At 42.5% G+C, this 63,813-nt stretch overlaps 3 protein-coding genes across 12 annotated transcripts; 1 reads left to right on the top strand and 2 right to left on the bottom strand.

Moving 5' to 3' along the window:
• Positions 1 to 6,616: 6,616 nt before the first annotated feature.
• On the bottom strand, positions 6,617 to 11,275 carry kcna10a (potassium voltage-gated channel, shaker-related subfamily, member 10a). The gene is made up of 2 exons (XM_058642027.1): positions 11,127 to 11,275; positions 6,617 to 9,582 (listed from the first exon to the last, which is right to left on the bottom strand). The coding sequence occupies exon 2, from the start codon at positions 9,424 to 9,426 to the stop codon at positions 7,777 to 7,779; it is 1,650 nt and encodes a 549-aa protein (XP_058498010.1). The 5' UTR covers positions 9,427 to 9,582; positions 11,127 to 11,275; the 3' UTR covers positions 6,617 to 7,776.
• A 5,217-nt stretch (positions 11,276 to 16,492) lies between these two features.
• Positions 16,493 to 57,090, top strand: LOC131468113 (cyclin-dependent kinase 17-like). 10 transcript variants are annotated; one of them, XM_058642010.1, is made up of 19 exons: positions 16,493 to 17,077; positions 22,596 to 22,755; positions 26,625 to 26,789; positions 44,105 to 44,238; positions 44,709 to 44,834; positions 46,451 to 46,507; positions 46,947 to 47,061; positions 47,163 to 47,257; positions 47,384 to 47,446; positions 47,554 to 47,677; positions 48,792 to 48,912; positions 49,239 to 49,336; positions 49,889 to 49,994; positions 50,087 to 50,129; positions 50,478 to 50,568; positions 50,690 to 50,767; positions 51,296 to 51,368; positions 51,647 to 51,681; positions 52,150 to 57,090. In XM_058642010.1, exons 2-19 carry the CDS (start codon positions 22,626 to 22,628, stop codon positions 52,185 to 52,187), a joined length of 1,692 nt encoding a protein of 563 aa, XP_058497993.1. In that variant the 5' UTR covers positions 16,493 to 17,077; positions 22,596 to 22,625; the 3' UTR covers positions 52,188 to 57,090. The 10 variants fall into 10 exon arrangements, with proteins under 10 accessions (XP_058497993.1, XP_058497991.1, XP_058497995.1 ...); XM_058642012.1 differs by having other exon boundaries at positions 16,505 to 17,077; positions 51,261 to 51,368; positions 52,150 to 52,251; XM_058642008.1 differs by lacking the exon at positions 51,647 to 51,681 and having other exon boundaries at positions 16,496 to 17,077.
• Positions 57,091 to 57,300: 210 nt separating this feature from the next.
• On the bottom strand, positions 57,301 to 60,523 carry parapinopsina (parapinopsin a). The gene is made up of 5 exons (XM_058642020.1): positions 60,259 to 60,523; positions 58,529 to 58,619; positions 58,210 to 58,447; positions 57,895 to 58,137; positions 57,301 to 57,794 (listed from the first exon to the last, which is right to left on the bottom strand). The coding sequence occupies exons 1-5, from the start codon at positions 60,488 to 60,490 to the stop codon at positions 57,660 to 57,662; spliced, it is 939 nt and encodes a 312-aa protein (XP_058498003.1). The 5' UTR covers positions 60,491 to 60,523; the 3' UTR covers positions 57,301 to 57,659.
• Between the last annotated feature and the right edge of the window lie 3,290 nt (positions 60,524 to 63,813).

Raw genomic sequence — 63,813 nt, 5'->3', positions numbered from 1 at the left:
TTTGTAACGCACTCACTCTCCCACACCAAAGCCTAATATGAATGAAAGACTTTGATGGGATTAAGCATGCAACAACATCTCAAACATCCTCCTGGCGTTTACAAGCAGGCTTTAGTTTTAATCCATTCACAACACATGAACACTGTGACACTACATGAATGAGAGTCTTGTATTTTCTTTTGAAATATTACAGAAAATGTTCAATGTCTTTTGTTACTATGATCATGATTTATGTTAAAAACTCAGTCTGAACACGTGTAATCTGTGCAATCATTCAGATTAATCCTCTGATGAGCACATGTTGTGTTCACTCATTTCTCTGTCTCTAATCTTTCTTCTTCCTCTAATTCAATGAAGAAACCACGAGAAGAAGATGATGGTGATGCTGATTCTGTTTAAAAGAAAACAATAAGATTTGAAGTTGCTTTGTTTTCTCTGGTTTTCCTCGTGTCTTCTCTGTGTTCCTGTTTTATTTTCATGTGTGTTCCTTGTCTTGTTTCACTTCCTGCTCCATGATGATTCTTCGGCTCCGCCCTGATGTGTTTCACCTGTGGTCAATCACACCTTCCTCTCGTGATCCCCACACAAAGGTATTCTTTCATTTTGCATTTGAGCTCTTGTTGTTGTTCTTGTCTCAGCCCTGACTTTGTGTCTCTGCATCTAATCTAATCTAATCTGTAACTCTTTGTGTGAACACTTGTTCATGCTGAGACAAAAAAACACTCTTGTTTTTGCAGTGGAAATCAGAATAAGTTTATTAGTTATACTTTATTGTTCATCGCCCGGGGGAAATTGGATGCATTACATTTGCGCCTTCAGAATAAAAGCTTTTAGAATAAGAAGATTTTACACAATATTAGAAACAGATGAAATAAATCAATATGTCATATAAACATGACAAACATGAAAGAAACACCTTTAATTTCTGTGACAATAAATATAACTGAGTAATATTTCAATTTTTTATTTGATATAAAAAATGATTATTATTTTGGCTACTGTTATTTATAACTGAACTTAGTTTTGCTCTTTGCACCTTGAATTTAGCCCTCGAGGACAAGTGAACTGAAACAGGAAGTGAACGTTAGCACTCTTGCATCTCATGACTGTTATGAATCAAAGTTTTGTTCTATATTAGTCTCAGAAGAAGCACAGTCTCAGTTATTCATCATTCAGACTGCAGAACTAATGACAGGCATCAGAGTCTGTGGCCTCAGCTGCCCACGACTAAATAACCCAGGAAATGTTGTTGGGCTGGAGCAAATAAGAGCAGTGAAAGCTACATGTAGATGCTAACTGTTAGCACATTGCTGTAGCCTACACCGAGATACTGTTAGCAGTGACATTTTAGGATTACTGTTGGCATAATCCCAGATAACCTAGATTATCATTGATACTGTTAGCTACCATATGGCGCGTTTCCATTATACACTTCTATCTTCTATCTCGACTGGAGATGTTTTGTGTTTTTTTCTTCTTCATTGTTAGAACCTGGTACCTGCTGTTGTTTTACTTCCTGCTCTGACGAGGTTCAGCTCAGCTGATACTAAAATGTGACGTCAACAGACTGCCGGTCACTGACTGGTCAGAGTGTACTGTAGATCAAAGTTAAAAAGACTTTGTGTTTGTGTCGTGTAGAAAAACCACGTCAACGCAGTTTCACGCAGCTGTGCTGTGATGACTCCGCCCACGTTGAGGAGGAGCTATGAAGTCATGGAAAACAACGTGACTGATACTGAAGACTGAAGTCGAGTCGAGTTAGAACTGTATAATGTCATTTTTAACATCATACACCAGAACCTTTTTATCTTCATAAACCGTGAGCCATGCTAGCCATGCTAGCCAATTTTAATTCCAATTATGGAAAATATTTTCTTTAACAGATTGACCTGATCATCATTTCTGGATTTTGTCCTAACCCAGCCCTGACTGAGCCCGCCTGGACCCAATCGGACCCCTTCAGGTATCCATGCTCTAGCACCATGGTTCTCAAACTGTGGTGCGTGACATCCAGTAGATATTTTTTTCCGTTTGCCTCGACTTCCATGTGATATTTACACCGATCAGCTGACTGAACGCACCATTTCACTCTGGTTTCCCAACGAATGGAACGTTTGAGGCTGTTTTTTTGTTACTGTTCCAAATGGAAACATCTGCACTGTACTGAACCGTTCCACTCAGTGGAAACACAGCTCAAAATAGTGTTAGTCTGCACCTAGACACAGATACTGTTATCACTACGTAGCAGTAGCAGTAACATTATCTTGGTGTACGCTAACAGCTCATGTTATGACTAGATTCATTAGCCTCTCCACTCTCTAAAGCAGTTTCACTCCACACTTTGTTTCCCCTTCGTTATGACAAATGTTTATTGACTTAAAAGGAATTTTATCACATTTAATTAAACCACTGGAGGCTTTTAAACTCTGGCTAACCAAATCTGTATTCTGTGTTATTCTGTGTTATTCTGTGAAACATTTGAACCAAATGTGGTCGGATTATCTTCAGAGAATACACAAAGAAGCGTTATTCAGAGGCAACTCCAGAGCTGAATTTGTGTTGTTGTTGTCGTTGTTCAGAGTAACAGAGTTTCCACATTTCGAAATGTCAACAAGCCCGTGTTATACAAGTCTGGAAAAATAGCGTAGTCTGACACTGCGTTGGTCAACAGAGGAGGAAAAATAAAACACTGGGTGTAACTCTACACACTAGGTTTAGCTTATACTGTTACTGCTAACTGCTAATAGTAGCTAACAGCATGTAAATGTCTTAAGTTTGACCCAGTGTTGGTTAACAGCAGTTTGCAGCTAATTCTAGTTGCTAACAGGTGTAGCACATACTTCAATACTGTTAACTGCTACTTACTGTTAGCAGTTAAAACTGCTTGTTTAATTGAGATATAAGATGTTTTGTTAAATGTCTGTTTGTTAAATGCAAGATTCAACGTCAACAAGCCGACAAACTCAGGTATCATCACGTTATATAAGTCTGGAAAAATCTTGTTGTCTGAAACTGAGGCAAAAAACCCCAAAAGAAAACAGAAAACAGAAAACACTGGGTGCTAATTCCAGACAAGAGCTGTTAGCCTGTACTGCTAAATAAGACATTATTTAGCATTTATCTAAATGTATCTAAGTGTAGGCTAACAACAGTTAGCAGCTAACAGATATTCTAATAACATTATCTGTATTATTCTCTAATACAAGCTGAATTTTATGTTCCATTAGCATAGCATAGCTGTCTCTCAGATAGAATAGAAAAAAATAATCCCAAGGCCCTTTAAAGAAGGGCAGTAAAGAAGTGAAGTTGATATTTAGGTAAATGTCTCCCTTGTTTGTGACGACGCCACCTACTGTTGATGCCCTGCGTTGCTTGATGTACGTAGACGAGGCCGACGCAGGACAGATGTGGAGACATCATGACTCACTGTCCACTGTCTCTCTCTCTCCGCCGCTGACGTGAGATTCCGTGCAGAACGATGAGCGAGTAAAGTCAAGAAAGAGAGAGAAAATGACGACGTGATGTCTGGGAAATCTCTGTCTCACCAAAGACAAAAGACAAAGACGGACTTTGAGGACAATCACTTGTCCAGATGCAGAGCTGCTGCACATCAATAAAAGAGGACGCCATCATGGACCGAGACGCTCTTACAAGTTGTCCTCCGTCTTAAGCTGAGTCAGCACATTCTGTCTTTGAATTTGAAGGAATTGGTCCTGGAAAGTCCTTGAATTTGATATCAACCAGGTGTGGGAACCCTGCTCGCTCTATGTGTTGTTTTTTCCACGGGTTGCATTTCCACTGAGCTGAAAACAGGAACCCAAAACTATGAATGGATGCATGTCCCTGATTTATGACTGTGAGACATGTAGGACATGTGGGACATCCAAGGACAAAGCGTGAAAACAGAGCTGCAGATGAAAAGAGAGAAAGGAGGATAAATGACACGCAGAGTTCACACACACACACACACACACACACACAACTCGCTCCTCTGGTAATCACCTGACTCCAGGTGTGGACATAGGGTGAGACGTGTAATGGAGACCTGGCCACAGACATACAGTAAATCTATATGTTCTAATGTGGTCATTGTTGTTTCAAGTGTAACCAGAGGTCAGTGACGTTTTATCCCTGAAGACATGAGGTGAATTTAAGAGTCTGAGACGTTTCAAAACAAAGAAAATTTAAAAACAATTCCAACTGATATTTTCTCTGTTGTTTGAGGTTGTCAATCATCTACCTTTTGTTCAGCCCGTTAACACAGCTGTGTGTGTGTGTGTGTGTTTTTACGTGTGTAATGTCAGGTAGTGACCATGACATGTTGCTGTTGTTGTAGGCGAACACAGAATTGTTGTTATAATATAAGTTTGTGTGACTTTTTAAAAAGCACTCACACTCCCACACCAAAGTCCAGAGAGAAAATCAGTGATTTTAGCTGCTGGTCCTCTGCTGCCTCGTGTGGTCACTCTGTGTCACTGAGGTCAATCTGAACGTTGGATTTCAAACACTGAAGAGACAAAATCAGACATTTGAACTTAGTGATGGAGGCAGCAGTGGATCATCAGCTCCTGTGTTCCTGATTATCTGCAGGTCGTTCTTTGTGAATATTTTCTCTTTCAAACACCTGCAGGAACATCAGGAGCCTTCTGAAGAACAGTTCACGTGACGTTTTCAGAAGTGCGTCACAAAGACTCAGCTCTCACCAGTGATTTCCACACATTTACACTTTGAAAAAGGAAAAACCCTTAATATCAACCATTGTGTGTGTGTGTGTGTGTGTGTGTTGTTTTGACCACAGCCTGTCACTCTAACTGTATCCCGGACAAGGCCATGTCACTAAAGGTTACTATAATTGTATTCTCTTACAGTCATCAGATACCTCATCAAAATTGTAATGGGTAATGTAATCCCAGGGGATTACCCAGACTATGTAACAGAGTCTACCAGATTATTTTTTTGTTTCCTCTGTGACGTCCCTCTCCCTTTTACCTTCAACAACAACATCATCTGTAAGTAATGAGGTTTCATCTCTAAGAGAGAGAATCTGTGTTCAAACGTCTGAAACTGCTCAGTGGAAGATTCTCGTCAAGCATTTAAAGATGCATGAGACAGTTCTCCATCATTCACCAGACACACACACACACACACACACATGAGAGAGTTCTCCATCATTCACGAGACACACACACACACACACACATGAGAGAGTTCTCCATCATTCACGAGACAGACACACACATGAGAGAGTTCTCCATCATTCACCAGACACACACACACACACACACACACGAGAGAGTTCTCCATCATTCACGAGACACACACACACACACACACACACACATACATGAGAGAGTTCTCCATCATTCACGAGACACACACACACACACACACACACACACATGAGAGAGTTCTCCATCATTCACGAGACACACACACACACACACACACACATGTTCGACATTCATGACTTGAGGGGACATTGCATTGACTTACATTCATTTCTTGGAGACTTACTCTAACCTTAACCACAATTACTACTGGCCTAATCCTAATCCTAATCCTAACCCTAACCCTAACCTCAACCTAACCATGAAACATATCTTCACCTTAAAATGTAGTAATTTACGTTATGGGGACTTGCTTTTTGTCCCCACAAGGAGGCCAAGTCACCATAATGTGACTGTGTAAACAGGTTTTGGTCCCCACAACATTAGTAATACCTGGTACACATGCGAGAGTTCTCCATCATTCACGAGACACACACACACACATGAGATAGTTCTCCATTCACGAGACACACACACACACACACATGGAAAGTTCCACAACACAGAGAGTGAGTAAACGAGGAGACGAGGAGACACAGAGAGTTAGTGAGCGAGGAGATACTTGGAGGAGGACACAACAGACAGAGAGTGTGTGTGTGTGTGTGTGTGTGTCTCACAGCTGTAGTAAGACTCTTGAATGAATGTAGTTGAAAATAAGTTAATACATTAAATTAATGTCATTTAATTTACAGAATGTTAGGGAATAAAAAAAAAAAAGAATAAGGTTGGTGACACCCAGATAAATGAAGTTAGTTGAAAACAAGTTAATAAGTTATATTAACTTTATTTCAGAATGTATTTTTGGAAGAAGCAGAAAAAAGAAAGAAAATGCTGTAAAACATTTCAAAAATATTGAACTTGGTGACAGAGATGAATCAAGTTAGTTGAAAATAAGTCAATAAGTTATGAATACAATTTCCTTTATTAGGTCTAAAATTAAAATTTTGGACAAACATTTTTTATTATTTAAAATAAGTTAATAAGTTAATTCAGGTCAGAATGTGTTAAAATAACCAGATTTATGTAAATTTTCTTCTGTTTAAACTAAAAACAGTCAAAGTTCGAAATCAATGAATCACAATGCAATAATGAGATCATTAGATATATATGAACTGTATATATATATATCAATATATATATACATCAATATATATTTACTCGAGTATTCAGTAGAAATGAGTTGCCAGCGTTCAATGTGTAATTTAGAGCTCTTTAAAAAAAACACCCACACTTCATTATTTTTTTTTTTTACTTTAACTCAAGTGATTTCACAGTGTCATTAAATAACTCTTACTTTCTTTTCCACTAACTTCTGCTCTGTGAAATATGACGACACACCAAAAAACACATGAAAAAAGACATGAATCATTTCATGTCATTTTCATAATAGACACTGAAGAGGTGAATAGAGCGTGTATTTCAGTATAAATCATGTTACAGGAACAGGAAATACTTCAATCAATGAGATATTAGAGGTTTTTGTGAAGTGTGGTTGGTCAATGATGACGTTATCTATTTTAAATCAGCTTAAAACCTTCATAATATAATGTTCAGTGACTTTTCTGACAGGAAAGTTTAAGTTGTCACTCACTCTCCCACACCATGAACCACAACACACAGGAGTCGTTGATCCACTGCTTCTTCAAATGTCTTCATTTGTCACTTCAGTGTTTGAAATGATCCTCCTGTTGACCTAATCCCCTTATTGCATGTGGGACTATGGGAGGAACCCGGAGAACCCGGAGAACACCCACGCACAGGGAGAACAGGTGTGACCCCAGTGCCCGAACCCTGCTCTTCATGCTGCAAAGGCAAGAGCGCTAACCACTACACCAACCGTGTGGCCCTGTTTGAAATCCAACGTTCAGATTGACCTCAGATTGTAGCAAACTGATTGACCTCGTGTGGTCACACAAAGTGACCACACGAGGTAGCAGAGGACCAGCAGCTCAAGTCACTGATTTTCTCTCTGGACTTTGGTGTGGGAGAGTGAGTGCTCTACAAACTTCAGTTTTCTGTTGGAACAAGTGAGATCAAGTTTTTTTTTAAAGCATAACTTTGAGCTCCCCCTACTGTTTCGGAGTACAAATTTTTTATAACCTCACCATAAACGACATCTTGCCATGATCTAAATATCTAAAATAATATCACTACCTGGAGACCCAAGACTTCGCGAGACCTCCGGGTTGTGAGGAGTCAGGATCGGCGGCCCTGATCTTGCAAGACTGGTTTTCTGCTAACAGACAGTAGGGGGCAGTGGAGAAAGCCTCCAATCTCCCCTAACAAGACATTTAACCATCACAATGACTCTGAAGCTTAGTGTAAAAATCCTGCATAGTTCGGCTTTAATATACCATAGAATTAGTTGTTGTGTTTTCAGTGAGTGAGAACCACACTTCACAAAGTGAAGACAAGTCTTTATTGTCCCCTCCTTCTTCTTCTTCCACATTTATTTGCCTTTGTCCTTTTGCCAGATGCCATTAGAGGCCATATTGAGCGAGGAGTTGCTTCCCATCTCGGCCTTCATGGATTTGTCAACGCTGTCTGTCGCGGGCAACTTTTCCTCCGCCTCTGTCTCTCTGTGGTAGAAGTAGTTGAAGTTAGAAACGATGACGGGGACGGGCAAAGCGATGGTCAGCACTCCCGCGATGGCGCACAAGGTGCCCACCATCTTACCCGCCACGGTGATGGGACACATGTCTCCATAGCCCACGGTGGTCATGGTGACCACAGCCCACCAGAAACCATCAGGGATGCTGACAAACTGAGTGCTGGGCTCATCCACCTCCGCAAAATAGATAGCGCTGGAGAAGAGGATGACTCCGATGAAGAGGAAGAAAATGAGCAAGCCCAGCTCTCGCATGCTTGCTTTGAGAGTCTGTCCGAGGATCTGCAGCCCCTTTGAGTGACGCGAGAGTTTGAATATGCGAAACACCCGGACGAGGCGGATGATGCGAAGAATGGCCAGAGACATGTTCTGCCCCGAGCCCATTTCCGGCGTTGTGATGAGTTCTGTAAACAAAGTAATAAAATAGGGGATTATGGATACGACGTCAATGATGTTCATGAGGTTGTGGAAGAATTCCCTTTTGCTTGGACAGACCACAAACCGCACACACAGCTCAAAGCCAAACCAAGCAATACACGCAGACTCGATGATGAAGAACGGATCGGAAAAGGTCGGGAGCTTGGTGCTGGGCGCCGCTGTGGACACTCTGGACTGGTTCAAGGGTTGCAGCACCATGGGCACAATTGGGTCATAGTCGTCTCTGAATTCTGGGAGCGTTTCCAGGCAGAAAATAATGATGGATATGACAATAACAAACACAGACACCAGTGCGACAGCGCGGGCTGCGTTGGAGCTCTCAGGATACTCAAAGAGCAGCCAGAATTGTTTGTGTACGTCGTTATCAGGAAGAGGTACCTCGGTATCTTTTATAAATCCTTCGTCTTCCCTAAACTGCTCCAGAGCCTCGTTTCCGAGCTCATAGAACACAATTTCATCAGCAAATACATCAATGGGAACATTAGCCGGTCGTCGGATTTTACCCCCTGATTGGTAGTAGTACAAGATCCCGTCAAAACTGGGCCTGTTCCGATCAAAAAAGTACTCATTCCTCATTGGATCAAAGTACTCCATCCTTTTCAAAGGATCTCCGAGCAGCGTCTCAGGGAACTGGTCCAATGTTTTGAGCTGTGTCTCAAAACGAAGACCAGCGATGTTGATGATGACCTTCTGATCTCCCTCGTCAAACTCTCGTTTGTCTACAAACAGATCTTCGCAGCACTCCTTGGCGAGTCTACTAAAGATCACTTCACTCTCCTTCGTGCCCTCACTGCTGAGCAGCAGTTTCCAGTTGGAGATGATGCTGGCGCAGCTGGGGCGCCCCTGCCTGCTCATAGATGGCATTGCACCGTGGTGGGACGGCGTGGAGGAAAGCTGAGGGGCTTTCGGGAGGTAGTTGCTGCCTGGGTTTTGGTGATCTGGAGGCATGTCCACCGTGAGAGCAGTGGTCTCATCAGCGTAGGTGTCGACGTCATCCTCAACGATGCTGTTGAGGTTCTCCAGGCTCTCAAAGTCTACCAGGGCCACCTCCATGGCTGCAGCTCAGCCAGTGTGAAGCCTTGGGACCCCAGGATAAGACGAAGGCTCCCACAAACGGACAGAGGGACAGATACGGAGGCTCAGACGCAGAATTCAGCAGCAGAATATCCAGTCCTCAGAAACTCTCACAGCAACTTCTCCCTGTAACACCTGTGGAATGACAGACAGGAAGTAGAGAGTGTGAGAAATGATGAGGAAAATTTAAAGTCTTATTAATGTACTAATGCGAGAGTGTGTACTAACACTAATACTAATGTGCAGCTCACAGAGCTGTGAGCACAGAGCTGTGAGCTGTGCACTGACCCTAAAATGAGGCCGTAGGAGGAGGAGAGGATGGCACAGGCGCATACATTAGTGCATAATTAAATGGCTGCACTGTGATAGCATTGGCTAAACTTCCTCCAGACACCACGGATATGGGAGAAGAGGATGAAGAAGAAGAACCCAGGCTTGTTTTTAGCCTCTAGCCTTTAATTTCCTTCTCCAGTCAGACTCTTTCTACCTTTAAAATTTACCTGAAACTTTTTAGTAACTCAAATACGAGACATTTAGTAAACTGATCTGTGAAGTGTGTGAGCGTGTGTGTGTGTGTGTGTGTCTGTGTAAGAGTGAGTGCCGCTGACACCTGCAGATGTTTAATTAAAGACAACACTCATGAGTCACCACCTCAGACACCAACGATACCGACCCTGCTGTGTGTGTGTGTGTGTGAAGGAGACGACAAAGATGAAGAGGTGAAAAAAGAAGTGTCAAACATAAAGTATGAAGCGTGAAAAAAGTTAAAAAATAAACATGTGACAAACGTTTGTATTTCATCATCAAAATGTTCAGCTTAGAGAAACTAACACAATCACTCTCCCACACCAAAGTCCAGAGAGAAAATCAGTGATTTACAGGAGCTGCTGGTCCTCTGCTGCCTCGTGTGGTCACTTTGTGTCACTGAGGTCAATCTGAACGTTGGATTTCAAACAGTGAAGAGACAAAATAAGACATTTGAACTTCATGATGGAGGCAGCAGTGTGTGTGTGTGCGTGTGTGTGTGTGTGTGCGTGGGTGTGCGTGTGCGTGTTTGTGTGTGTGTGTGTGCGTGGGTGTGCGTGTGCGTGTGCGTGTGCGTGCGTGTGCGTGTGGTGAGAGAGTGAGCAGCAGTCTAATCTTCTTGGATAAATACATGCACATGATCCAATTGCGATAATTGACCAGATTTAAAATGTTTCAATGGGCCAAAAATGTTTTATTTGATAACCTTTAAAAGGGAAGTTGGGTTTTCTGATTTATTCATTATTATTTTTTTATCTAAATAAGCAAAATAAAAATATGCAGAAAAAGATATTCAAGCTTTAAATAAAATCAATATTAGTTGAAGACAACGTTACCTTCATGTTACCCAACGTAATCACCTCTTACAGACTTTTTAAACACACTCACTCTGCTGCACCAAAGTCCACAGAGAAAATCACAGATTTGAGTTGTTGACGACCACACGAGGCAGCAGAGGACCAGCAGCTCCTATGTCACTGATTTTCTCTCTGGACTTTGGTGTGGGAGAGTGAGTGGTTTATGAAGCTGCCAAAAGACTTTGATGCTTGCACTGATTCAGACATCAATGAGTCAAACTTTCACACTTTTAAAAACAACATTAACTGATACAAACACACACACACACACACACACACGCGCGCACACACACATACCTTAGCTTCATGGACAAGAAGTCTACACACAGCGCGCCCGTGTGTGTCTGTGTGCGTGTGTGTTGTTGTCGTTCCACTGCTGCAGATTTCTTCTGCCTCCACAACCGGGATGAGAGAGAGAGACTGATCTGTGACAGACTGGAGACGAGGTAACTTTACGCTGGAGTAGAAACTAGAGCTGAGACACACACACACACACACACACACACGTCTGATGTAAACACGAATGCAGACAAAAACAAAGAAAAGAAGTGGAAAACTGTCTGATACTAATGAGTGATCACTTTGTAGACGTGTGTGTGTGTGTGTGTGTGTGTGTGTGTGTGGACTTCTTTCACACACACACACACAGGTCGTATCAATATCTGATTTATTAACAGTATCACAGTACATAATTAATGTTGAACAACTCGTTAACATGGAAGAGGAAAAATAACAATGGCAGAGAGTGAGAGTGACAGACAGACAGACAGTGTGATAGACAGACCGACAGAGAGAGTGATAAACAGACTGACAGACAGCGAGAGTGACAGACAGACAGACAGACAGACATACAGAGTGACAGACTCTAGTTAAACTTACCCTTAACTAGGTTAAATACTAATTAAATACATATCTATACTCTACACTGAGGCAGATTAGAATGAATGTTTGATTTTACAACTATAATCCACTCATAATCCAGGTTTGTGTGTAATAATCTCCCTCCAGTCTCCAGCAGCTGTGGAGTCAAATGTTTGAGTCGTGACAGGAACGCGCAAAAAACGCCCGTCATACGTGACCCAGGTTCAACACGTACACACTATTCTTAACGTGTTAATAATAAACGCACACAGGCCGTTTGTAAACTGAACTCTGTATATCACCACTATACTGGATATACATGTATACATGTATACATGTATACATATATCAGCTCCACCCCTGGCAGGTTGTACTCAATTCCCTTGTAAGTCACTTTGGATAAAAGCGTCTGCTAAATAACATGCAATGTAATGTAATGTATGAAGTTTGGAGCAGATCGTGAATGTACAGCAAAGTTTCAGAGCACTTCCTGTTTCGTCACCAATGGTAGGGATCCACCCCAAAATGCTGACGGTTGCCGTGGTTACACTCTTTTAAATCTGCGTGACCTTTGGTAACTTTCCATCTTTGATGTGTCCACAGTTTCTATTGCTATGTTGCTCTGGTTACCGCGTTTGCTCCGGTTAACACGTTTACTACAATTAACATGTTTGCTCTGGTCAACGCGTTTGCTCCGGTTAACGTGTTTGCTCCGGTTAACACGTTTACTACGATTAACGCGTTTGCTACGATTAGCGCATTTGCTACAATCAACGTGTTTGCTCCGGTTAACACGTTTACTATGATTAACGCGTTTGCTCCGGTTAACGTGTTTGCTTCGGTTAACACGTTTGCTAAGATTAACGTGTTTGCTACGATTAACGCGTTTGCTCCGGTTAACGCGTTTGCTCCAGTTAATGCGTTTGCTACGATTAACACGTTTGCTCTGGTTAACACGTTTGCTCCAGTTAATGCGTTTGCTACGATTAACGCGTTTGCTCCGGTTAACACGTTTGCTACGATGAACACGTTTGCTCCAGTTAACGTGTTTGCTCCGGTTAACATGTTTGCTACGATAACGCGTTTGCTCCAGGTAATGCGTTTGCTCCAGGTAATGCGTTTGCTCCGGTTAAAGCGCGTGCTCCGGTTAACGTGTTTGCTCCGGTTAACATGTTTGCTACGATAACGTGTTTGCTCCAGTTAATGCGTTTGCTCCGGTTAAAGCGTGTGCTCCGGTTAACGCGTTTGCTCCGGTTAATGCGTTTGCTATGATTAACGCGTTTGCTCCGGTTAACACATTTGCTCCGGTTAACATGTTTGCTCCGGTTAACACGTTTGCTACAATTAACGCGTTTGCTACGATTAACGCGTTTGCTCCGGTTAACACGTTTGCTCCGGTTAATGTGTTTGCTCCGGTTAGCACGTTTGCTCCGGTTAACACGTTTGCTCCGGTTAACGTGTTTGCTCCGGTTAGCGCGTTTGCTCCGGTTAACGTGTTTGCTCCGGTTAACACGTTTGCTCCGGTTAATGTGTTTGCTCCGGTTAGCACGTTTGCTCCGGTTAACACGTTTGCTCCGGTTAATGTGTTTGCTCCGGTTAGCACGTTTGCTCTGGTTAACACGTTTGCTCCGGTTAACGTGTTTGCTCCGGTTAGCGCGTTTGCTCCGGTTAACGTGTTTGCTCCGGTTAGCGCGTTTGCTCTGGTTAACACGTTTGCTCCGGTTAACACGTTTGCTCCAGTTAATGTGTTTGCTACGATTAACGTATGTGCTACGATTAACGTGCACAGACGAGTTTGTTAATTTATGAAAACACACAAATCACCAAGATGGAAGGCCAAACAAAAAATGGCAGACTTTCTGTTGAGTTGAGGCCGTGGTCCTTTAGTTTGTTATGGGATGTCACATGTTTCCACCAAGTTTCATGTCATTTGGTGCAACCTAGTTTAAGCTTTGTCTTACTGGGTTTTTCCTTTGGGGACGCTACTAAGCCTTTTACACCACTTTCACAGATTAACCTTGTTTTGTGAAATTTTACGTCAGTACTGATATGTGTGCCAACATTTCCACCAATGTTTAGTTTGACAAAAACACGATCTTTTCATAAGAAAATAAATCAATGCAATACGATGAGTTATTGTTATGATTCTCTTCAGTCTTGTGTTGTTGGTACAGTTAAGTTTCTTCTTATTCCTCGTGTGAACTAAATCCAGCACGTTAGTGAGTGCAGCGTGTGTTTGACCTTGTGTGAGCTCATAAATTGGTGGTGCTTTTATTTTGGGAGCAGCAGTTTTGACCAGATTAAGCAGATTAATGCAGACTGAGCAGCTCAGTGTCGTAATCCCACGCATCTCTACACTCACATCCGCCACAGATATACTAAGATGTATACTCATATCCTCAAATATACACATGTGTACACATTGTTAAAGGGACAGTGTGGAGTTTCATGAGGAACAAACTCAACAAAAGGCTGAGTTTTTGTGTCACGTTGTAAAAACCAGAGTCCATTGATAAAAACACGAGCTGCTCATCTAATCTACTTTAATCCAGTCTCATTTACAGAAATATCAAATTATTTATTTATTTCTTTTAAAAGCCCTTTTATATGCCAAATCTGGAGGAAATGTGAACATCTGTGACTCTAATCTGAGGCAACACACACACACACACACACACACACACACACACATAGAGCCTATACTGACATGGACTGACTGAACAAGACCATATGTTAAATAAATACACAATAACTGGCATACATTTATTTTCACCTAATATTTGTGTTAAACAAACTCTGTAAAAAACCACTCACTCTCCCACACCAAAGTCCATAGAGAAAATCAATGACTTTAACATCACACACACAGGAGTTGTTGATCCACTGCTGCCCCAATCAATAAGTTTAAATGTCTTATTTTGTCACTTCAGTGTTTGAAATCCAACATTCAGATTGACCTCAGTGACACAAAGTGACCACACGAGGCAGCAGAGGACCAGCAGCTCCTGTGTCCCCGCAGCTAAAATCACTGATTTTCTCTCTGAGGTTTGGTGTGAGAGAATGAGTGGTTTACAAACTTCAGTTTCCTGTTGGAAAAGTCTAGATAAAGACGTGAACATGTGATCTAGATATCAGAGACTCAAACTGCCTTAGATTAGATTATAGATTAGGTTGACAGCCAGGTCGTACCTTTGTAAACTTCATAAATAAATCAACAAACTATTTTACTTAATTAGACATTAGTTTGTCCATGTGTGGACAAAGTCTGACAAAAAGAAGGTTAGAGAAGAGAATAACATTCATAATCTGAGAAAATAATCAGATGGAGATTTAATAGAAAAAAAAAAAACCTCGTAATGTGTCATGGATTAAAGTCTCTTACCTCCAGTCCCATAAATGTCCTGTTTTCTCTGGAGGACGACGTTTAGTCTCCGCTCCATGATGTTCAGGATGTCCATGATAGTTAGATAGGTAGGTAGTTAGTTTGTTAGTTAGTTACCGGTTAGTTACATCTGCTCACCTCCAGTTGACCCTGACAGCAGGAGCCACAGCAGAGCTGCTCCGGGCAATCAACAACAACAACAACCACACGGTGACGTTAATTTCACTTTTTAATTTCACTGCTTTTTACTTCAATCACTGAACCAAAGCTGAGAGAGAGAGGGAGAGAGAGAAAGAGAGATTAATGCTCTCTTCACCACTTTTTTCTCTTCCAATCTGCCTCCATTTGACGATTACATCATTTCCATCCCATAATATAATAATATTCACCGTATTAAATATATTTGCAGTGATATTTTATTAAAAATGTTCAACTTGAAACCAAATTTCATTGTAGGTTTTTACTCGATTATGAAAAAGTTCATTTATTTAAAAGTATTTTAAATAAAATAAATAAATCAATGTTTCTGGTGTTTTGTTTAAAATTTGTTTAAAATGTGGGCAAATTAGTTTAAAGTTTGGTCAAATTGGTAAATATGTTAACAGTACATTTAAATATTTTTACTGTAACTAAGTAAATCTGAACTTCACAACATTTTTGTTTCGTAACACAATCGTCCACTCCTGACAAATCCACTGCTGTCTTTGTTTGTTTGTTTGTCTGCTGATCTTTATGTGGATTTATGTCTTTGTCAATATTTAATTTTCCATCATCAGTCAGTCTCTCTCTGTGTGTGTGTGTGTGTGTTGTTCTGTCTGTTCCTGATCAGCTGGATCAGCACAGTCACCTTCTGTACTCTGTCTCCCTCTGCAGGCGACTGCTGGCACTGCATAGTGAGTGAAGCCTTAAAATTAAAAAAACAAACACGATCAAATTTAAATGGAAATAAATAAATAGTAAATATATATATATATATATGTATATATATATCTATGTATACATATATATGAAAATAAAAATATATGTCTATATACATAGTATAGTATAGTCCTTTATTGTCATTGTAACCTGTACAACGAAATTAAAAAAGTGCCAGACAAAAAGTGTTCTTTATAGTGCATAAATAAAAAATATTAAATAAAAAAAGACATAAAATAGTATGTATATATATATACATATATATATATATACATATACATATATATATATATTTACTATTTTATGTCTGGTTTAAAATAAAATAAATGTATTGAAGACATAATACAATTCTGCTATTTTGATTTATTTTTATTTTACTGTTGTAAAAGTGAAGGTCACTTCATCAATAATCAGATTCAAACATGTAAACAAAATTTGTCAACAAGTCTGAACTTAAACGTCATATTTTACAAATAACCTTGATGATATTTGAAACTTTACTTTATTTTATTATAATTTACAGAAACAGAGATTATAGAAAAAAACATCCGGGATTTTTTCCTGTGATTGATTTTGTTCTTTAAAGTGACCACAGGGGGGCGACAAAACACAGCCTGTATTCAGCAACTGTATTTGCTGAGTCATCTGTGATTTTCACACATCATCATCATCTTCATCACACACACACACACACACACACACCCCTTGCGGTGTTTTCCGGGATCATGGCACCACCGCTGCTTCCACCCGGGATCAGCAGCAGCAGCAGCAGCGGCGTCATCATCATCATCAGCAGCAGCAGCAGCCATGTCTGACCATCACCGGTCGGGACAGTAGAGTTTTATTTTACACCGAGAGAGAAAAAAGGGTGAAAAAACAATGCGCTCGCAGAGGCGCGGAGACACCGTGACGCTACGTCATTGACGCATGTGACAGGGAAACACGCGTTTTCAGGGATTTTTCTGTTACTGGAAAGCGGAGTTGGAGGAAGTCTAAGTCTTGTCGCAGTCTATCAGCAGCAGCAGCAGCAGCGTGGTGGCGCGTGGATTACCGTGGACAATAGTCTCAGCAGCACAAACACCAGCAGGTCGGTCAGTTTGTTTGTTTGTTTGTTTGTGTCCACTTTGTCAACAACAGCTGACGTCACCTCCGAACTCTTTTAAAAACTCTTTGATTTCCACCGCGTTGTGTCGCGTGCGCAGGTGATTCCGCAACTCACGCTGCGGAATCGTTGCCGCGCGCAGGTAAATGGATTGTGTTCGCTGTTATTCCGCTTGCATGTCCCCGTGGAGACACATTACGACGCGTCAAGAAACGCACGCTTTAAAACACACCGGAACGACCTGATTCCGGTTCTGTTCACAACTAAGTTCCAGAACCGTCCCGGTCCGAGCGCGAGGCAACTTCCCCCCCGCGACCGGCTGCGGTCACCTCCTCCCCGGGTAGAAGCGTCAGGAAAACACGGGGAGAGACAAAGTGACCGGTGAGGACAAAAGGCCCCGTGGAGGAATCTCTGTGTGCCGCAGTGTGAACACCGTCCCGGGACGTTTGTCCTCCTGTTTCCGCTCACACGCCGCTCTCTGCCCGCAGTCGAGCTCACTTGTCCGGGGTGTTGTGAGGAGCTTTGTCCCGCTGATCCTCGGCTTCTGTTCTCCAGGTTCTTCATGTTCTTCATGTTCTCCAGGTTCTTCATGTTCTCCAGGTTCTTCATGTTCTTCAGTTTAGTCTTAATGTGGTCGGTCAGCTTCAGCTTCAGCAGCAGCAGCATTTGCGTGTGAATTATTGATGTCCACTTCTCTGTGAAATGTCCAGATTTAAAATCATCCTTCACTGCTTTGTCTTTGTCTCCAGAAAAACAACAATAACCTTGAGTTCCTGCTGTTTTTAGTATATTTATGAAAAACACGAGTGTCGTCTTACATTTGGCAGCTTTTTATTTAAGAACTGTGTTTATGGTTAGGAGTGACTATATGCAGGGCTGCTTCAAGAGTTAAACAACTCCTGTGTGTGTGTGTGATGTTAAAATCACTGATTTTCTCTATGGACTTTGTGGGAGTGTGTGTGTGTGGGAGAATGAGCAGTTTCCAAACTTCCATTTCCTGGTATAAAAGTTTGTTTTAGCAGTGAGTGATAAAACAGTGGACATCTCAAACACTTGAGGTAGATTTGATTAGGTTAGGCATTTGTTATTCCAGTTTATTTGATGTTTTCCACGTTTGTTTGTGTGTTTCAGAGAATTATAGTCTAATATAATAATTCCTCAGCCAAATGTGTCACTTTATTAAAACACCTACAAATAAAAGTGAGACAGTCTGTGGAGCTGTGAGCTGTAGAAGTTACACACTACAGCTTTAAATTTCTGGGCAGAGGGAGTTCACAGAGTTCACTCAGCCCCCCCTCCCCCCAAAACCTGAAGTATTCCTTTGGTGTAAAGACTTGTGAAGAGCAGATGATTGTTGTCATGAGGAGTGTGCGTGTGCGTGTGTGTGTGATGGTGGTTTACTGAGTGTGTGTCCTGCACACACTGGAGACACATGTGTGTCCCTCACTGATCTGTCTCTGCCAGCCTCTTCTCACTGCCACGTCCATCACACACAGGACTTTCTCTCCTAAAACCCTCAGGGCGTTTTTCCTATATTTACACAAAGTCCAATGTTCACAAATGTTGAAGGATGGAAATTATTAATAAGTTACTAAGCTTTTAAATTTTTCAGATTCATAAATGTGAATATTTCCTTTACCCGTATTATATTTGTGTTGTTCTTGGACATTTACCCGTCTTATATTTGTGTTGTTCTTGGACCTTTACCCGTCTTATATTTGTGTTGTTCTTGGACCTTTACCCGTCTTATATTTGTGTTGTTCTTGGACATTTACCCGTCTTATATTTGTGTTGTTCTTGGACATTTACCCGTCTTATATTTGTGTTGTTCTTGGACCTTTACCCGTCTTATATTTGTGTTGTTCTTGGATCTTTACCCGTCTTATATTTGTGTTGTTCTTGGACATTTACCCGTCTTATATTTGTGTTGTTCTTGGACCTTTACCCGTCTTATATTTGTGTTGTTCTTGGACATTTACCCGTCTTATGTTTGTGTTGTTCTTGGATCTTTACCCGTCCTATATTTGTGTTGTTCTTGGATCTTTACCCGTCTTATATTTGTGTTGTTCTTGGACATTTACCCGTCTTATATTTGTGTTCTTGGATCTTTACCCGTCTCATATTTGTGTTGTTTATGGACCTTTACCCGTCTTATATTTGTGTTGTTCTTGGACCTTTACCCGTCTTATATTTGTGTTGTTCTTGGACCTTTACCCGTCTCATATTTATGTTGTTCTTGGACATTTACCCGTCTCATATTTGTGTTGTTCTTGGACATTTACCCGTCTCATATTTATGTTGTTCTTGGACATTTACCCGTCTCATATTTGTGTTGTTCTTGGATCTTTACCCGTCTCATATTTGTGTTGTTCTTGGATCTTTACCCGTCTTATATCTGTGTTGTTCTTGGACATTTACCCGTCTTATATTTGTGTTGTTATTGGACATTTACCCGTCTTATATTTGTGTTGTTTATGGACCTTTACCCGTCTTATATTTGTGTTGTTCTTGGATCTTTACCCGTCTTATATTTGTGTTGTTCTTGGACATTTACCCATCTTATATTTGTGTTCTTGGATCTTTACCCGTCTCATATTTGTGTTGTTCTTGGACCTTTACCCGTCTTATATTTGTGTTGTTCTTGGACCTTTACCCGTCTCATATTTATGTTGTTCTTGGACATTTACCCGTCTCATATTTGTGTTGTTCTTGGACATTTACCCGTCTCATATTTATGTTGTTCTTGGACATTTACCCGTCTCATATTTGTGTTGTTCTTGGATCTTTACCCGTCTCATATTTGTGTTCTTGGATCTTTACCCGTCTCATATTTGTGTTGTTCTTGGATCTTTACCCGTCTTATATCTGTGTTGTTCTTGGACATTTACCCGTCTTATATTTGTGTTGTTATTGGACATTTACCCGTCTTATATTTGTGTTGTTCTTGGATCTTTACCCGTCTTATGTTTGTGTTGTTCTTGGATCTTTACCTGTCTTATGTTTGTGTTGTTCTTGGATCTTTACCCGTCTCATATTTGTGTTGTTCTTGGATCTTTACCCGTCTCATATTTGTGTTCTTGGATCTTTACCCGTCTCATATTTGTGTTGTTCTTGGATCTTTACCCGTCTTATATTTGTGTTGTTCTTGGACATTTACCCGTCTTATATTTGTGTTGTTCTTGGATCTTTACCCGTCTAATGTTTGTGTTGTTCTTGGATCTTTACCCGTCTTATGTTTGTGTTGTTCTTGGACATTTACCCGTCTCATGTTTGTGTTGTTCTTGGACATTTACCCATCTTATATTTGTGTTGTTCTTGGACATTTACCCGTCTTATATTTGTGTTGTTCTTGGACATTTACCTGTCTCATTTGTTCTTGGATCTTTACCAGTCTCATATTTGTGTTGTTCTTGGATCTTTACCCGTCTCATATTTGTGTTGTTCTTGGACCTTTACCCGTCTTCTATTTGTGTTGTTCTTGGATCTTTACCTGTCTTATATTTGTGTTGTTCTTGGAAATTTACCCGTCTCATATTTGTGTTGTTCTTGGATCTTTACCAGTCTCATATTTGTGTTGTTTTTGGACCTTTACCCGTCTTATATTTGTTTTGTTCTTGGATCTTTACCCGTCTTATATTTGTGTTGTTCTTGGATCTTTACCCGTCTTATATTTGTGTTGTTCTTGGACATTTACCCGCCTTATATTTGTGTTGTTCTTGGACTTTTACCCATCTTATATTTGTGTTGTTCTTGGACATTTACCCGTCTTATATTTGTGTTGTTCTTGGACCTTTACCCGTCTTATATTTGTGTTGTTCTTGGATCTTTACCCGTCTCATGTTTGTGTTGTTCTTGGATCTTTACCCGTCTCATGTTTGTGTTGTTCTTGGACCTTTACCCGTCTTATATTTGTGTTGATCTTGGATCTTTACCGTCTTATATTTGTGTTGTTCTTGGATCTTTACCTTTCTCATGTTTGTGTTGTTCTTGGATCTTTACCTGTCTCATGTTTGTGTTGTTCTTGGATCTTTACCTGTCTCATGTTTGTGTTGTTCTTGGACCTTTACCCGTCTTATATTTGTGTTGATCTTGGATCTTTACCCGTCTTATATTTGTGTTGTTCTTGGATCTTTACCTTTCTCATATTTGTGTTGTTCTTGGACCTTTACCCGTCTCATGTTTGTGTTGTTCTTGGACCTTTACCTGTCTTATATTTGTGTTGTTCTTGGACCTTTACGCGTCTTATATTTGTGTTGTTCTTGGATCTTTACCCGACTCATATTTGTGTTGTTCTTGGATCTTTACCCGTCTTATATTTGTGTTGTTCGTGGACCTTTACCCGTCTTATATTTGTATAACTTGCTGTGTCAAGTGTTTCCCCTGTGTAACCTGCAGGAGAATGACTTTCTCATTTCATTTGCTCTAATATGACACATACGATGTGCAACAAGGACGGTGTTCGTCTTCTTCTCACAGTGAAGTCCAGGAGAACATGCAAATGAGGGGGGAGGGGGGGTTTCCACAGAGATGATCCACGGGTGACGGATGATACAAATGAATGTGAGATTCTCAGTTTTTCCGTCGTGAACTTTGTTTGACTCAGAATCAAACGCCTCGCGTTGTGATGTAAACTGCATCAACCGGGCTCACGTTGTAACTGAGCAGAGACGATGATGTCAACGAGGAAAAGCCGCATTTAAACGTCTTGTTGTAGTGAATTAAAGTGAAGAACGCTGGGTTTGAATTCCCTCAGAGCGCTGGCTGTCTCTAATCAGCCTGAAAGGATGAATGGCCTTTGTTGAAGCCTGCGAGGTCAGACACAAAGAACACACTGGTGTGTGTCTGTGTGTCTGTGTGTGTGTGTGTGTGTGTGTGTGTGTGTGTGTGTGTGTGTGTGGGGATATGGATAGATTGAAGGAGCAGGAAGTGAAGGGCAGACAGAAATACTCAGTGAAAGCTGCCTTTACCTCGAGGCCAGAAAAGAAAGTGGACTCACAATGTTATTTTAACACACTTTGCAAACACATACGCACACACTTTTGTCCTATTTATTCCATTTATTTTTAAATTCTTCTGTCTCCTTTAACATCCATGTATATAGTGATAAATACAGTGAAGTACAGGAATAAATTAAAGGGATAAGTCAGTTATTTCAAAGTGTGTTTGTTTAAAGTTTTGATGAATAAGTCGTGAGCGCCCCCTGTGGCAAGAACCTGTCTTTAAAAACCATGGACACAAACTAGGGTTGCATCAATAAGTCGATCCTTCTGTTCATTGGTTTGAGCGTTTTTTTTTAATAACTAAAACAAGTTTGTGTGATTTTTCAGCTCCAGAAACTTGAATATTATATAGAGAGAGAGAGAGACATACGGAGAGAGACACACACAGAGAGACACACTCACAGAGAGAGACACAAAAGATGTATATAAAGAATGATGATGATGATGATTGTGATATGATGATGATGATGATGATGATGGTTGTCCTCTCTCTCCTCCCTCAGCCTGTGGGCGTTGGTGGCACCGCTGAGAAGATGGACAGGATGAAGATAATCAAGCGTCGTCTGTCCATGTCTCTACGCAGCGCTCGACCCGTCGACGACTCGCTTTCTGAACTGGCCGAACAGATAACACTGGACGAGTCGACGGTGGCCAGAGACAACGGTGAGACATGTGGACATCACGAGACAGACAAAGACACAAGCATGTCCATGGTTTATTTACACTTTCATTGGGTGGCGGGGATCACTAGAGACTCCACAATACCATATTATCCCGATATTTAAGTCACCATACGATATTATCACAATATTTAAATCACCGTGATATGATATTATCGCGATATTTAAGTCACCGTGATACGATATTATCACAATATTTAAGTCACTGTGATACAGTATTAGCACGATATTTAAGTCACATGATATGATATTAGCACGATATTTAAGTCAATTTGATACAATATTAGCACAATATTTAAGTCACCGTGATATATTAGCACGATATTTAAGTCACCGTGAAATATTAGCACGATATTTAAGTCACCGTGATATGATATTAGCACGATATTTAAGTCACGTGATACGATTTTAGCAAGATATTTAAGTCACATGATATGATATTAGCACGATATTTAAGTCACTTTGATACAATATTAGCACAATATTTAAGTCACCGTGATATATTAGCACGATATTTAAATCACCGTGAAATTATATTAGCACGATATTTAAGTCACCGTGATACGATATTAGCACGATATTTAAGTCACCGTGATACGATATTAGCACGATATTTAAGTCACCGTGATACGATATTAGCACGATATTTAAGTCACCGTGATACGATATTATCACAATATTAGTCGAGTTACATCATAGAAATGCTTCTAAATTTTTTGGTCGATTTGTTCTCATGTTTTTCCAATGTAAAAATAAAATTTAATTTTAAATTAGAAGCATGACGTACACGTGTTCTCACCATCAAAACAATCATTAAGCGTAGTTTAACGCCAGTGGGAAGCAGCTCGGCATCATGGGAATTGTTGTCCTGTTTGGTTTCTCCTGTGCGACAATGAGTCGTCATTTTTGGTAATTTTTCAAAAACCGACACAAACTCTTTGTTATTTAATAATCATTCGTTATGCAGAGTCATCATTTATTGAATATGTTTTGATGTTTTTTGCCACACAGAGAAAATCTCTTATCATGAGTCGGTCCATGTCAACATAGAAAAAGCCTGAACAGTCGACCTCTAGTTAGTAATGTGGCTCCCCCCACGACAGAAAAACTTTCTCGCGCTCTCTTCTCAGACTCATACAAATGTTCTCATACTCGACGTCTTGTTGAGACGTCGCAATACTCGGCCGTTGGGCACGGACTTTACTGGGTTTGTCCTTCTCGTGGCTGGAGTGAATTTAAAACGTTTGCCCTGTAAAAGCCTTGAATGATGGAGGTTTTATTTGATCATCACAGGCATTAAAACCTGAAATAATCTTTGTGTTTTTCCATCTTCACCTTCATCATCACTCCTCTGTGTTAAAGTCACACTCTCATCACTGTGTGAAAAAAAACCTGTGTGCCATCTGGTGGACGTCTGTCTCCACTGCAGCTCTGCAGAGACCCCACCTGACTCAGTGTGTGTGTGTGTGTGTGTGTGTTCATGTGTTCATCTTGCCCTTGGGCAGAAACCAGGTCAGATGACAGAGAGAGAAGCAGGTTGCTGAGTTATTCGCTAAGTTATTCTCATCCCGTCATCTCTCGCTCTTCCCTTCTTATCCCTCCGTTCCGCAGCTGTTAGGAAGTGAGTGTGATGATGGATGAAGAGCAGGAACATTAATCTTTTACCACTTCCATACTTCCATCTTGTACTCTCACGTTTCCCTAACCTTTTCCCCTCTATCATGGCCCCGCCCACCACATCTGTCTATAACATCATGAAACTGTGCGACTGATGTTGAAGCAATTTGTTTTCATCTAATTGTTGCTAATTATTTGGTAAAAGTCACTTGAATATTTCCTCGATGAATGGAGTAGTTTTTAGTCCATAAAAGCGTTCAGATTGTCCTTCACTGGAGATCAGCGGCCCAGAGCCGGACTGAAACACATCAACTCAACACTGAATACTTTTGTCCACGTATAGTATGAAATGGTGAATCTGTTGTCTGTGGTTCCCGTCGTTGCATCTTCTTGGATCGTTTTTCAGCTTTTCTATGAGTGACAGCACAGCGGTGGATTCTGCTGTCCACAGAATCCACCGTGTCCTCCATTGGTGTTGTGTTTGTGTCGCTTATAAAATGGTGTCTCGCGGTTTCTGCCCATGTTGAGGAGGAACTATGAAGTCATGAAACCGACGTGACTGAGTAGAGCTTGAATCCGTGATCTCCATCATCCTGGTTCACAACATCATCCATTCTAAAAACAGCAAACAGAGACCTTTGCTGCAGTTGTGTAGATGAGAAGAGCCTGTGGTGTGTGAGGGATTAGTCGCAGGTATTTTACTTTGTTTAAGCCTTTTGTTTGTTCAAAAGCTTAACTTTGACCCAGAGAAACTTTACTTCTCCTCCAGGCTCTTATTTCTTCTCCTTTCATCTGTTTCTTCTCGTTCTGTTTTTCTCATTCAGTCTTGATCAGTGTCATCAACACTCTGCATGATATATCACTATATTTATCTTTTTATACATGTGTACATATATACATATATGCATACTGTATATATGTATATGTAAATATATGTGTGTATATATTTATATATGTATATGTATATATACATATATATGTAATTAAGTACCAAGTGCTAATGGGGGTGTTTTCAGAGGTAACAGCGTGTCTTCAGAGAACACCCCCCTTGTTTTCAGTATTTTGGATTAGCCCAACCCACAGGAGACAGAAAGCCTATAGAACGTCCGGGTTTTTTTTTTAATGTTGAGCTACAGTCAGTCATCCTCTAACATCCATGTCACAGACGTCACAGACATCAAAGACATCACAGTGTGGCAGCATTTTACAAAAATAGATGGGGATAAAAAGTCAAATGCAAAGTTTGCCAGCAACAGTTTTCCTATCACAGCTCGATTACAAACATATCATATTAACACGGTAAGCTAGCTTGTCTTCGTTATGTTGCTCCGTCCGTTTTGAGCACATGATCATATCAGAATTAGCATATTTCAATATTTTTAGTCTAATAATCATTGATTGACAACGGCAGTGATCTATTTGTGTCTCAGCCGCGAAGCTGAGCTCCTGTGTTCAGTGTCTCTGTGAAAGGACATGAGACAAATCATCTTAATATTCCTTAACAGTTGATATCGCACTGATATCAACATAGTATCGTATATAGTATATTTTCGGAAATCATGCGCTGTGATATTGCGCAGATGCAAAACGCCTTCAGAGCCGTTTTTTCAGGGCATTGCTGTGGTGTGTTCTAGTTTGTGTGTTTTCTCCTTCCTGTTGTCGTGTGTAGTAACTTCCTGTTGTCGTGTGTAGTAACTTCCTGTTGTCGTGTGTAGTAACCTGGTTCTTTTGTTCCTTTTTGTTTGGACACCAGAGCTTTAAGTTTCTTTACCATCAACGTTAACAGTATTTACTTTGAAATAAAGTAACACCTTTTGGTTTGAATTCTTAACTGCCTCTGTTGCCCTTCTTTGGCCCTCCTGGGTCATTATTCCTTCTTTATATGTTTATGTTTAAGTCTTTCACTGTGTTTGTGTTCCTGCGCTTCTGCTACATCAATGTTTCAGGCTCTGCTGTAAATGTGACCTTGTGTCGTCTCTTTTTTCCATCCCTCCTTTCTTTTACATTTTTCTTGGTTTTGACCCTTCTGTCTCTGTCTGTCTCTCTCTCTCTCTGCCCCTCTCTCTGTCGCTCTCTCTCTCTGCCCCTCTCTCTGTCTCTCTCTCTCTCTCTCTGCCGCTCTCTCTATGCCCTGCTCTCCTTTCTGAGCTTCCTCTCATCTTTTCTTTCATGCTCCATATTTCTCCTCCCCCTTCTTTTACCCGTCTGTCTGTCCGTCTGTGTCATGTGACTCAGAGCCGGTGGTGGTGTGCTCCTTGCACCCTCCTGCCTCCCACAGTGCTCCCTCCTTCCTGCGTCAGTACGCCGGTCATCTGGGTCGCACCGCGCTGCGCAGAGAACCGGGCGGAGGCCTGGAAAGAGACAGAGCCTTCCTGAGTCTGCACAGGACTGGATCCCTGGGTACACACACACACACACACGCACACGCACACGCACACACACACACCTGGTAGCAACAGCATGAAACCTCGTATGGCCCAAACTGATGAATTTGTTTTCATCTAATTGTTGCTAATTATTTGGTAAAAGTCACTTGAATATTTCCTTGATGAATGGAGTAGTTTTTAGTCCATAAAATGGCAGAGCAAAGAAACCAGAACATATTCACATTTAAGAAGCTGAACAATCACAGAAACTTCATTTACTTATTGAATCAGCAGCATTTGTAGGTCATGAAAAGTACATTGTTCAAGCCATCTTAAAATAATCTGAACTGCTCCTTTATTTGTTTATGTCTTTCTCCATTTTACTACATTAAAGTCACAGATATCGTTGTTATGCTAACCACGGTCAGTGAGCGTAACAAAATCCATGTTTATTTTATCCAAAAGAAAGCTAACGCTAATCCAAAAGAAAGCTAACGCTCTAATGACCTTAATCCAACGCACACACGCACATGTTGACATTAGCTTCATGCTAACATCACCACAGTTTCCCTCTGTCTGTCTGTGTGATGTTCAGAAACTCTGCGCTCCGTAGTTTGAAATAATCCCACTAATCCCTTAATTTATTGTGGCAGAACGGCTACAATAATGCTACATACGCAGCATGCTAACACAACACAGTTTTAGAACCAAAGTGAAATCAAACAGAAGCAAACACTTTATTTATTTATTGATTTGTTTTCAACGGCCTTGTCCTGAATCTACGGCCATTTTAGAGGACAACGAGTCAGCAGATAATAACGACAGCAGGATATGAGTCAGCAGAAAATAACGACTGAAAGATACAAGTCAGCAGAAAATAATGACTGAAAGACACGAGTCAGCAGAAAATAACGACGCAAGATATGAGTCAGCAGAAAATAACGACGCAAGATATGAGTCAGCAGAAAATAACGACAGCAAGACACGAGTCAGCTGAAAATAACAACGCAAGATGTGAGTCAGCAGAAAATAACAACGCAAGATATGAGTCAGCAGAAAATAACAAGAGCAAGACATGAGTCAGCAGAAAATAACGACAGCAAGACTTGAGTCAGCAGAAAATAACGACTGCAAGATATAAGTCAGCAGAAAATAACAACGCAAGATATGAGTCAGCAGAAAATAATGACGCAAGGCACGAGTCAGCAGAAAATAACAACACAAGATATGAGTCAGCAGAAAATAACAACAGCAAGATATGAGTCTGCAGAAAATAATGACACGAGATATGAGTCAGCAGTAAATAACAGCAGCAAGACATGAATCAGCAGAAAATAACGACAGCAAGACTCGAGTCAGCAGAAAATAACGATGGCAAGATATGAGTCAGCGGAAAATAACAACACAAGATATGATTCAGCAGAAAATAACGACGGCAAGATATGAGTCAGCAGAAAATAACAACCCAAGATATGATTCAGCAGAAAATAACAATGCAAGATATGAGTCAGCAGAAAATAACAACGCAATATATGAGTCAGCAGAAAATAACAACAGCAATATGTGAGTTGCTAAAAGCAGCTATTACGTGTTTTAAATTTTTCAGTGTGAAGTGTGTTTCAGGCTGAAGTGTGAGTTTGTGTTGTGTGTGTGTGTGTGTGTGAGACGGTGACTTCACTCTGCGCTCAAATCTTGACTCACAACTAACAATAGATTCTACTCTATTATTAAATCTTGATAAGGTGTAGTTTGAAATGTTAAATGGCACTGTGTGTGTGTGTCTGTGTGTGTCTCTCTGTGTGTGTGTTACCCGCTGGTAGGATTTTGCTGACTCACTGTTAGCTGCTCAGCAGTCAGAGCACGTCGCAGTCCTTTAATAGAACAACATGATGATGCAATCTCTTTCCTGCTGCACATCACCCCCCTTCCTTCACTGCTCCACTCCTTTTTTCTCTGCCTCTCCCCCTCTCTTCTCTCTTCTCCTCCTCTTTTCTTCTCCTCCTCTCTCCTCTGTCTGTGAAGTTATTTCTGATCTTGTCTCAGATCTTAAGCTGTCACTCACACACTGATGTCCTGAGTAATTCACCTGCTAAGTTTAAAATCGAATAATAAAATAGAGTCATCATGAATCCGTGACTAAATGAATTTTTTTTAGTTTCTTAAATGTGAATATGTTGCGCTCTCTTTGCTCCGTAAAACAAAGAAATCATTCAAAGAAACAAATACAAGACATTTGAGAACATCATTTCCAGGTTTGAAAAAGAATGGACCAAACCATTATTAGAAAATAATCGACCATTTAACGGATTATAAAAAGTAATACACAAAAGACACAAAATAATATATAATATATTACAAAAGAAATGATTTCCACACTGTTGGTTGTTGATCTAGCGGCTGGTGAGAAGCTCAGTCTCAGTGTCTACTTTGTGTGGGAGGAGCCAGTGAGATGGTTCAGGTACCCGGTGAGGAGGAGGAGGAGGAGGAGATGTTCCTGACACGTCGTGCTCTATCTGGTTTAAGTGTCCAGTGTAAAACCTTGTGATGGACTCCTCTGTGTTTGGCCTCGTTCTCTTCATCTCACAATCATCTTTAAATGTTTGTGAGCTGCCCTCATGGGTGACATCATCACTGAAGATGAAGAAGCCATGACATGACCTTCACTGTGTTTCACACATGAGCTTCTTTGTTTGATCTTTTCTTTCTCTATCACTTTGGTCAAAGTTCATCTTTGTCTCACAGTCTATGAAACTTTGTCTCTGTACTTTTTGCTTCCTGTTCCTCTGTTAATGAGTGGTTAGCATGGTGTGCTGTATGTTCTGTGATAGCTTCACTGCTGCCCTCTGGAGGTTGTTGCTGATGTCACTCACAGTTGTTTACAGCTCTCACTGATGTTGCTCATGTGTTCCTTGGTCGACCTGTTGGACACCACTGTTTTCTTTCTTCCAAATGTTTGGACTGGCTCTGGCCAATATTTGTGCAAGGCTCTCATTAGGATTGTGCCGATGGCCGATGTTGTCGTCCATCGTGATTGGCTGACCGACGTCACCTTGGTGGCTCTCCATCGTGATGCCACGCCCCCACCCTGTCAGACACAAACTAATCCTACAATATTGAGATTTTAGACATTTCGCTGGTAATTGTTGGAGATGAACTTAGGTTTTTAGGATTGTTCAGTCTTTGTAACTGATCTACAGCAGAGAGCAGCAGGGCGAGTAGAGCCGAGTGTTACTTGTGACAGGTGCGTAGGTGGAGCACAAAGTAATGTGTGCCATGTGTTTACATTAGCGAGCCGCAGGTGAAAATCTCCGTCACCTGTATATTTGGAGTTATTCCTCTTATTGTGAGAGTCGCACAATAATAAGAGAGGCTGTGTATCAGCCTGCAGTGTGTGAGTAAAAAGCCGTTTGTTGTTGTTGCCGTAATGAGCTAATCCGAGCTAGCGGTCTTTGGTGGTCTCCTTACTATGGTTCGGGGGTCTACCAGCTTTTTTGGTAGATTATGAACTCCCCGCGACATTCACTCGATCATCATCCATCACAGAGACTTTGTGTCTCTGTGGACTTTGGTGTAGGAGAGTGAGTGCTTTACAAACTTCAGTTTGCACTGGAGAGATGAAGCAAAGCAAACATGCTGAGCATAAATGAGTCTTCAGCAGGTTTTATTATGTGTTTGTTCTGATGACTCCTCACTTTCAGTTGTGACGGTCGCCTGCCATCAGTGTCACTGGTTACCATGGCAGCACCTCGTCAAAGAAACAGCTTTTTCAGCGTTTTCAGAGCTGTGTGGGAAAGAAGGAGCGTCAGGAAGTGAGAGAGTAACTTACAGTAAGCTCTCTGCTCCCGTTAATTCAATAAGAAGATTCCTAAGATGCAGATAAAAGGTTTAGATGTAATTACCGCAGCCTAAATCCTCATGTGTGCGTGTTCCTCTGGGATTATGCACACGCCTCACCAGTGTGGAGGCAGCCTGTGGTATTTATCTAGCACAACAAGGAGGAGGTGGCAGTGAGACGTCTTTGGTCTGAAGTCGTGAGGCTCATGGACACAGCACATACGTCCGTCAGTGAACCCTGGCTTTACTTTTCTGTAACGTCACAGGTTTCCCGCAAATCACAAGTTGGATATTCACACATTAGTTCTCGCGCGGCACGGATCTACAGTAACTCCTTGTATTGGATGTCCTCAAGCTACCACATTTGTGCTGAGTCATTTCAAAGCAATGTGTGTCACAAATATTGTTAAAGCAGATATAAAGAGTCTAAACATGACTCAGCTAAAATGTCTGTGATAGAAAATCAAGCGAAATAAGATTTTACATTTTTATCTGTGCGATATCAGATCCAATGATTTTGACAAGTATTGGACCGATACCGACTGATACTGGCCAATACCGACTGACACCGGCCGATACTGACTGATACTGGCCAATACCGACTGACACCGGCCGATACTGACTGATACTGGCCAATACCGACTGACACCGGCCGATACTGACTGATACTGGCCAATACCGAGTGACACAGGCCGATACTGACTGATACCGATTCCCATCTCATTTTTATCGGCGCCTGCTTGGTGTCAGCTGAGCTTCTGCTGTAAGAAAATAAAACTAAAATGCTGAGTGAATATAGAGCCTGTCAAAAAAACGATTCCTCACAAATGAACACAAACACAACTTCCAAAACTTTTTGAGGTGAATTACTGTAGAAACGACTACTGTAATAAGTCGTTTAATAAAATCCACACTTTTACAATCCCAGCACACAGAATAATCACAATTCAGATTTTCACCCTCATAACTAACATGAATCTGCATGTTTGAATGAAACCAGCGATGATTCATAATAGTAATAGCAATGATGATAATAATGGTGTCCCTGCAGTATAAAAACACATGATACCGTGTGGACGTGGTGTCGTCACTCTGTCAATGATCGTTAAGCACTTCCATCGTCTCTGCTCGTCTGGTAATTAAACGCCTCATTATTGACATGCAGGGTGTGTGAGTGACTTAAAGACAACCTGCTTATTGACATGAAGGGAGGAGAGGTGAGGTGTTACTGTGTGGCCGCTGTGGATCTGCACACACACACACACACACTGACTGCAGGTGTTAATCCTGTAGATTATGATCAGTGACATTTCAAATGTTATCATGTTGGCATTTACCATGAGTTTGCCACTCAAAGTGTTTATCTTTCATAAATACTTTTTATGTACATAAAAATGGAAGTAGTCTCCTGTATGATCTTCTGTGGCCAACAGGGGGCGACATTAGTGGTTTATATGCAAGTCTATGACAACATTTTGCATTTGTCCTTTTTTTGACTAATGGGTTTTTTGACTTTAGGGTTCGGCTCACAGATGTCACACATTTGAAAGTCTCACATTTTTCTCTATTCAAAAATATTCTGCCTTTTCAAATATGTGAATGTAGATGTAGATATGTAAATGTGTCGAACATTATCTATCTCTATATCCTGTCGTGTCTTAAATATTGTGATTATATCGTGTCGTGTCTTAAATATCGTGATTATATCGTGTCGTGTCTTAAATATCGTGATTATATCGTGTCGTGTCTTAAATATCGTGATTATATCGTGTCGTGTCTTAAATATCATGATGATAGCGTATCATGTCTTAAATATCGTGATTATATCGTGTCGTGTCTTAAATATCGTGATAATAGCGTATTGTGTCTTACGGGGTGTAGAATACGCCCACAACACTCTGACCAGTTCTGCCACGGGCCTCTCCCCCCTTGAGTGCTCCTACAGCTTCGGAAGGGATGCTTCCTGCCCCTCGTTCAGGGGCAGGAAGCATTCATTCGCTGATGTCGTCAGACCTGGGTCCAGGCCCAGGCCCGGGCAGCCCTCCTCCGAGCCGCTGGCCACTACGCATCTGCTTCCAACCATCGTCGCTCCCAGGCTCCTGAGTACCAGCCAGGTCAAAAGGTCTGGCTCTCCACATGGGACCTCCCCCTGAAGGAGGAATCTAAGAAGCTGACCGCGCGGTTCATCGGGCTGTTCAAAATTGAAAGGGTCATCAACCCGGCATCTGTGCGGCTCAAGCTCCCCCCGGTTCATGCGAGTTCATCCCAGCTTTCACGTGTCAAAGATCAAACCGGTTCGTGAAAGTGACTTGGTCCCCATGATGCCTCCTCCTACTCCCCCTCGTCTCATTGACGGGGGTCCTGCCTACTCGTTCCTCCGCCTCCTACGGTCCCGTCGGCGTGGTAAAGGGCTACAATACCTGGTGGACTGGGAAGGCTATGGTCCCAAAGATAGGTCCTGGGTCCCAGCAAGAGATATACTGGACCATGCCCTCAACAGAAGGTTCCATCAGGAATATCCTGATCAGCCCACAAAGACCGGCCGTATCCCCAAGCCTCGGGGCCGATCTCCTCGGCCACCTCCTCTGCTCGACCAGTCTAACACTGAGTCGACAACGCCAGCTCTGAGGACCCCTCCTCTGATGAGGATGACGGACTCACGGGAGCCAGAGAGGAGAGGATGGAGGGGGATGTCTCTGAGGAATATTAGCCTTCCCACCCGACTCTGGGTGGGGTCGTTTTTTGCGGAGCCGCCCCTTGAGAGGGGGGTTCTGTCATGATTCCCCCTCACAGTTCTTCTCTCCCTCCTTCTCACCTACCAGCCACTCTCTCCTCATCAGCTCAACTCCACTCACCTGTTCACAGCAGCTGCCCCTGATCAGCCCACTATATATACTCCTCTCCACCATGCAGTCACTGCCAGATTGTTCTATGTCATTCGTCCTAGTCTGTCCAGCGTTTTTTGGACTGATTCCCCAGTTTCGACCCTGCCTGTCCCCGACCTGTCTGCTCTGTTTCTGTTCCGGTGATCAACCCAGACTTCCGCCCCTGACTACAGATTCTGCTGTGACGGAACAGCTCAGCCTCAGGTCCATTTCCTGCTATCTCCTCAGTCTGTTTGCTGCTTCAGCCACAGGGATCACCGGCTGCACCCCACGAAGCAAGTTTATACAATTGTGACGTCTTTGAACTGTTCATTGAAAAGGTGAAGAAAAAAAGTCATTACTGACTGTCTGGCTGCATCTGGGTCCTCCCCCGACCCATTACAATAATATTGCATCATGTCTTAAATATCGTGTTAATATCGTGTTCTGTCTTAAATATCGTGATAATATCGTGTCGTGTCTTAAATATCATGATAATATCGTGTCGTGTCTTAAATATCATGATAATATCGTATCGTGTCTTAAATTTCATGACTATATCGTGTCGTGTCTTAAATATCATGACTATATCGTGTCGTGTCTTAAATATCGTGATATCGTGTTGTGTCTTAAATATCATGATAATATTGTATCGTGTCTTAAATATCGTGATATCGTGTTGTGTCATGAATATCGTGATAATATCGTGTTGTGTCTTCAATATCGTGATAATATCGCATTGTCTTAAATATCGTGTTGTGTCTTAAATATCATATCATGTCTTCAATATCGTGATAATATCGTGTCGTGTCTTTAATATCGTGTTGTATTATTATTATATTACAATAATTATTATTTAATTTATTAAATAGGACATGGACTGGGGGGGCCACATGTGGTCCACGGGCCATGAGTTAGAAACCTGTGATGTAACGGTGTAACAGGAAATGCTCAAATGATGTTTTTCACTTTAGTTTCTTTGTGTCATGTGGTTATCGCTGCGTGAGAGTGAACGTGTGACTCGAGCATTAATCATGTCCGTGGGGAGGACATGAAAACATGAGGACATGACAGCATGAGGACATGAAGATATGAAAACATGACAGCATGAGGAACGTTGAGGGAAGGAGTAAGATGAGAATGTGAGGACGAAGAGAGAGAGAAAGAGGCTGATCTAAAGGAAGTGGAGAAAAAGAGAGAGAGAGAGCGACATGAGAGGGAGGAGACTCATAAAGGTAAAGGGAGGGAGGAGGAGGAAGAGGAGGAGGAATAACAAGAGTGAAATCCCTGATAGGGGCGAGAGGAGAGAGCGGTACAGCAGCAGCAGTCTGTGACGGACAGAGGACAAATCAGCTCTGAATGAAGAATAGGAGGAGGAGGAGAAGAAGACGATGATGTGGAAATGACAATGTAACAAGAAAACAGGAAAGAGGGGAGCAAAAAGAGGTCAGAAAGAAGAGTGTTTTATGACTTACAGGAACGAGGTGTGTGTGTGTGTGTGTGTGTGTGTAGGGAGATAGAGATAGAGAGAGAGACGGCGATAGAGAGGGAGCACCTGTTATTATGAGGTGACAGGTGTAACAGTTTCCTGTGTGTGTGTGTGTGTGTTTGACCTTCCTGAGTCAGCAGACGAGTGTGACTGCAGAGAGGGAGGGAGGGAGGGAGGGAGGAGTGTCCACAGGAAAACACACCCCCATAAAGAGAGAGAGAGACTCAGACACAGAGAGAGAGCTTGTCTTCCGTCCTGAAGTCAACGTTCTTCTTCTCACCACCAGGAAAAAGACATTTTTCTTCTTCTCTTTTTTGTGGAATGTGTTTTTAATAAGACGAAGAAAATTATAATAAAAATCCTCTGGAGTGATGGACACGTCCGGGGGACACCCCGCCCCCACAGGTTGTCCCGCTCGTCCCGCCCCCGTGGAGGACTCTCGAGTGGGGGGAGACGGGGCGAGAGACGCCCCGCTGAGGGTCTCGCCCTTCCGTATGCTCCGGGTTCTAGACTCGTGTCGTCCTCCTGGAATCCGCATCGGTGAGTTGAGTGTCAGGAAAGTGAAGTTTGTAAAGCACACACACACTCTGCTGCCTCGTGTGGTCACTTTGTGTCAGTGCGGTCAATCAGCAGTGGATCAACAACTCTGTGCTGTGATGTTAAAATCACTAATTTTCTCTCTGGAATTTGATGTCGGATGTCACTACATAGCCACGCCCCCTCCCTCAACTCTCAGTCCACTTCCTTGGTGTTTTTCAAAATTAGTCTTTGGGCGGAGTAAGCCTCAGATTGGCAGATTTATTACCCTTCAATTAAATTTACAAAAATACAGCAATACTATTTTATCAGTAATTCAGATTATTCTATAATCTCCATTTGTGTGTGAGTACATCTTCTGATTCACTTCATATTTTACTCATTTTGTGAACACGCAGACTTAGATGATGTAATCCAGATAGGAAGTGGGCGACCATAACTAGGTCAGCTGTGAAGCAGGTGTAGCTGTCTGCTGCCTTTAAAGTGGAGCAACAACAATATGAGATTAAGATTAATGTGTGTCTTTATCTTCGTTCACATGAAAATATGATAATCTGACATTATTGGGATTATTATTCAATTCAATTCAATTCAAACTTTATTAGGGACAAATCAGGTGAGCGGTCCATAGCACCAATAACACAACACAATGATAAGAAAATTAAAAAATAAATACATATACGCATATGCACACACACACACACACACAGTGGCTAGTATTCCACTCATATTCCTGTAACATGTTACAGAGCATAATCTGATTATAACTCTATACCTATAACTAACAGTAGGACTTAATCTGATGTAATCTGATATATACATGTCTACATAATATGATTATGTTTCCATTTTGATATCCTAATCTGGTTACACCAAAAATATCTGTCCATTCCATTTGACTTGGACATGAATAATCTGATTTTTGACTTTATTCAGACTCGTGCCGTGCTGTATGTGTGTGTGTGTTTTTCAGTGCTCATTGTTACTGTGACACAGGAAAAGTTCAGTGACGTTGTTGTTTGTGTTTGGTTTGATACTGACGTAATGGCATCCAGTAAATGTGGAACTCTGAACTCATGCAGACCTGTAACGCCCCCCGGAGGAGAGTGGGGTGAACAGTCACTGTGTTCTATATCTTTTGCATTACGTCTCCAAACAACGTCAAAGCTGGCGCTGCACTGACTCGTGCCCCGAGTCTGACAGATATACAAGTTACAGACAGGCAGACGTTCCTCAATCTATAGATAGATTAAGATTTTCGAGGAACATTCCATTCATATTCCTGTCAACATATCACGGAGCATAATCGACAATGATCTCTTTTGTCTTGTCAACGTTCAGAAGCAGGTTGTTCACCCTGCACCAGTCCACCAGATGTCGCACTTCCTCTCTGTAGGCCAGTTCGTTGTTGTCCTGAATGAGGCCCACAACTGTTGTGTCGTCCGCATATTTTACGATGTGGTTGGTGTTGTACCTGGGACGACAGTCGTGGGTCATCAGGGTGAACAGCAGGGGACTCAGGATGCAGCCCTGTGGGGAACCGGTGCTCAGGGAGATGACACTTGAGGTGTTTTACCCACACGGACAGACTGGGTTCTGTCGGTGAGGAAGTCCAGCAGCCAGTTGCACAGGGGGGTGTTGAGGCCTAGAGGGCCCAGTTTGTGTACCAGCTCCTGGGGGATGATCGTGTTGAATGCTGAGCTGAAGTCCAGAAACAGCATCTGCACGTGGGTGTTCTTGACCTCCAGGTGCTCCAGGCTCAGATGGAGAGCAGTTGAGATGGCGTCCTCAGTGGAGCAGTTAGGTTGGTACGCAAACTGGAGCGGATCGTATGATGGAGGCAGTATGGAAATTATGTGGTCCTTAACCACCCGCTCGAAGCACTTCATGATGGTCGTTGTTAGTGCAACAGGGCGAAAGTCATTAAGGCATGTGATGGTTGGTTTCTTGGGCACTGGGATGATCGTGGCAAACTTAAAGCACGGGGGGACAACAGCCTGGATCAGTGACGTGTTGAAGATGTCTGTGAGCACACGGACCAGCTGGTCTGCGCACTCCTTGATCAGCCGTCCTGGGATGTTATCTGGGCCAGATGCTTTCCGTGCGGTAACTTTTCTCAGGGCTCTCCGTACAGCAGTAGTTTCGAGCCTGAGTGCCTGTTCATCGAGGTGGGGGGTTGCCTTCCTCGCTGGGGTGTTGTTCAGAGCTTCAAATCTCCCAAAGAAGTTGTTGAGCTCATTGAGGAAGCTGATGTCGTCTCGGCAGGGTGAGGGTGTGGCTTTGTAGTCTGTGACGGTCTTGATGCCCTGCCACAGTTGTCTGGAGTTGCTGGGGTCATGGAAGAAACCTTGGACCTTCTGGCTGTGGGCGCGTTTTGCTGCCTTAATAGCACGGTTCAGATTGGCCCTCGCTGTTCTGAGTGCCACCGCTTCACCGGATTTGAAGGCAGCATTACGTTCCCTCAGGCTTGTGCGCACCTCCTTAGTCATCCAAGGTTTCTGGTTGGCCCGTGTGACTATTGTCTTTTCTACTGTGACCTCCTCCATGCACCACTGAATGTGTGTGTGTGTGTGTGTGATGGAATTTTCCGCTCACCTGCATCTTCTTCATTTTCTCGTCTGTTTACACAAACCAACATGAACTCTTGTCGTTTCTGAAAGTGAGACACGTGTGTGTGTCTGTCTGTCTGTGTGTGTGCGTGCGTGTGTGTGTGTCTCTGTGTGTTGGGTAGATGATCTGGATGGATTTTCCCTTCTCTGTGGTGTCGTGTGGTTAGGTTGCGTTTAGTGTTTCAGGGTTGAGGGTTTGATTCCTGATATGAAGACGTCTCTGTCAGACTTTTTAACTTTTACATGGATCGACTTTGTGTTTTTAAAGAATTTTTACTGCTTTTGAATACTATATATATATAGTATAATATATAGAGTGTGTATATATACATATAGATATATACTACATATATAGAGTATATATATATGTGTGTGTGTATATATATATATATGTGTGTGTATATATATATATATAAAGTGTCAGAAAATGTACTCACACACAAGTGGACATATATATACACACACTCACACATACACACACACACACCTCGGTCAGCCCCATAATCCATCTGATCTGATGAATGAGTCATGGTTCTGCAGACAGAACTGTGTGTGTGTGTGTGTGTGTGTGTTTGATGGGAAAGCTCCCATTGCATGCTGGGTAATGTCGATCTACACTTCATAATGCACTCGGCAGCGGCAGGAACCCCCCTCCACCTGCACTGTTGTTGGTACAGTCCATAATCAGGGGATTGTCCTGTGGGTGAATCCCATGGATGTATTATAAGAAGTGGATAGAGCGGGCTCCGCCTCCTCTGCCTTGAAGACAATGTTGTCATGGTAGCCACTCGTTGTACTGCAAATACTCATGCGGCCAAAAAAGCAATTTTCCCATTGACCACAATAGGAAGACATGGACACAAGCATGTACAGATCTTTATATTCTATATTTTTAATTCATGGAGTTTCACATTTGTAAAACCTTCCTAAAGACCATAAAAAGCCCAGAAAAATCCTATTGTGAGTGACGTCACAGCTGTGTACGAGCACAGCAAAGTACGGTCATGTGACGTCTCAGGAACTTTTTAATCGTCATATTATTGTTGTCATTATTTTCTTGGACAATAAATATAAAATCCCTGAGTCATGTGACAGTGATTATCATACAGTTTATCAGTGAATGGAAGAAAACCACATTCCTGTAACAACATATAAACTAATATTCACGCTCGATTAAATTATGATTTTAACCTGTGATGACGTCACTTTACTGTATTCACTATCATTTATTTATAAATCCATGGTTTAAAGACTGAAGCTAACGTGACGTCAGTATTCATGAAATCAGCTAGCGCACGTCAGCAGCATACTCCCATCATGCATTTCACTGTTCATGGACACGCCAAGCGAGTCGAGAACGTGGACGGCTCGTTCACAGATCCCAGAGGCATTCTGGGAGTAAAACTACTGCACATGCTCTTTGGGCCGCACAACCCACAAATAAACCAGGAAATCCGAAACTTTTTTGTGAGTGAGCAACGGAGCCAAAGGGGCGGAGCTACATCCAGTTCTTATAATACATCCTGGTGAATCCCCCCCCCCCCCCCGTGGTTACATGAAAATGGTATGGCCCGACTGAAAGCAGGAAGTGCCGTTTGTTTATGTCTCTTTTGAGAGTTCTTAATACAGTTCTTGTGATAGACACACTACTCGTCTCCTCTCGATTTATTACACACAAACATGGTGTCAGAAGTAAATGACCAAGTCGAGTAGCTAAGTAACACAGAAGAAGACATCAGCAACACGATGGCGTCCGCAATACCACCACCGGGAGAGATGAAATTGACCGGCGACCTCACAAACAACTGCGACGAATTCAGGACAGAGTTTGAAGATTACATGCTGGCGGCGGGTCTAAAAGAAAAAGAAAAAGACGTACAGGCAGCAACTCTGCAACGGGTGATGGGCAGTGAATGTCGACACATATATAAACACAACTTGGGACTTAGAGCGGAGCAGGCGAAAGACGCCACAGCTATCCTTGACACTTTGGAGGCACATTTCAAGCCAGCCAGGAACGTGATATTTGAAAGATACTGTACATCTTCGGCAACTGCAAGCAAGACGAAGGGAAACCCATCGATGCATTTGTAACGCGCTTAAGAGAGAAGGCTGCATCCTGTGAGTACGGGGACCTTAAAGAGGATTTGATAAGAGACAGACTGGTGCTAGGCGTGTGTGATGAGGCTGTGTGCGGTCGCCTGCTCAGACAGAAAAAGCTCACACTTTAATCAGCCATAGAAATATGCCGAGCGGCAGAACTGACGGATATGAGTTTGAAAGAGATGACACATGACAGACCTCCGGAGACGGTGCATGCAGCAGACAGCCATCGGCCGGGGGCTGCACCCTGGCAGACCCGCCATGACAGCTCTCAGAATCAGACGTCTGGCGCGAGCGAAGGCGCAACATGCAGATTTTGTGGCAACATTCACAGGCGCGGATGTGAACTTTGCCCTGCATATGGCAAGAACTGTCGCTATTGTGGAAAAGCAAGCCACTTTGCAAAAATGTGAATGACGAGGGGCCAAACTACTGAACAGCTAAACGCAGCAGATACTGAACACCCGATTTGAGCCCGTCCGACACAGAGGCACTCATATACACTGTACAGAGCATTGGGGCAGTGCAGGGATGTGGAAAGAAATGGTTTGTTAACATTAAGATGAGCGGGGGATCCCAGAGATGCCAGTTAGATTCAGGGGCGACCTGTGACGTAATGAGCATAAAAGATATGAGGAGACTGGCACCCCAGGCAGAGCTATTACCAAGCCAAACCAGATTGGTTTTATATTCAGGCCAGTCAATAAGATCCATCGGCATATTCAAAACAGAGTGAGTAGTGAGAGAAAAAATGCACGAGTTGAGCTTTGAGCTAGTGAGGAGCAGTCAGAGATCCCTGCTGTCAGGTGACACCTGCGAGCGTCTAGGTTTGATGAACTTCACCATACCTGAGGAGCTACTTATGGTTGGACATAGCAGCTCAGAGTTTCTAACTAGGCAGCATCTTATCAAAACTTATGATGACATTTTCAAAGCACCAGTTGAATTGCTCCCAGGGGAGGTTCATTTTGAGTTAGACAAAGATGTAGCTCCAGCGCAGGCTTCTCCACGTTATGTTCCATGCTCAATTAGACAAACATGAGAGAGATGGACATTTAGCCTCAGTGTCCGAACCAACCGAGTGGATTAGCAACATGGTGATAGTCAGGCAGCCAGAGAAGCTGAGGATTTGCATAGACCCCAAGTCACTAAATCTAGCTTTGAAGAGGTCCCACTACATATTGGCAACACTTGAGGATGTTTTATATAAACTGCCCAAGGCCCGTGTTTTCACTCTTGTAGACGTGTGTGATGCCTTCTTACAGTGTAAGCTAGATGAAGAAAGCAGTTACACAACCACATTTTGGACGCCCTGGGGCAGGAAATGCTGGTTAAAGCTGCCTTTCGGGGGATCGGTGGCCCCAGAGATATATCAGCGGAAACAGCATGAGCTACTGGCAGGGCTCAAGGGCGTAGAACCCATTGCAGACGATATACTGGTGGTGGGGTGTGGGGACACAGATGAGGAAGCCACAAAAGACCATGATAGGAAACTGCTAGAGCTCATGGACAGGTGCAGGGAGGTCAAGCTTAGACTGAGTCTAAAGAAACTGCAGTTTAGGGTCACATGGTCACATGGATACATTTTGTCAGCAGAGGGGCTCAGGGTGGATCCTGAGAAAGTCAGGGCTGTTCAGGATATGCCTCTCCCCACAGCAGTACAGAGACTGATAGGCTTTGTGACCTACCTGGCAAAGTTCACCCCACACCCACACACCTCCGAGAGGGAGGTGTGTGAGCCACTACGTGGGCTGCTGGACAGGGATGTCCCATGGCACTGGCTACCAAAGCATGACGCTGCAGTTGAAGAGATCGAGCGTCTGGTCACAGTGGCCCCGATCCTGAGATACTACGACGTGACTAAGCCAGTCACCATCCAGATTGATGCAAGTCAGAAAGGACTGGGCTGCTGCCTATTACAGGAGGGACAGCCAATAGGGTACGCATCACGGGCACTTACTCAGACAGAACAGAACTATGCACAAATCGAAAAAGAGTGCCTGAGTATTGTGTTTGCATGCTTGTATATTGCACAGAGGGCTGACACAAGATACACAAAACACAACATCTGTAACCTGCAGAGGGCGCAGGAGGACACAGAACAGATAAACCAGGCCGATTACCTGAATGTCACCTAAGTCAGATCAGACAACACACTGAGAGAGATGAAGCTCTTCAGTTGTTGAAGGCAGCCGTGCTCCAGGGATGGCCAGATCGCCAGGAGGACACCCCTCTGGCCATCAGAGATTACTGGTCAATCAGGGATGAGATCAATGCACAAGATGGACTGCTCTTATAAAGTCAGAGAGTCGTAGTCCCAAAATTGCTGCGTGCAGAAATGTTGAAACGCAAATGGCTATGTCAAGCTGTTATCTAAAAAAGAGAAGTTGTTATGGGATTGTTCTACAGTAGTAGTTTTCCCTCCCCAGTATTTGTGATGGTTTTAGTCACGTTTTAGTAATTTCTATATGTGATGGTTTTAGTCACGTTTTAGTCATTTCTATATGTGATGGTTTTAGTCATTTCTGTATGTGATGGTTTTAGTCACGTTTTAGTCATTTCTATATGTGATAGTTTTAGTCACGTTTTAGTCATTTCTATACGTGGTAGTTTTAGTCACGTTTTAGTCATTTCTATATGTGGTCGTTTTAGTCACGTTTTAGTCATTTCTATATGTGATGGTTTTAGTCACGTTTTAGTCATTTCTATATGTGATGGTTTTAGTCACGTTTTAGTCATTTCTATACAGTATGTGATAGTTTTAGTCACGTTTTAGTCATTTCTATATGTGGTAGTTTTAGTCACGTTTTAGTCATTTCTATATGTGGTAGTTTTAGTCACGTTTTAGTAATTTCTATATGTTATGGATTTAGTCAAGTTTTAGTCATTTCTATATGTGATAGTTTTAGTCACGTTTTAGTCATTTCTATATGTGATAGTTTTAGTCACGTTTTAGTCATTTCTATATGTGATAGTTTTAGTCACGTTTTAGTCATTTCTATATGTGATGGATTGAGTCACGTTTTAGTCATTTCTATATGTGATAGTTTTAGTCACGTTTTAGTCATTTCTATATGTGATGGTTTTAGTTGACGAAAACTCAAAAAGTTTTAGTCAGTTTTAGTTTAAAAAAAAAAAGAAGCATAGTCTTTTAACAAATACATTTGGGTCACTAAGTATTGGAGATAACTGTTGGGCAGAAACCTTTAATCTCCATATTTCACAGTTTTTCTCATGAATTGATGCCGACTTCATCATACAACAGTATCTCACATAAGTTTGACATGAAATTTTCTCGGCCGGTGGTGCGCCGCGACCGACTCTAGATCGGCTTGGAAGGGCTCGGGGCAAAGGTGGTTTTCAGCGAACCTCGCCGCTTCCCGGGGCCGCGGACATATGCACTCGCTGAGGCTTCTCCCCCCCGCCTGCCCCCGGCGCGACTGTCGATCTGAGCAGACTGTCCTCAGTGCGCCCCGACCACGTCGTGTCACCAGTGCGAGGAGCTGAATCGTCTTGAAACACGGACCATGTCATTTTTAGGTTTTGATTGACAGATGTCGTGCACTCTGAACGTCTGACAAACCACACTGACATTTACGTCCATTCTCGTCTCGTCAACGAAAAACTCACACACGTCTCGTCATGTTTCCGTCGTCAAACATGAGATGTTCATCTCGTCACCGTCTCATTATTGTCATGAAAAAAAGGGTGTCAACAAAATAATTTCGTCATCGTTGACGAAAACAACAGTGCGACACAGAACATAAAAGAGTCAACGCCTATACAATCAGAGTTAAAAAGGGAATTTTAATATTAAAATATTTAATATAAAATATTTTAATATTAAATATTCAGGTCAGGTTTTGTTTTTCCTTCTGTACAATGTCACTGAGTGTGTGTGTGTGTGTCACAGGTATCGTACACGAGAACGTGAAGATGGGTTCAGACGGAGAGAGCGACCAGGCGTCAGGGACGTCGTCTGACGAGGTCCAGAGTCCAGTCAGGGTCCGGATGAGGAACAACCACCATCGACGCATCTCTAATGAAGTGAATGAAGACACACACACACACTAACTCACTCACACACACAGGTACACAGAGGATATCACTGTGGTAGAGAGTCATCCACATGCTAGGAGGAGGAGAGGACAGATTCCTGAGGGGGACACATGACGGGGGCGGGGGGGGGATCTTCTCTTCCTCCATCTTTTATAGGAGTGATGCATTGTGGGTACAGTGGCAGTTGTGTAGTTGTTTTGTATTTAAATGAAAGCTGTTTAATGACATGTGGAAAATCCAGCTCAGCTTCACAGAAAATAACCATATTCTTTCTGGAAATATAATTGTAACGTACTGAAAAAGTCATTGAATTCACACACGTTCAGCCCTGACAGCCACCACTGCTGCGTGAGAGGGAACAGGATAGATTTGATACATTAAACAGAATGTTCTAAATACAACATTAATCTTCCTTCCTTCCTTCCTTCCTTCCTTCCTTCCTTCCCTCTGTGTTTCAGGACATAAACAAGCGTCTGTCTCTCCCGGCTGATATCAGACTACCTGAAGGATATTTGGAGAAGTTTGCGATGAACAGTCCGCCCTTCGACAAACCCATGAGTCGCAGACTACGACGAGCTTCACTGGTCAGTGCTGTGTGTGCGCGTGCGTGTGCGCGTGCGTGTGTGCGTGCGTGCGTGTGTGTGTGTGTCTTTTGATGTTGCTTTGTGGTAAAACAAAAGTAACTTGAACGTTTACTGAAAACATGGTTGACAAGGCCATTATGTCACTGACACACACACATACACAGCCGTGTCTTATACAATGACTCAGCAGGAGATGAATGATGGACATGAATGTGTGAGACGGTGCCGGATTCACCCTGTCACTTCCTCAGTGAATATTAGTGACTATCCTATCATTAAGTACAAAAAAATGTACATTTTAAAAGCAAGCCACAAAAAAACATGATACATTATTATAAATTCTCCTTTCATGAGCTGATTTTTTTTCCACCTAATTATTGAAATCAAAGATTTTAACCCTTTAAATGCCAGGTTTCTGTCATGATGTCACCGTGGTTTCAGATTAACAAACAATCATTGACCTAACTGGGTTAGGTCAATGATTAGCAGCAACGCTTGTGATAGTGCCATCTAGTGTTTTTTCTCCATATGCCGAATGTGGCCAAAAACAACGCCATCTGGTGGAGAGTAGTAAAAATTATCACTTCCAAGACAAAAACTCAGATTTATACCCAGATATAATAAAATGCATGAATGATGCTTTAATGGAAGTGAGTTAAAAAAACTGCATTTCAACGTGACATTTTTTGCACTTAACGCTGTGAGTGTAACACTTATTTATACACAGTGTATTTTTAAATTCAATCTTCCTTAAAGTTTTAGTTGGGGGCTTCTGTGGAGCCCTAAAGTGAGTGTGTGAGTGGTATGTACAGGCTGTATGAATGGGTGAATATGGCTCATACTGTAGCGATCTTTAAGTGAACGCTGTGTGTGTGTGTGTGTGTGTGTGATGACGGAGCAGCTGAGCTGAGCTGCTGCTGCTGAATAATTGATCGTGGATGGGCGACGGCCACGAGAGAAAATCGATACCAAACCAGGTTCTGTTGCAGTTGTTTTACCGTGTGATGCTGCTCGTCTGCTGCTGCCTGACACCGGACACCGTTTTCTTTAGTTACGCTAACAAATGACACCAGGGCATGTGATCAATTTAATTGTGTTACTCACTCACTTCGGCTCAATTTAATGATTGTCACGGTAAACGTAGATGATTTGACCTCTGCTGCTATATTTGCAAAGGGAACTCTTTACATATTATTCTATTTTTTTAGAACATAACATAATTATTCATAAGTCTGCTGTGTCATAACTACATCTCTGACATTTATAACAAATCAAAAATTGATCACGTTATGGTTATTTAAAAAGTGCATGTACCAAGACATCACAATGTTATGGGGGAGCGAGCTGACTGTGGCAAGATGGCCGCCAGTTCTGACGAGACATCTGGCCCCGCCTATCGCCCTGTCAGCTGAGATTGGCACAGCGCCCCCTGGGACTGTGGAAGATAAAGTGATAGAACATGGATGAATGGTTTCATCATCAGCACTGAGTCTAAATAAATAAATATGCTCAGTGATATTTCACTGTTTCCTCTTCTCTCTCCCCTCCTCTCCTCTCTTCCTCTCCTCTCCTCTCCTCTCTTCCTCTCCTCTCCTCTCCTCTCCTCTCCTCTCTAGTCGGAGATCGGCTTTGGGAAACTGGAGACCTACATCAAACTGGACAAACTTGGAGAGGTGAGAGAATCAAATTGAAAGATTTGACCTGTTTAATATAAAGATTGCCTGATAAAAAAAATGCCAACTTAAGTTTAAACTATCTTAAGTAGGTGTTTGATGCTTAATCTCAGTGTTAAACTGAAGTTTTAGTGGCCTTGTAAACAAACATTTACAGTAACTGCTGCCTTCAAATGTATTATTTTGTAAATTTGGGTTTATCCACAAAGTGACCACACGAGGCAGCAGTGGACCAGTAGCTCCTGTCCCCCCTGTGAGCTAAATACCATGATTTTCTTTATGGGGTTTGGTGTGGGACAGTGAGTGGTTTCTATAGTTTGGATAGTGTACGTTAAAAGAACCTTTCATGTCTTATTGTGTTTGAACTGTCCCTTTAAATCCCTAAAACGTCTCAGATTAGCTGTAATCTGTTGTGTTTCCTCTCTCTCTCTCTCTGCAGGGAACCTACGCCACGGTGTTCAAGGGTCGCAGCAAGTTAACGGACAATTTAGTGGCTTTGAAGGAAATCAGGCTGGAGCACGAGGAGGGCGCCCCCTGTACGGCCATCAGAGAAGGTGTGTGTGTGTGTGTGTGTGTGTGTGTGTGTGTGTCTGAGGGGAGGTCCTTATGTGTCTGACTCTGTGTCCTCTGCGTCCTCTGTGTCTCCTTCCTCTAGTGTCTCTGCTGAAAGACTTGAAACACGCCAACATCGTCACACTTCATGACATCATCCACACGGACAAGTGTCTCACACTGGTGTTTGAGTACCTGGTGAGGACGTGTGTGCGTGTGTGTGTGTGTGTGTGTGTGTGTGTGAGTGTGCGTGCGTGCGTGTGAGTTAATGGAATTATTAATAAAATCCTTTTCTTGTCTCCTCTTCCTCTTCTTCTTCTTCAGGAAAAAGACTTGAAACAGTACATGGACGACTGTGGCAGCATCATGAGTGTTCACAACGTCAAGGTAATCTGGGTCATTTTGAGGGGGAGGGGCTTATCAAATGATGTCATGTTTTATTTTAAACATAGACCAATAGAGACAGAGTCATGTGACTGTTGTTTCTGTCGCAGATCTTTCTGTTCCAGCTGTTACGAGGTCTGGCGTACTGTCACCGCAGGAAAGTCCTGCACCGAGACCTGAAACCTCAGAACCTGCTCATCAACGACCGAGGAGAACTCAAACTGGCTGACTTTGGTACTGCAGCTAAACACGCTTCCCACGGCTCCTTGAAATCCTTGTTATTTTGTGAATTTAAACAAAACAGAGGTCCTTGAAAGTTTTTGAAAATCTCCAGCTTGTCGTAAAAGTAGCGGTAAATGTTTGTGCGAGTGGCGGCCATCTTGGAATCCCATATTCTTGGCTTGGTGAGGTTGCTCTGACTTCATCGGATGTCGGAACTAAATACTACGACTGATTTGCTGCGAACTAAATACTACGACTGATTTGCTGCGAACTAAATACTACGACTGATTTACTGCGAACTAAATACTACGACTGATTACTGTGAACTACTTACTACTTACTACTTACTGTGAACTAAATACTACGACTGATTACTGTGAACTACTTACTGTGAACTAAATACTACGACTGATTACTGTGAACTACTTACTACTTACTGTGCACTAAATACTACGACTGAGTGCTGCAAACTAAATACTACGACTGATTTACTGCGAACTAAATACTACGACTGATTTACTGCGAACTAAATACTACGACTGATTTGCTGCGAACTTAATACTACGACTGTTTTGCTGCGAACTAAATACTACGACTGATTTACTGCGAACTAAATACTACGACTGTTTTGCTGCGAACTAAATACTTCGACTGATTTACTGCAAACTAAATACTACGACTGATTTACTGCGAAGTAAATAATACGACTGATTTACTGCAAACTAAATACTACGACTGATTTACTGCGAAGTAAATAATACGACTGATTTACTGCGAACTAAATACTACGACTGATTTACTGCGAACTAAATACTACGACTGATTTACTGCGAACGAAACACTGCGACTGATTTACTGCAAACTAAATACTACGACTGATTTACTGCGAACTAAATACCACAGACGTGAAATTAGCTGTAAAAGTAGCCGTGTTTGTACGAGCGGCGGCCATCTTGGTTTGATGAGGTTGCTCCGACGAGTTGGAAAATTCCGACTTCTTACCACAACACTGCCCCCTGCAGGTGGATGATTGTTGGTCCGATCTCTGTAACTGTTTAACTCATTATTGTTTTGTTTTATATTTAATAGTTTTTGGTTCATAATGATTTAAATATGTTGATTTCAGGTTTGGCTCGAGCGAAGTCTGTTCCCACCAAAACGTACTCAAATGAAGTCGTGACGCTGTGGTACCGCCCACCTGATGTTCTGCTGGGCTCCACCGAGTACTCCACACCCATCGACATGTGGTGAGAAAACACACAAACTACACACAGAAAACACATGTTCACTTTTACTGTAAGAAAAAGATGAAAACATGAATTTCTTTATATTCACTTGTTTATTGTGTTTTTATTGCGACGTGTGAGTGTTCTTTGATGCTGCAGCTATTTCCATACTGGTGAGAACCACCAGGGGGCAGTAAAAGGATCATATATTCCTTGTTCTGTGTGGATTTAAAGTGACAGCGTTTTTCCTTGGCCGAGTATATTTTATATGATTTATTTAGTGATGTTTTCCTGTGTGTGTCTGTGTGTGTGTGTGTGTGTGCGTGTGTGTGTGTGTGTGTGTGCAGGGGTGTGGGATGTATCTTTTATGAAATGATCACAGGCAGACCGTTGTTCCCTGGATCGACTGTGGAGGATGAACTTCACCTCATATTCCGCATCCTTGGTAAGACAACACCAGTGTGTATGTGTGTGTTCTTGTCAGGACCGGTAGTCCTTAATGTACGGACGAGGACGAGGATGAGGACGAGGATGAGGGTGAGGATTGTGATGAGGACGAGGATGAGGGTGAGGATTGTGATAAGGACGAGGATGAGGGTGAGGATGAGGGTGAGGATTGTGATGAGGATGAGGATGAGGGCCAAAAATGAACTGCAGCTTTAATAACGTTGAGGCTTCTGTACATTTGTTATCTGACTCATTTTAACACCAAAGAACAAGTTTCACAAACTGTGGTCAGGTCTGTGGTTCTCAAACTGTGGTACATGAGCTCCATCTGGTGGACAATCACAAACACTGTTTTACTGTTTATGTGATCAGAGAAAATGAAAGAAATCATAATAAACTGTCCTCATGAATGCAAGTCAATGCAGAGAATAACTGTACAAACACAAGTATACAGTATATATGTATACATACATATATATTTATTTATACATATATATATATGTATATGTATATATGCTCTACATAGACTCCTCCTCCTTTTCTTGAACAGGGACTCCTACAGAAGACACTTGGCTCGGCGTCACCACCAACGATGAGTTTAAAACGTACAATTTCCCTCAGTACAAAGCAGAACCTCTCGTTAACCACGCCCCCAGGTGTGTGTTTGTGTGTCTGTCTGTGTGTGTAATATGAGGAGATGTAGGATTTATGTCGAGTGTTTCAACATTTCACTTTGTTTCTCTCACAGAATCGACAGCGATGGTCACGACCTTCTGTCGATGCTTCTCCAGGTAAAAGAAATCCTTGAAAGTTTGTGAATTTGGAAAAAAATGTCAAGGCCCTTGTTAAACCACTCACTTTCCCACACACACACACACACAGTCACTCTCCCACACCAAAGCTCATAGAGAAAATCAGTGATTTTAGCTGCTGCTCCTCTGCTGCCTCGTGTGGTCACTTTGTGTCATTGAGGTCAATGTGAACGTTGGATTTCAAACAGTGAAGAGACAAAATAAGACATTTGAACTTAGTGATGGAGGCAGCAGTGTGTGTGTGTACACAAGGAAGTCTTTTTATTTGTGAGCAAAAAGCCTGAAATGTCCCTTTAATTTCTGTTCAACTCCTTTTTTTTTTTGTAGTTTGACGCAAAAAAGCGAGTTTCAGCCGAGGACGCACAGAAACACTCGTACTTCAGGACTCTGGGAGACCAGGTCCAGACGCTGGCCGACAGTGAGTCCACACTGGTCTATAATGTGTGACTGTTTGCTTGCTGCCACCTCTCTCTCACACACACACGCACACACACACACTGAATGTGGGCGTGGTCTTTAACATGTGACTGTGCTTGCAGCCGCCTCCTTGTTCTCAGTCAAAGGCGTGGAGCTGCACAAAGACCCGGGGAAGAGATCGTCAGTTTATCCAGAGTCAAGTAAGTAAAGAATAAAATACACTGAGATCAGTGAGAGTCAGCCGCTCTTATTTTGAAGGACAGAAAGGAAGTGGTGATGTAGAATAACAACAAAAAGACAAAAGATCAAATAAAACATTATTGTAGTTTCTTCTTCTTCTTCTTCTTCTTTGGTTTTAAAGGAAGTTCACTTTACGACAAAGATTTCAGATTAAATGGAAAATAAAAACATAAAATGAGAAGTTTGATATGACATCACAGATGTTTGTGTCTGTGTGTCTTTCTGCTGATAAACTGTCCACTTGTCTTTCTCTCTTTTTCCTCCTCATGCTTCTTTTCCTTATTCCCGTCTTCCACCTTTGTGAAAACCTACTCCTGAACGTGTCCTCACAACACTCCAATACTTCCCTGACCTCCTTCTCCCTGACTCCTGACCTCCTCTGACCCCCTCCGACCTCCTCCTCCCTGACCCCTGACCTGCTTCTCCCTGACCTCTGACCTCCCCTGTACAAAGTGCTGGTCCATAAGTTAGGCTCTGCTCCCTCACAGTTCTTCCAGAGAGAATCAGCCAATCACAGACCTCAGAGTCACAGTCTGTCGTCCACCTCTACTGGCTGAGTGTGTGAGTGTCATCTACCATTCTGTCTGTTTAACCTTTAACCTCTCTTTCTGTCTGTCTGCCTGTCTCTCTCTCTCTCTCTCTCTCTCTCTCTGCCTATCTCTCTGTCTCTGTCTGTCTGTCTCTCTCTGTCTGCCTATCTCTCTGTCTCTGTCTGTCTGTCTGTCTGCCTGTCTCTCTGTCTGTCTGTCTGCCTGTCTCTCTCTCTCTCTCTCTCTCTCTCTCTCTTGTATAAACTGGAGTAGAAAACAAAATCATTGTGGTTCTTTTTTTATTTCCAGTTCTCTTCAGGTTCTTGCAGCGAGAGCTGTAGCCTGTAAGTCCTGGTCTGGTTTGGTTTTGATGTTGCAGTGTGTTACAGTTACTATTTAGCATGACTCAGCAGTTCTGACCGTCAAAGGAACACAACACTCACTCATGAAGATGATTGACAGCTTTGATTGTGTGTCTGTGTGTGTGAGTATTACTAATGTTGTGGGGACCTAAAACTGTTTACACAGTCACATTATAGGGACTTGTCTTGTTGTGGGGACAAAAATCAGGTCCCCACAACGTAAATAACTACATTTTAAGGTTAGGTTGAGGTTAGGATTAGGATTAGGCCAGTAGTAATTGAGGTTAAGGTTAGAGTTAGTCTCCAGGAAATTAATGTAAGTCAATGCAATGTCCCCTCAAGTCATAAATGTCCAACATGTGTGTGTGTGTGTGTGTGTGTGTGTGTTTTTGCAGATGTGGAGTTTTGTGTTTTTATAAATCTAATCTAAAGTATTTCTCTGTGTTTCAGCTCAGGGGAAGAGCAGGAGACAGAGTGTGTTGTTTTAGACGCTGAGGACAGGAGGACACATGGAGTTGGCCCCGCCCCCCCGAGACACACATTCACTGACCCTGAGACACTGAAGGAGTGATAAACACTGAAAAAGACAGTAAAAACACACACACACACCTAAGGCTGAAGAATTCATACTTTATTAAAGATATAAATTAAAAAGACTTGAAGTTCAACCTTAAAGATGGAAAAACGTGAAAACCTTGGAGATTCTCCCACGTCGCTGCCGCCGCCGCTGCTGCTATTACCTCCACTGACCAGGAGAGGGCAGCAACTAAGGAAGTGGTTGAACTCAAACAGAAGTGAGAGGATGAAGGAGTGAACGCAGACGAAGAGAAACATACGACTCTGAAGGTGAAGGTTTTTGTGTTGTTCATTAAGAGACACACACACACACACACACTCTGATAGTTCCGTTTTTTGAAGTGTGTAAAAAGCAAACTCATCTGAAATGTAATTGTGTAGTGAAACAGTTAAATTCACTCACACAGGATTTTTTAGCCATTCAACAAAAATCTAAGGTAATAAAATCTGCGTCAGCTGAAGTCTACGATATCTTGTTCACGACTTTTCCAACAAGAAACTGAAGTTCGTAAACCACACACACACACACACACACACACACACACACACACACACACACACACTTCCACACCAAAGTCCATAGAGAAAATCCGTGCTTTTAACATCACACACACAGGAGTAGTTGATCCACTGCTGCCTCCATCACTGAGTTCAAATGTCTAATTTTGTCACTTAAGTGTTTGAAATCCAACCTTCAGATTGACCTCAGTGACACAAAGTGACCACACGAGGCAGCAGAGGACCAGCAGCTCAAATTTACTGATTTTCTCTGAGATTTGGTGTGGGGGGTGAAACTTGAGTTTCCTGTCAGAAAAGGAAGTCTCATACAGAAACAAAGAGGCTGCAGCCATGTTTCCTTCATGTCTCACACTGCACTGAAAACACTGAACTGTCCCTTTAAGTGTGTTTTGCTCATAAGAGTTTACAAAGAAAAGGTTTAGCACCTTATTGTCCACTGGTGATCAGGGTGATTGTCATGACCTTGTGACCTCATCAGGGTGTCCAAGCTCGGACCAAAATAATTGACCAAAAGAACATCATCTGTCACTCACACTCTCTCACACACACATGCACTCTCACATACACACGCATGCTCTTTGCACCTGTTTTACCTCTTCACATCAATCATTAGCCCCGCCTCCTTGTGCCCAGCTCCACCTGTGTTTCTTTTTTCTTTTTTTAAATCTGTAAATCTGTGATGAATCCAGATGAATTCAGGCTCTCACTGGATCATGTGACTGCCGGACATGTTGCACATTCCCTCGAGCTCAGGACTTACAGGACTTAATGCTAGTGTCGTGTTATGAGCGCCCCGCCCCCTTCCTTCTCAGACTCCTCCCCCGTGTAGAGCAGAGTAAATGGTTTGTCAGTTTATTGTCGAGTAAACTCTGTTCTGCGAGGCTCTAAAACACTGACAGACGAGTAAACTCTGTTCTGCGAGGCTCTAAAACACTGACAGACGAGTAAACTCTGTTCTGCGAGGCTCTAAAACACTGACAGACTAGTAAACTCTGTTCTGCGAGGCTCTAAAACACTGACAGACTAGTAAACTCTGTTCTGCGAGGCTCTAAAACACGGACAGACGAGTAAACTCTGTTCTGTGAGGCTCTAAAACACGGACAGACGAGTAAACTCTGTTCTGTGAGGCTCTGAAACACTGACAAATGAGAAAAACTAATTTCTGCGAGGCTCTAAAACACTGACAGACGAGTAAACTCTGTTCTGCGAGGCTCTGAAACACTGACAGATGAGTAAACTCATTTCTGCGAGGCTCTAAAACACTGACAGACGAGTAAACTCTGTTCTGCGAGGCTCTAAAACACTGACAGACGAGTAAACTCTGTTCTGCGCGGCTCTGAAACACTGACAGACGAGTAAACTCTGTTCTGCGAGGCTCTAAAACACTGACAGATGAGTAAACTCTGTTCTGCGAGGCTCTAAAACACTGACAGACGAGTAAACTGTGTTCTGCGAGGCTCTAAAACACTGACAGATGAGTAAACTCTGTTCTGCGAGGCTCTAAAACACTGACAGACGAGTAAACTGTGTTCTGCGAGGCTCTAAAACACTAGCAGATGAGTAAACTGTTCTGTGAGGCTCTAAAACACTGACAGACGAGTAAACTGTTCTGTGAGGCTCTAAAACACTGACAGACGAGTAAACTCTGTTCTGCGAGGCTCTAAAACACTGACAGACGAGTAAACTCTGTTCTGCGAGGCTCTGAAACACTGACAATTGAGAAAAACTAATTTCTGCGAGGCTCTAAAACACTGACAGACGAGTAAACTCTGTTCTGCGAGGCTCTAAAACACGGACAGACGAGTAAACTCTGTTCTGTGAGGCTCTGAAACACTGACAAATGAGAAAAACTAATTTCTGCGAGGCTCTAAAACACTGACAGACGAGTAAACTCTGTTCTGCGAGGCTTTAAAACACTGGCAGACAAGTAAACTCTGTTCTGCAAGGCTCTAAAACACTGACAGACGAGTAAACTCTGTTCTGCGAGGCTCTAAAACACTGACAGACGAGTAAACTCTGTTCTGCGCGGCTCTGAAACACTGACAGACGAGTAAACTCTGTTCTGCGAGGCTCTAAAACACTGACAGACGAGTAAACTCTGTTCTGCGAGGCTCTGAAACACTGACAATTGAGAAAAACTAATTTCTGCGAGGCTCTAAAACACTGACAGACGATTAAACTCTGTTCTGCGAGGCTCTAAAACACGGACAGACGTGTAAACTCTGTTCTGTGAGGCTCTGAGACACTGACAAATGAGAAAAACTAATTTCTGTGAGGCTCTAAAACACTGACAGACGAGTAAACTCTGTTCTGCGAGGCTTTAAAACACTGGCAGACAAGTAAACTCTGTTCTGCGAGGCTCTAAAACACTGACAGACGAGTAAACTCTGTTCTGCGAGGCTCTGAAACACTGACAGACGAGTAAACTCTATTCTGCGAGGCTCTAAAACACTGACAGACGCGTAAACTCTGTTCTGCAAGGCTCTAAAACACTGACAGATGAGTAAACTGTTCTGCGAGGCTCTAAAACACTGACAGACGAGTAAACTCTGTTCTGCGAGGCTCTAAAACACTGACAGACGAGTAAACTCTGTTCTGCGAGGCTCTAAAACACTGACAGACGAGTAAACTCTGTTCTGCGCGGCTCTGAAACACTGACAGACGAGTAAACTCTGTTCTGCGAGGCTCTAAAACACTGACAGATGAGTAAACTCTGTTCTGCGAGGCTCTAAAACACTGACAGACGAGTAAACTCTGTTCTGCGCGGCTCTGAAACACTGACAGACGAGTAAACTCTGTTCTGCGAGGCTCTAAAACACTGACAGACGAGTAAACTGTGTTCTGCAAGGCTCTAAAACACTAGCAGATGAGTAAACTGTTCTGTGAGGCTCTAAAACACTAGCAGATGAGTAAACTCTGTTCTGCAAGGCTCTAAAACACTGGCAGACGAGTAAACTCTGTTCTGCGAGGCTCTAAAACACTGACAGACGAGTAAACTGTGTTCTGTGCGGCTCTGAAACACTGACAGACAAGTAAACTCTCTGTTCTGCGCGGCTTTAAAACACTGACATGGGCGTGGTTATTGCTCACACCAACATAAACCTGTAACATTCCCTTAGCTAGTACGTAAAAGAGACTGTAGATGAAACACTGCCACTGCCGCTGGCATCAGGAGCAGATGGTTTAGGCGACAAAAAACTCAAACCTCCTGAGGATTCAGCCGCAGGATGCAGACACTTTGTCGTCTTATGTTGCGACTGCCAAATACTACAGGACCAAAAAGTCGATCCTCCAACACAGGTGTCCATTTAAGCACACGACTGTTATGCTGCTTTCACACCAAACGTGAATTTTGGTGTTGCCGTTAGTCATTCGAGCCACAGGAACCGCCACCGTCATCAACTTCTTCACCAACCATTTGCCGCCCTCTCTCCTTGGCCCGGTACCTGTCGTCGAGCTCCAGGTGCTCATTCACACAATTTACGACACGGAGTCTGTGTCTACTCGCGTACATTCGTTCACTTTGTATGTAAATGCTACATGCCATCGTCTCCTGATAGCATGGAGCTCGACATCTCCTGCAGACCTCAGTCTGACCTGACCCTACCAGGTGAGGGCAGCAGCAGCAGCAGCATGGTCAGTTCAGTCCAGTTTATTCTTCAGGTGAACACCCAGGTTTAAACTCAGTTTAAAGTATGTGACGTCCAGCTCTCCCATGTCGTCACAAAATGTGCAAAAATGATCTTGCGATGCGTCACACACCATAAAACACACAAATCAGCTGACATGTACTGTATCTGAGAGACAACTGGGCGGCGGCGGCGGTCAGAAGGACAGAGTGTGACTGGATATGTAGCATGTACATAGACGAGCCCTCACTCTGTATATAAACATGTACAGGTTTGATACAACTGTTCACATTCTGGCTCTTTTTCTTAAATTTTTCTTTATTGAATTTCTTTATATCATAGCAATATTTTCTGTAATCAATAAAAAGACAAGGTAAAAGGATGATTAGCATTTTATTTAGAGAAGGGATAATGACTGTGAATGATGAAACTGTGAGACTTGACTTAACTGATGATGATGATGACGACAGGTTATTGTTATTATTATTTTATGTTTTTACGCTGTTTTTTGCTTTTAAACATGCTGGATCCAAAAGGCTGGAGTGACGACGTATCACGATGCAAAAGAGTACTAGGCATGTTCTGTGTGTGTGTGTGTGGGCTGTTTGAGCACAGACCTTCAGAAGTTTATGGGATGTTAATACCTAATAAAAAAAATTCTTTAGGTCCTTTTGTCTCATAATTATTTTTATTTTTCAGTGGAAAAAACCCCAAAAGTTTGTTTCTTTCTTTCCTTAATAGCGTTAAAGGCCCAATATGAAAGAATTACTGACATCTAGTGGTGAGAGTGCAGATTGCAAACAATTATACAGTTCTAACTATACATATATCTGAATATCATCAGCATAACAATGTTACTCAATCCTTGTAACAATGGTGTTAAAAAGCTAATTCTACAGTTTAAAAAATTAATAATCACTCGTTTATAAATGTTAACGTGAACCTTTTAGGCTGCGTCAAAATGAAGGTTCACTTTAAGGTGCACTTTTTGCCTTTACTTTAGCAGATTAAATCATACCAAACTTGTAATGTTGTAAATTTGTTACATGCATATAATCTTTATATGTTTTGGACTATATATAAATAAATACAATACAATTCATGTCAGATAGAAATGATTTAAAAAGATGATAAAATCCATTTTTGGTGCTTCGATGGACATATCAGTATATCATCAGCATATCGGTGGTACTTTTAAGTTCATGCCTCAATAAAAAAGACATTAGTTGTAAAGTTTTAATCTTTTAGAGATTGTTTGGGTGAGACTCTCTGGCTCTTGTTGACAGTGGCAACAGTCGTCTCGCCCTCAGACGAGTCGGATGTCCACGGGTTCCGTCCACACAAGATGGCCGCTACGGCATATCCTCGAAACTAAGAATAAAAACACATGCAAACATACATGTGGTTAATAAGTTGTACTGGACAATATTTGTCTGCCTGTTTTTGGATTAAGTATTAAGGGTGGGATTACCTGTCTGTTCATGAATATGTATATGATGGGGTTGTAGACGGTGCTGCTCTTAGCCAGATAAACAGGTACAGTGGCGAGAACCGGGTCGACGTGCAGACTGGAGTCGACGACGACCGCTAACGCCATGGAGGCGTACGGCAGCCACGTGACCAGGAAGGCAAACACCATCACCACCACCATACGAGCCACCTGCACCTCCGCACGGTTTGTGCTTCCGGCCTCGGACACCTGAAGCTTGGTTACCTAGGAGACCAAGGTGCAAAAACTGAGGACTGAGGATCTGGAAGTCCACAGAAGGAGGAGGGGGCCACTCACCTGACGAAGTGTCCACAGTAGACGAGAGTACGACGCCATGATGATGGAGAAGGGCACCGCAAAGCAAAAGGAAAAGTAAATGACGATGTACGACATGTTGCCGACATCGCGGCTGTACCAGTTGGGGGCGCAGGAAGTCTTTATGCCCTCCAGCTCGTAACTTCCCCAACCAAAGAGCGGCGGAGTGTTCCACACAAACGACCACACCCAGGACAGAACCACAGCGGCGATGGCGTGTCTGAGGACCACACACACACAGAGAGGAGGGTGTGAGGGATTGACAGGAAGCAGTTCTGGTCCCTGCTGGTTCATTCGTTACCTGGTCTGGAACAGAACGGCTCCCATGGGATAACACACCACGATGTAGCGTTCCACAGAAATGATCGTGATTGTGCACAGACTTGCGATACCTGCGAGAAAAGAGAAGACGTAATAATAAAAAAACAAACAGCTAGTTAACAGGTTACGAGTTACATATTTTATTTTATTATTTATTGTATCATTGTATATATTATTTTACTTGTCCACATTTGTCTAGTTCTTGATATCTTGATAATCCATCATGATGTTGCAGTTAAAAATACTGTACATTACAGAGTAAAAGAGTTTGTTTTGATATATAAATACAGTATATATGTACTGTATATATACACATATATGTATATAATAGTTCAAAATATAAAATACTTAATAAAAAAACATTTATGATGCAAAATGAATCTGTAAATAACAATAGACAGAAATAGAATAGAATGAAAACATTAAATTAACACTAGACAAGCATACATATATATATATATATATATATATATATATATACACATGTATATATATATATATATATATATATATATATATATACACATGTATATACACTGCCGGTCACATGGTTGGACTGCCTTTAGCTTTGATTACGGCACTCATTCACTGTGGCATTGTTTCCATAAGCTACTGCAATGTCACAAGATGTATTTCCATCCAGTATTGCATTCATTTTTCACCAAGATCTTGTATTGATGATGGGAGAGTCGGCCACTGAGCAAAGCCTTCTCCAGCACATCCCAAAGACTCTCAATGGGGTTAAGGTCTGGACTCTGTGGTGGCCAATCCATGTCTCATGCTCCCTGAACCACTCTTTCACAATTTGAGCCTGAAGAATCCTGGCATTGTCATGTTGGAATATGCCCATGTCATCAGGGAAGAAAAAAAATGCATTGATGGAAAATCTGGTCATTCATTATATTCCGGTAGTCAGCTGACCTCATTCTTTGGGCACATAATGTTGCTGAACCTAGACTTGACCAACTGCAGCAACCCCTTACCTATTTGCTTAGTTAAATCCAGGTGGCGACTTTTTTTTGGCCAGGCAGTGTATATATATATATGTATATATATGTATGTACAGTATATATATACATACATATATATACACATGTATATATATATATATATATATATATATATATACATATATATGTATATATATATATATATATATACAGTACTGTGCAAAAGTTTCAGGCACCACCAGCTCTGTTGTTGTTCTGTCTGTCAAATTCTGTGATCATTGGAATTTGGAATGAAGTCATGCGACAGGATTTACCAGTAACATTAATAAAGGTTCCACTCCAGTATTAACAGAGCTGTGGTATTGTTCAAGTGTAAGGGTAGATCACGCTAAATACTTGACACCTGTAGAGGATGTTTTTTTTTTTTCTTTTTTTTTTTTTTAAACAACAAAAAACTGCATACATATTTTCTGGATGTGTTCCAGTAAAGTGAAATTGAAATAATTATCCTCTGTTGTCGGTATAGCATTGCTAAAACAACAAATCTAATGGTGGCCAAAGACTTCTGCACAGTACTGTATGTATGTATATATATATATAAATATATATATATATACATATATATATACATATACATGTACATATATAAACATATAGAAATACTTGGGTGATGTGCAACCCATCACATAATAAACAGTGTAGACAGGAAGTTGCTCACAGAAGACAAAAATCACACAGTGCATCTTTAACGTGGTCTCACCAAAGAATGCGACGGCGAAGCCCTCCAACACGCAGCCCACTCGTCCCAGGCCGAAGTGTCCCGTGGCGGTGGTGACGGTGGTGGGCAGGCCTCCGAACACGGCGCAGCCCAGGTCACACACGGCCAGGTTGACCAGGGCGTAGCTGAGCGGCTGCCTCAGCTGCCGGTGTCTCACTGTCACCACGATCACCAGCACGTTGAGGGCGATTCCCGCCACAGAGAACGCCCCCATGATGGCGGCCAGAGCGGTGTAAACGCCCCGAGAGAGGAGCAGAGGCGGCGCGGCCTCAGCGGAGCCGTTTCCAACCGTCTCCATGAGGTGTGTGGGAGAGGACTGAAACAATGACACCTGACAGAAGGACGAAGGCTCCACACGCATCATTTAATTCTGACAAAACCAAATCCCAAGATCCCAAGATCCCAAGATTGTGGGAGGCAATCATTCTAATGTGAGAGCTTCTTAAGACTTTCAGTGACTGCAGCTGCTCCTGAGAGATGAAGCAGGGATGAAGTGAAGGCTAGAGGACAGGATTATGGCCACATTTTTAGATTATTATCTGAGAATAGATATACTGTATATAAGAATATTCTCACAATGATGTCTCTAATCTCAGAAATCATTTTTTTCCTCCGAATATCTTTTTCCCCCCGAGATGTATCGTCTTTATTCTTCTTTGATTAAAGTCGAATTCTGCCTTTTTTCTATATATTGACTTAGTATCTCAAAATAATGACTTAGTTTGTCATTATTTTGAGTTAATAAGTGTTACGACCAGGCAGAGGGGAAAAACCTGATCACAACATGAGTAATGAGGCTCCCAAGAAACCACCAGCAACACGTCAAACAAACAACCATTTTAAAGATTTATTAAAATCAAGCAGAAAGTGTCTGAGGAAGTCCCTGCAGCTGGGATGTTCAGGCCTCTTATTTGAATTCCTTTCTGTGCAGGACCAATCAGCTCCCAGGATCCACCCTAGACAGGCTTAGTGTGTCTAAATGATGGAAGGGGGACAAGGGTAAATTGGGTGGCAGGTTCTGAGTCTGTGTTGGACCTGACGTTGGTTTCTGCCCCACTGGCTCGGATGTGCATGTGGGAGGTGTGGTCTGAATCTACGATAGGTAGTGATCACTATCCTATAATGTGCACACTGGGTGATCAGGTTGTGGAGGGTGTAGGGGGTGGTAACTCTCGGTGGGTATTTGGGAAGGCGGATTGGAATGCATTTTTAGGAGTACATGAGAAGGGCTGACCTATCGGGGGAAGTTGATAAATTTAATGAGCGGTTCACATCAGTGGTTATAAAAGCAGCAGAAGGGGCAATACCCCAGAGTAAGGGTCGGAGGGAGAGGAAGCTAGTCCCCTGGTGGTCTGAAGAATGTCAGCAGGCGGTGAGGGAAAGAAATAGGGCATTTAATGTAGTAAAGAGGACACTTACACAACATCACCTGTTCCAGTATAAGAGGGCTCAGGCGCTCCTCAGGAGGACAGGGAAGACAAAAAGAAGGCGGGGGGAGATAGTAAAGAGTGGGGGTACCTGGTGTTGGTGAGTGGGGAAGAGAGGGCAATAACAGATGGGTAGAAGGCAGAGTTTATGGCCAGATCTTTTGCTAAGGTACACAGGCTGGAGAATTTGTCTAAAGAAAGGATAAGTAGGAGGGAAAAAACTTTGAGTCTCCACTCAGGTGTGGTAAGTAGGAAGGTTGGGGGGAGTACTATTCTGGATGAGCCCTTTACATTAGCAGCGATGGTTAGAGCTATAAATAAGTCCAAGCCCACCTCGCCCGGTAAAGATAGGGTGTGTTATAAGATGCTGCAAAACTTGGGGGATGGGGCATTGTGAGCATTGCGGAATCTCTATAATAAAGTGTGGGGGGAGGGGAAGATGCCGCAGGTGTGGAAAGAAGCAATGGTGGTGCCAGTTTGGAAACCAGGCAAGGACCCCACAGTGCCTTCAAGCTACAGACCAATTGCTTTGACCTCCAATATATGCAAGGTGATGGAGAGAATGGTGGCGGACAGGTTGTTGTACGTGTTGGAGAGAAGAGGTGTGCTGGCGGGATATCAGTGTGGATTTAGGAAAGGAAGAAACACCATGGACGCAGTGATTAGATGAGAGGATGAAATAAGGAGGGCCCAGGCGAATAGGGAGTCAGTTGTTGCAGTATTCTTCGACATAGAGAAGGCATATGACATGATGTGGAGAGAGGGTCTGCTGATTAAACTGCACAAGCTGGGGGTAAGTGGGAGGGTCTTTAATTGGATTAGATACTTCCTAACTGAGAGGAAGATTCAGGTCCGGGTTGGCTCTGCCTTGTCCAGTCAGTTTATAGTTAATAATGGAACTCCTCAGGGGAGTGTAATCAGTCCTCTTCTTTATATAATCATGATAAATGATATATTTTCTGGGGTCCCGGGAAACATAGGGAGGTCCCTATTTGCAGATGATGGGGCTCTCTGGAAAAGGGGGAGAAGTGACGAGAATGGGGTCAAGAGGGTGCAGGAAGCTATAAATGAGGTGGAGCAGTGGGGGTTTGACTCTGTTCTCTGTTGAGAAGACGAAAACTATGTACTTCACGAGGAAGAAGGTCCAGGCGGGTCTGAGCCTCAGGGTGTATGGGCAAGAGCTGGAGAGGGTTGGATCCTTTAAGTATTTAGGGATGGTGTTTGACACTCGTCTGACCTGGGAGAGACATGTAAAGAGGATAGGAGATAGGGGGAAAAGGGTTTTGAACATGATGGGGTGCCTAGCAGGTAGAAGTTGGGGGACTAGTTGTGAGGCTGGATTGGCTTCAGGCTCAGGCTTTGAGGATTTGCAGTGGGGCATTCAAGTCTTCCCCAGTGCCTGCACTGCAAGTGGCGTTCGGTGAAATGCCACTGGAGATAAGGAGGTGGCAGTTGATGGCAAGTTACTGGACCAGTAAAAGAGGGCATTAAAGAAGGAGAGGATTAAGATGCATATTAGTATTAGTAAGGAAGAGGCAAAGGGGGTAATCTGGGGAAAAGGCTAATCAGCTGTGGCAGGTCAAATGGGATAGGGAACAGAAGGGTCGACACTTTTACCAGGTGCAGCCTAGTATTAAGGGGCGGGGGGTCAGGAGAAGCAGTAGGAGAGATGAGACGGTATGGATGAGGTTGAGGCTGGGACACTCTTCACTTAATAAAACATTGAAACTGGTGGGGAGGCATCAGACAGGGATGTGTGAGGGGTGTGGGGAGGTGGAGGAATCAGTGGAGCATGTACTGCTGGGGTGTAGGGCATATGAAGAGCAGAGGAGGGTGATGATGAACAAGTTGAGGGGTGTTGGGGTCCAGGAATTTGAACTAAAGGATATTCTAAATGAGGGTGGAGGGGCTCAGTCGAAGGCAGTGATGGAATTTCTGACAAGTGTAGGAGTGTACGGAAGAATATGAGGGGAAAAGGGCCCAGATCTGGGAGTAAGTATGTATGTATGTTTATAGGTGTCTATGTGTATGTGTGTGTGTGTGTATGTATATGTGTGTATATGTGTATATATGTATATATGTATATATGTATATATATGTATTTATACAT

Source organism: Solea solea, chromosome 11 (assembly GCF_958295425.1).
Source record: "Solea solea chromosome 11, fSolSol10.1, whole genome shotgun sequence".
Taxonomy (NCBI): domain Eukaryota; kingdom Metazoa; phylum Chordata; class Actinopteri; order Pleuronectiformes; family Soleidae; genus Solea; species Solea solea.
Note: the sequence above shows the minus strand (reverse complement) of the source record. Positions and strands in the feature narration are given on the sequence as shown.

Bases quoted from the DNA above. Each gene is read 5' to 3' on its own strand.
- kcna10a (XM_058642027.1), bottom strand. From the start codon at position 9,426: ATGGAGGTGGCCCTGGTAGACTTTGAGAGCCTGGAGAACCTCAACAGC.
- LOC131468113 (XM_058642008.1), top strand. From the start codon at position 22,626: ATGGACAGGATGAAGATAATCAAGCGTCGTCTGTCCATGTCTCTACGC. The intron at 46,508-46,946 runs GTGAGAGAATCA...CTCTCTCTGCAG, and splicing joins AACTGGACAAACTTGGAGAG to GGAACCTACGCCACGGTGTT. The intron at 47,447-47,553 runs GTAATCTGGGTC...TTTCTGTCGCAG, and splicing joins TGAGTGTTCACAACGTCAAG to ATCTTTCTGTTCCAGCTGTT.
- parapinopsina (XM_058642020.1), bottom strand. From the start codon at position 60,490: ATGGGGGCGTTCTCTGTGGCGGGAATCGCCCTCAACGTGCTGGTGATC. The intron at 58,448-58,528 runs GTAACGAATGAA...TGTGGTCCTCAG, and splicing joins GCCGTTCTGTTCCAGACCAG to ACACGCCATCGCCGCTGTGG. The intron at 58,138-58,209 runs GTGAGTGGCCCC...TTGGTCTCCTAG, and splicing joins TACTGTGGACACTTCGTCAG to GTAACCAAGCTTCAGGTGTC.